Source organism: Heloderma suspectum, chromosome 1, assembly GCF_057233095.1.
Source record: "Heloderma suspectum isolate Gila_16-S chromosome 1, 16-S_ref, whole genome shotgun sequence".
Classification (NCBI taxonomy): domain Eukaryota; kingdom Metazoa; phylum Chordata; class Lepidosauria; order Squamata; family Helodermatidae; genus Heloderma; species Heloderma suspectum.
Window position 1 is genome coordinate 8,737,238 of NC_139458.1, and position 71,575 is coordinate 8,808,812.

General features: G+C 44.5%; 3 protein-coding genes across 6 annotated transcripts in view; 1 reads left to right on the plus strand and 2 right to left on the minus strand.

Annotated features, from left to right (window-relative positions):
• The first annotated feature begins 13,615 nt into the window (after positions 1-13,615).
• Positions 13,616-30,187, plus strand: CDKN3 (cyclin dependent kinase inhibitor 3). 4 transcript variants are annotated; one of them, XM_084834926.1, is made up of 8 exons: positions 13,616-13,684; positions 19,021-19,103; positions 22,719-22,771; positions 23,130-23,174; positions 24,472-24,694; positions 25,452-25,483; positions 28,974-29,077; positions 29,838-30,187. In XM_084834926.1, exons 1-8 carry the CDS (start codon positions 13,661-13,663, stop codon positions 29,922-29,924), a joined length of 651 nt encoding a protein of 216 aa, XP_084691052.1. In that variant the 5' UTR covers positions 13,616-13,660; the 3' UTR covers positions 29,925-30,187. The 4 variants fall into 4 exon arrangements, with proteins under 4 accessions (XP_084691052.1, XP_084691067.1, XP_084691059.1 ...); XM_084834933.1 differs by lacking the exon at positions 13,616-13,684 and adding an exon at positions 13,781-13,985; XM_084834941.1 differs by lacking the exon at positions 23,130-23,174.
• A 4,017-nt stretch (positions 30,188-34,204) lies between these two features.
• CNIH1 (cornichon family member 1) lies at positions 34,205-43,388 on the minus strand. Its single transcript, XM_084834967.1, has 5 exons — positions 43,264-43,388; positions 41,369-41,437; positions 37,597-37,709; positions 36,258-36,401; positions 34,205-34,983 (listed from the first exon to the last, which is right to left on the minus strand). The coding sequence occupies exons 1-5, from the start codon at positions 43,342-43,344 to the stop codon at positions 34,956-34,958; spliced, it is 435 nt and encodes a 144-aa protein (XP_084691093.1). The 5' UTR covers positions 43,345-43,388; the 3' UTR covers positions 34,205-34,955.
• A 5,412-nt stretch (positions 43,389-48,800) lies between these two features.
• Positions 48,801-71,575, minus strand: part of GMFB (glia maturation factor beta) — a 25,154-nt gene continuing 2,379 nt past the window's right edge. The window contains exons 2-7 of the mRNA XM_084834983.1: positions 66,847-66,943; positions 62,833-62,882; positions 60,672-60,721; positions 59,931-60,013; positions 55,207-55,280; positions 48,801-51,437 (exon numbers count right to left, since the gene is read on the minus strand). Of these exons, the coding sequence (XP_084691109.1) occupies positions 51,366-51,437; positions 55,207-55,280; positions 59,931-60,013; positions 60,672-60,721; positions 62,833-62,882; positions 66,847-66,943 (426 nt within the window). The 3' untranslated portion in view covers positions 48,801-51,365. The remainder of the gene's footprint in view (positions 51,438-55,206; positions 55,281-59,930; positions 60,014-60,671; positions 60,722-62,832; positions 62,883-66,846; positions 66,944-71,575) is intronic.

Below are 71,575 nucleotides of genomic sequence, written 5' to 3' on the forward strand. Positions count from 1 at the left end.
GTACAACCTCTGCAAGACTGCCATGTTAGGTTTTCTATTATTTCACTGGGCAGTGTGGTTTGCTCCACAGGTACAAGCATTCCTGAGGAGTGCATGCAGAAGAGGTAACAAACATATTTGTTTCATTATGACGTCTTTAAAAATGTAAAAATTCTTTATAAAAAAACAACAACTCAACCAACTGTAAACTGACCTCCAGCCAAAGTACACATTAATTATCCAGCTTAAGTCAGGCGGATGCTCAAGGAAAGGGGAGATAAAGTTACCCTCAGCTGGATACTTTGTAGTTAGCACAAATGTAATATAAAGCGTACCAGAGTTTGTCAAGTGTCTGTCTGGATTTTCAGTTTTCATTAGTGCTCTAATTAAAACCACATTTCTTGACTATATTACCTATAACAAGAAAGGAATGAGAAATGAGGTTGTCAAGGTCAGTCACTCTCTGCTCTTTATGCTGAGGATCTGCAGGCCACGAGCTGGATTTTGGTGTAAGCCAGAGCAACTGGGGTGGAATGTCACGTTACAACTAAAGCTTTGTGGTCGAAAGGACAAACCTATGAGGTCACTTCCTTTTAATCACCAACAGAACATGTTTATCTGAATGGTGTATGTGAGACAGGGAGGTGGACAGGCCGACGACAGGCGGAAATGACAGGCTTCCTGAACCCATGTCTCTTGACCCCTTCAGCTCAAAAATGAGGGACAGAAAGGGCTTAATTTGGGCTAGGTCTCACTAGAGGTTAGCTCTAGAACCAGTTTTGGCTCAGCCCTGAAAGTTGTAAACAATGATGGATCAACAGAGAGAGATCTGTTTATTCCACAAGTGCCTGTTCTATACGCCATTAAGAGTGGAGTTTGGTCTCTGGTGTTCATGTTCTTAAGAATCTCATTTTTAAAAACAACCTGCATATTTAAGTATACAAAACGTAAGAAATCTAAAGATAATGACAAATGCTAGCCACTGCACACAAATCTGTATCTGATTCTACTCGAACAAACAAAAATGAAAGCTTCATTTTATCTCAGGACAGTGTCTACCTTCTTGCCAGTTTAGATAGTCCCAACAACCAGACTGTTAGTGACTTTTTACATCCAAGTAAAGACCACAAAACTGGGCCTTGTACTGCCTAAATTAGATGTGTTGGACTACAACTCCCAGCTGATGCTAGGAGTTGTAGTCCAACATGTGTGGAAGACACCAGGTTGGAGAAGGCTGGCCTAAATCCTGCTCCAGCATCTGCACTGGCTCCCTGTTCCAGGGTGATCGAATTCAAACCAAGACAAGGCTCCTGTCGTTTGAATAGAAGTGTAGCATACAGAATTTTGGCAGGTGTGGGAACTGTCATACATGGTGAAACAAGCTGTATCTGATTTAACTGCCTTCTTCTACACAAGCCTTAGGCAACAAGGACATGCAGAATGGGAGATAATTCCATAACTGGTGGGGACCAGACAATGCTCAGTGGGAGAGAATTCCATAATGGGGCGGGTAGTTAGTTCTCAGTGGCTGCCACCGCAGTTATGGAACTCCTTCTCAATGCAGACTCATTAAACAACAAACCGAGCATCATAAGACTACCTGCTTGGATTGGCATTTGGGACTCAGGGTTAAGCCAGGAAAGGGTTAGAAAAGGTCACTGAGGTTTTAATATTAGGATTTTGTTGTTGTTTTGTGCCCTACCCAGGTCTTTGAGATGGAACATAAGAAAGAAAGAAAGAAAGAAAGAAAGAAAGAAAGAAAGAAAGAAAGATTCTCAAACAGTTGCAAATTAAATATGTAGAGGCGGTTTCCCCGCTAAAAAACAAAAAATGTTGGAACATTTTTTTAAAAAATAAGGGGATCTAATGTCTCACCTGCCATTTGGTCCCTGTGAAGGCAAATGAGCCAAACTATTACTGCAGATGACCTTCCTTGATAAGTATCTTTGTGAATTAATCTGCTCACAATTGGTGTTGTCTTCCAGTGGGCATTTCCCCCTCTGTAAACCTTGTGATACTTCTCCTTGGCTCCAGGAAGAAGCAATCTCAGGCACTAAAGAGATTAAGATAAGAATGGGTCATGGTGACAGCAGGACTGGCAGAGCAAGCCTGGGGGAATGAAGATACATACTTGCCAAGCTAAGAATCACCACCCTTTGGGATTTGAGGCTTGGGTATCAACGCTGACCTCATAGACAAGAGGGATGGAGAACAATATTTTGATTTATGACAAGTGAAGCTGAAACAGCCTGCCCTCAATGAGCGTTATTTACAACACATCTCTTGTGATCTCTGATATTTGTGGAGGGTATTATTTTCAGTCTGTTTTCTAACACTTCACTTATCTCTTCTTTAAAAAGAACTTTGAGCACAGTCCAGTTAAAGATTAAACACTTTATATCTCATTGATTACAATGAGTTTTTAAAGCATGTGGTCTTAAAAGTACTTACCTTTGGATCATCATATCTTCTCCCTCCCTCCCTCCCTTGGATGACTAACCTGAAGTAGCTGACAAGACCGAGGTACTGTTGGTGGGAGACAAGAGGAGGTTGGGGGATGTTGACCTGGTGTTGGTTGGGGTACGGTTACCCTTGAAAGACCAGGTCCGCTGCTTGGGGGTCATCTTAGACTCCCAGCTGTCCATGGAGGCTCAGGTGTCAGCTATGAGCCGGACAGCGCTGTACCAACTCCATCTGATACAGCAGCTGCGCCCCTACCTTCCCGACCATCTGCTCCCATCGGTAGTACATGCCCTGGTCTCCTCTCGTTTAGATTACTGTAATGCGTTCTACATGGGGTTACCCTTGAAGACAGTTCGAAAGCTGCAGCTGGTACAGAACATGGCGGCTCGCCTGATTAAAGGCAGCCACCGGCAAGATCACATCACTCTAGTGCTGAAGGAGCTGCACTGGCTACCAGTTGTTTTCCGGGCCAAATTCAAGGTGTTGGTTTTGACCTTTAAAACCCTATACAGCTCCAGCCCAGCCTATCTCAAGGAGCGCCTCCAGCAACACCAGATAGGCCGCTCAACAAGATCAGACTCAGATGGCCTTCTCTCTGTCCCATCAGCCAGGACAGCTAGGCTGGTGAGGACAAGGGAGAGCGCCTTCTCTGTGGTGGCCCCCACTCTGTGGAACTCCCTCCCTAGGGAACTCCGCCATGCCCCCTCTTTAACGAGCTTCCACCATGCATTAAAAACATGGTTGTTCAGGCAGGCATTTGGGGTGGGCTAGGGTAATTTTAGAAATGTGATGTTTTTAATGTTGAATTTTATTGTGTAAACTGTTTTTATTGTTGTACATCGCCCAGAGTGGCTGAGTGACTGGCCAGATGGCCGATTAATAAATTTAATTAATAAATAAATAGCTAGACTTTTCATTCATTTTGAAAAGATGTTATGTGAACTCGGAAGTCACAACCATGATTCAAGCCCATTTTCATACTTGCCCACTTGAGATTATGGTATTATTAACCATTTGTAGCCCAATCAAAATATCTCCATTGCGCCATTAATTAGGTGCTAAGGAGAAATCACACCAATTGTTCCATCACAAATAAGATATTTACTAGTATTTATTATTAGTCACCCTATAGCAAATTGTTCCCAGGGTGATGTACCCAGATAAAAATCCCCCCCAAAAAACATACATAAAATCAGAAAGCAGCACACTAACAAAACAGTCAATTTGAAACAGAGCAGAAGCTAAATTAAGTACCAGTATCAGCGATATGGAGATCAAAAAACATTTTTAACAGAGTTAAATCCACTTTAAAGCACAACATGGCAACACAAATATAAAGAGTTTTGAAAACCTGTGAGAATAAAAAGGTCTTTGCCTAGAGCCAAAAAGAAACACATTCATATTTAATAAGATAGAAAACTCTCTTCTTTATGGGCCCTTTTTTTTTCTTTTCCTTTTTCCTTTCTTTTGGGTGATACCAACCTTGTCAGCCTATCTATTCAGTAATCTATATGAGCAACAACTTCATCTATTGCATTTTAACTTTTTGCTCTGTAAAATAATCCAAAGGTGCACATTTTTACACAATGTGATAATCCCCAAGAGCATAGCGTTGAGCTCTTGGTACATGAGAATCATGAAAGCTCTTCTGTGAGCAACCAAAATCTTCTGATGTGGAGCAGTATATAAATATTGTAAGTAAGTAAGTAAATAAGATGGGGAAAATAACAGGTTAAAAATACTGAGCACAACCCAGCAGTTCAGGAGTTGTAAATCTCCTTAATTTAAATGGAGACTTAGGACACAATCCTACACATGTTTAGACAGAAAAAAAGTCCTACAACATCCAGTATTCTGGGAACTGTAGGACTTTTTTCTGTCTAAACTTGCATAGGATTGTGCTTTTAAGCATGTGCTCCATGCTCTCTCTCCCTCTGAAATCAATGGGATGGAGGGTGGAATCCTACTGAGATAGTCAGCAGCCTCCGAAGTCGGAGGCTGCCAAGTATCCAATGCCGGGAGGCTGGAACCAGCCAGCCTGCATTTTTGGCTAGATGGGTGATATTGCCTGACTGGCCACAGCTTCAGGGATGGGGAGGGAAAAACGGCCAGGACACGCATAGGATTTCCACAGTCTCCTCCCCTCCCCACCCCCAGGACTGCCCTCCCTTTTCCCATCTCCACACTCTGTTTCCAAGCATGGAGATGTAGCCAGGGTGGAGAGAACCACACCGGCTACAAGGGGGCGGGAAGCATGGTTTCTAGTCTCTGAGGTCGGAGTCCTGGTTCCAGCCTTGGATCCCAGAAACCAAAACATCCTATGGCCCTCAAGACAGTGTCTAGTGGCCGTAGGATTGCTCCCTTAATTTATTTACTTTATTACATTTCTATACAGTCCAATAGCTGAAGCTCTCTGAGTGGTTCACAACAATGAAAATCATAAAATATAGCACAATAAACCATAATATAAACCTTTAAAAGTTGAAAACTACAGAATAAAACCAAAATAAAAACCACAATCACATGTAAAGATAAAAAATACAACAATAAATTAAAAACAACAGACACTGAAAGACTAAAATGCACCAAAAAAAACCCACAGCGAAGGCACCAGGCGAGCCTCTCCGGGAAACAGATTCGACAAACAGGGTAACACAATGGAAATTGCCTTATTGTTTCCTTAGCTGGAAAATATGATATCAAGGCCGTAATGCTATGCACACTTCCCTGGGAGCAAGTCACATTACACACAGTAACTTCCTGACTGTTAGAGCAATACGACAATGGAACCAATTACCTAGGGAGGTGGTGGGCTCTCCCACGCTGGAGGCATTCAAGATGAGGCTGGACAGCCATCTGTCGGGGATGCTCTGACTTGGATTCCTGCATTGAGCAGGGGGTTGGACTTGATGGTCTTGTAGGCCCCTTCCAACCCTACTATTCTATGATTCTATGGAAAAATAAGTAATTGTATGAAAAGAAACATGTTCAGTAGGCAATGATTAGGTAAAGCACATATGGCCCATAGAGGAGAGAGAGAAACGAAAATACAGTTTTCAAAGTAACAGTGAAAATGCAAGGAAATTTTATCTGCCTTCTTGAATACTACTGATGTTTTATATAACAGATTTCCGAGAACTTTGTTTCATTAAGGTAACAGCCAATTGTTTTCTAATAATAAGATTTTTTAAAAGAAAAGAAAGATAAGCAGGCTAACGTAGCTAGCATGTAAACCATTCCAGCTTTTACACCCTCATAATGAAGTATATGAAAGGTAAAACACTAACAATATACTGTGAATGGTTTGTATTATTTTGAACACCTTAACCTTCTGAAAGTGCATAACATTATACTAACAGAAAGGTTTAAAAAAAAAAACACTGATTAAAAAAAAAAAAGTACTTACATTTATAAAGCAAGGGTGCCCTCTACTGTTTCAAGGATATTGTAGAAAAATGCCTGTCCTTTTGTCCTCTTTATTTAATAAAAGAGTGAGCAATCCTGGGAATAAAACCCTAAGGTCATAAAAAACTAAATTAATAACATTTTTAATTTATGCTTTTAGATCCTCAGTGCTAGTAGGAGATCTAGAATTGTCTGCTTAAAAACTGTTCTGCGACAGCAACCGATTCTGCAATTGAATTGTACGTGTATTTACTTTGAGAAAGATAGTTCACAGAGGGAGGGAGAAGCTTGGATTTGTACCATCCTTGCATTTTTGAGTTACCAACTGCCCCAGCTCTACATGTTATAGTGAACTTGGAGCCACACAAACCAGCCATGGAGGGGAAATTGTCTAATATAAATTGTCCTCAGAAAAAGAGAGAGCTTCAGCAGTTGGGTAGTATAGAAAGGTAATAAATTAAAAAGCACAATCCGCTTATGGGGTAGGAGGGATTAAGGATCATAGAATAGTTGGTTTGGAAGGGGCCTACAAGACTGTCGAGTACAACCCCCTGCTCAGTGCAGGAACCCAAGTCAAAGCATCCCTGACAGATTGCTGTCCAGCCTTGTCTTGAAGGCCTCCAGTGTGGGAGAGCCCGACACCTCCCTAGGTCATTGGTTTCATTGTTGTATTGCTCTAACAGTTAGGACGTTTTTCCTGATGTTCAGCCGGAATCTGGCTTCCTGTCATTTGAGCCCATTCTTCCGTGTCCTGCACTCTGGGATGATCGAGAAGAGATCCTGGCTTTCCTCTCTGTGACTACCTTTCAAGTACTTGAAGAGCGCTATCCTATCTCCCCTCCGTCTTCTCTTCTCAAGGCTAAACATGCCCAGTTCTTTCAATCTCTCTTCATACGGCTTTGTTTCCAGTCCCCTGATCATCCTCGTTGCCCTCCTCTGAACCCTCTCCAGTTTGTCTGCATCCTTCTTAAAGTGCAGTGGCCAGAACTGGACACAGTACTCCAGATGAGGCCTAGCCAGTGTTGAGTAGAGGAGAACTAGTACTTTCTGGGATTTGGAAGCTATGCTTCTATTAACGCGGCCCAAAATGGCATTTGCCTTTTTTGCAGCCACATCACATTGTTGACTCATATTCAGCTTGTGATTGACAACAATTCCAATATCCTTCTCGCTTGTAGTATTGCTGAGCCAATTTGGTTTCTTTTTCCTAGGTGCAGAACTTGGCATTTGTCCCTATTACATTTCATTCAGTTGTTTTCGGCCCAGTGCTCCAGTCTATCAAGATCACTTTGAATTTTGTTTCTGTCTTCCAAGGTATTGAAAGGAGTACGGCAGGATTGTACACTCTCACCCTATGTATTCAACCTGTACGCAGAACACATCATGTGACGTGCTGGGCTTGATGAAGCCAAGGCTGGAGTTAAAATTGCCAGAAGAAACATTAACAATCTCAGATATGCAAATGATACCACTTTGATAGCTGAAAGCGAGGAGGAGCTGAGGAACCTCATGACAAAGGTGAAAGAAGAAAGTGCAAAAGTTGGGTTGCAGTTAAACCTCAAAAAACCCAAGATTATGGCAACCAGCTTGATTGATAACTGGCAAACAGAGGGAGAAAACGTGGAGGCAGTGACAGACTTTGTATTTCTAGGCGCAAAGATTACTGCAGGCGCTGACAGCAGCCAGGAAATCAGAAGATGTTTACTTCTTGGGAGGACAGCAGTGACAAATCTTGATAAAATAGTTATGAGCAGAAACATCACACTGACAACAAAGGTCCGCATAGTTAAAGCAATGGTATTCCCCGTAGTAACTTATGGCTGCGAGAGCTGGACCATAAGGAAGGCTGAGCGAAGGAAGATAGATGCTTTTGGACTGTGGTGTTGGAGGGAAATTCTGAGAGTGCCTTGGACTGCAAGATCAAACCAGTCCATCCTCCAGGAAATAAAGCCAGACTGCTCACTTGAGGGAATATTAAAGGCAAAACCGACGTACTTTGGCCACATAATGAGAACACAGGACATCCTGGAGAAGATGCTGATGCTAGGGAAAGTGGAAGGCAAAAGGAAGAGGGGCAGACCTAGGGCAAGATGGATGGATGATTTTCTGGAGGTGACGGATTCGACCTTGGGGGAGCTTGGGGTGGCAACGGCTGACAGGAAGCTCTGACGTGGTCTGGTCCATGAAGTCACGAAGAATCAGAAGCAACTGAACGAATAAACAACAACAACTTCCAAGGTATTAGCTATCCCGCCCAATTTTGTGTCATCTGCAAATCTGATAAACAATTCTTTGCACCTCCTCCTCCAAGTCATTAATAAAAATGTTGAAGAGCACTGGGCCCAGGACCGAGCCCTGTGGTACCCCGCTCGTTACCTCTCCCCAGTTGGAGAAGATCCCATTGAGAAGCACTCTTTGAGTCCAATTCTGTAGCCAACTGTGGATCCACCTGAGAGTTGTTTCATCTAGCCCACTTTGAGCTAGTTTGCTCATCAGGATATCATGGGGCACTTTGTCGAAGGCTTTGCTGAAGTCAAGATATATCATGTCCGCAGCATTTCCCCAGTCCATAAGGGAAGTTACCTGATCAAAAAATGAGATCAGTTTAATCTGGCAGGATTTGTTCTTGACAAATCCGTGTTGGCTTTGAGTAATCACTGCATTGTTTTCAAGGTACTTACCTTGTAGAAGTGCATGTAGAAGTTCTTCACCGTATTTACCTGCCACATATACCCATTTCTCTTTCCTAAAAAATCACTTCAGTTTTGTGTTGAAGTTATCACCAGAACCAACCCTATCATTAGGCAGGATAAGACAGCTCACTTCAGGCAGCCGATTTTGAATTTATTTTTATTTATTACTTTGTTTGTGGCATTTATATACTGCTGAATATAATAAAATCTCTCAGCGGAATAACCATTTGTTGTTGTTGTTCAGTCGTTCAGTCGTGTCCGACTCTTCGTGACCCCATGGACCATAGCACGCCAGGCCTTCCTGTCCTGCGCTCTCTCCCGGAGCGTGCTCAAGTTCATATTCATTGCATCCGTGATGCTATCTAGCCATCTCATCCTCTGCCGTCCCCTTCTCCTTTTGCCTTCAGTCTTTCCCAGCATCAGGGTCTTTTCCAGGGAGTTTTCTCTTCGCATTAGGTGGCCAAAATATTGGAGCTTCAGCTTCAGTATCTGTCCTTCCAATGAGCACTCAGGGTTGATTTCCTTTAGGATGGACTGATTTGACCTCCTTGCAGTCCAGGGGACTCGTAAGAGTCTTCTCCAGCACCACAGTTCGAAAGCATCAATTCTTCGGCGCTCAGCCTTCCTTATAGTCCAGCTCTCACAGCCATACATTACTACTGGGAAAACCATAGCTTTGATTAGACGGACCTTTGTCGGCAAGGTGATGTCTCTGCTTCTTACTATGCTGTCTAGGTTGGCCATAGCTTTCCTCCCAAGGAGCAAGCGTCTTTTAATTTCATGGCTACAGTCACCGTCTGCGGTGATCTTGGAGCCCAAGAAAGTAAAATCTGTCACTGCTTCCATTTCTTCCCCTTCTATATGCCAGGAAGTGATCGGGCCAGATGCCATGATCTTCGTTTTTTTAATGTTGAGTTTCAAACCAGCTTTTGCACTCCCCTCTTTCACCCTCAACAAGAGGCTCTTTAGATCCTCTTCGCTTTCTGCCATTAGGGTGGTATCGTCTGCATATCGGAGGTTGTTGATAATTCTCCCAGCAATCTTAATTCCGACCTCTGATTCATCCAACCCGGCATTTCTCATGATGTACTCTGCATATAAGTTAAATAAGCAGGGTGACAATATGCAGCCTTGTCGTACTCCTTTCCCAATTTTGAACCAATCGGTTGTTCCATGTCTGGTTCTTACTGTTGCTTCTTGATCCTCGTACAGGTTTCTCAGGAGACAGGTAAGGTGGTCTGGTACTCCCATCACTTTAAGAATTTGCCACAGTTTGTTGTGATCCACACAATCAAAGGCTTTAGCGTAGTCAATGAAGCAGAAATAGATGTTTTTCTGGAATTCTCTTGCTTTCTCCATGATGCAGCGAATGTTGGCGATTTGATCTCTAGTTCCTCTGCCTCTTCGAAACCCAGCTTGTACTTCCGGTAGTTCTCGGTTCGCATACTGCTGAAGCCTAGCTTGTAGGATTTTGAGCATCACCTTGCTGGCATGTGAAATGAGCGCAATTGTGCGGTAGTTTGAACACTCTTTGGCGTTGCCCTTCTTTGGAATTGGAATGTAAACTGACCTTTTCCAGTCTTGTGGCCACTGTTGAGTGTTCCAGATTTGTTGGCATATTGAATGCAGCACTTTAACAGCATCATCTTTTAGGATTTTAAATAGCTCGGCTGGAATACTGTCATCTCCGCTAGCTTTGTTGTTACTAATGCTTCCTAAGGCCCACTTGACTTCACTCTCGAGGATGTCCGGCTCAAGTTCAGTGACCGCACTATTATGGCTATCAGGGACATTCAGATCTTTCCTGTATAGTTCTTCTGTGTATTCTTGCCACCTCTTCTTAATCTCATATGCTTCTGTTAGGTCCCTGCCTTCTTTGTCCTTGATCATGCCCGTCTTTGCACAAAACGTTCCCTTGAGATCTCCAATTTTCTTGAAGAGATCTCTAGTCTTTCCCATTCTGTTGATTTCCTCAATTTCTTTGCATTGTTCATTTAAGAAGGCCTTCTTGTCTCTCCTTGCTATTCTCTGGAACTCTGCATTCAGTTGGGTATATCTTCCCCTTTCTCCCTTGCTTTTCGCTTCCCTTCTTTCGTGAGCTACTTGTAAAGCCTCATCAGACAGCCACTTTGCTTTCTTGCATTTCTTTTTCTTTGGGATGGATTTCGTTGCTGCTTCCTGAACAATGTTACGGACCTCCGTCCATAGTTCCTCAGGCACTCTGTCTATCAGGTCTAATCCCTGAAATCTATTCCTCACCTCTACTGTATATTCATCAGGGATATGATTTAGGTCATACCTGAACGGTTTAGTGGTTTTCCCGACGTTCTTCAATTTAAGCCGAAATTTTGCAAGAAGCAGCTCATGATCTGAGCCACAATCAGCTCCAGGTCTTGTTTTTACTGACTGTATGGAGCTTCTCCATCTTTGGCTGCAAAGGACATAATCAATCTGATTTCGATATTGACCATCTGGTGACGTCCATGTGTAGAGTCGCCTCTTGTGCTGTTGGAAAAGAGTGTTTGCTATGATCAGCATGTTCTCTTGGCAAAACTCTATTAGCTTTTGTCCTGCTTCATTTTGTACACCAAGGCCATGCCTGCCTGTTATCCCGGTGATTTCTTGACTTCCTACTTTAGCATTCCAATCCCCTATGATGAAGAGGACATCTTTTTTGGGTGTTAGTTCTAGAAGGTGTTGTAGGTCTTCATAGAACCGATCAACCTCAGCTTCTTCGGCCTCAGTGGTTGGGGCATAGACTTGAATTACTGTGATGTTGAATGGTTTGCCTTGGATTCGTACTGAGATCATTCTATCATTTTTAAGATTGTACCCCAGTACTGCTTTTCCCACCCTTTTGTTGACTATGAGTGCTACTCCATTTCTTCTAAGGGATTCTTGCCCACAATAGTAGATATGATGGTCACCTGAATTAAATTCGCCCATGCCTGTCCATTTTAGTTCGCTGATTCCCAAGATGTCGATGTTCAATCTTGCCATCTCATGTTTGACCACCTCCAGCTTACCTTGATTCATTGATCTGACATTCCAGGTTCCTAAACAATATTGTTCTTTACAGCATCGGATTTTCTTTTCACCGCCAGACACATCCACAGCTGAGTGTCCTTTCGGCTTTGGCCCAGCCGCTTCACTCTTTCTGGCGCTACTTGGAAATACCCTCTGCTCTTCCCCAGTAGCATATTGGACACCTTCCGACCTGAGGGACTCATCTTCCGGCGTCATCTCTTTTAGCCTTGTGATACGTTCCATGGGGTTTTCTTGGCAAGAATACTGGAGTGGGTTGCCATTTCCTTCTCCAGTGGACCACATTTTGTCAGAACTCTCTGCCATGACCTGTCCATCTTGGGTGGCCCTGCACGGCATAGCTTATGGCTTCACTGAGTTACGCAAGCCCCTTCGCCACAACAAGGCAGTGATCCATGAAGGGGGGAATAACCATTAAAGGGCAGCAAATTGTAGCTGATATGGCATAATGGCCAACAGATTGATTTATGTATGAATCAGGAAGTACCTAGTTCAAATTTCATCTGTATCACAGCCTCATCCCCCCACCACTGCAATTTGGCTTAACCAAGCATTCCCTGAATTATTGTGTTGCTCTGTTAGTCTGCTCATTAATTGCTGTGCTTTTAGTTTTGTTTTTAAATATTTTTTAACATTTAAACTGGTGGCTTCTTATACTTGTTTCTTTAGTACAGAATTGGGGGAATCTCTTGTCTTCCAGATGTTGTTGGACTCATAGGGACATCGGAAACTGCCTTATACCGAGTCAAGTCCCTTGGTCCATCTAGCCAGGTATTGTGTTGTCAGCACGGACTGGCAGCAATGGCTCTCCTGGGTTTCAGGCAAGCTTTTCCTGCCCTACCTGGAGATGCTGGGGATTGAATCTGGGACCTTCAACATGTAAAGCAGGGGCCCAGCACTGAGCTACAGCAACCCCCCTATGGCCCCAGTTCCTATCATCCCTTGGCCATGCTGAGTTCCCCAAAACTGCCAGCTGAGGATAACAATGCTTGAGCATCTGACAAAGCAGGCTCTATTCCACAAAAGTTTCTGCAATAGTAAGGGTGCAATCTTATATGCATGTTTAGACAGAAAAAGCACCTACAGCTTCCAGCACGGCTGGCCGGGGAATGCTGGGAGTTGTAAGGTTTTTTTTCTGTCTAAACATGCATAGGAGCCAGTGTGGTGTAGTGGCAAGAGTGTTGGACTAGGAGCTGGGAGATCCGGGTTCTAGTCCCCACTCAGCCATGGAAGCTCACTGGGTGACTTCGGGCCAGTCACAGACTCTCAGCCCGACCCGCCTCACAGGGTGGTTGTTGTGAGGATAAAATGGACAGGAGGAGGATAATGTAAGCCGCCTTGGGTTCCTTGCAAGGGAAAAAAGGCGGGGTATAAATGCAATAAATGCAATAGGATTGCGCCTTAAGGCTTTAAGGTGCTACCAGAATTTCTTTTTACTTCATTGCAAGTGAAGTAGCCTCTGGACCACCAAAGCTTCTGCCCCAATAATTTTTTAATCTTTGCGGAGCTACCAGACCTCTTCTTTGTTTGTACAGCGCTACAGTTTCCACTGGGGTGTATATCTTTGCCATAACGGAGCAGCAGTCTGGAAAGGCGTGCTTTCACCAGACAGACTTCCAAGACAGCGGCATTTCCTCCTTTTTAAAGGAGGTGCCACTCTTGCTTGCCCTCCCCCCGACACGAGCAGGGCGATCCCATACACTTGTCTACTCAAAAGTAAGTCCCATGGGTTCAAAAGGACTTACTCCCACGTAAACGCGCACAGGGCCGCGGCCTCAGCCGCTGAGGAACTGAGAACCCCCTGTTGAGAACTGAGGAGACTCGACAAGGCAGCTTTTCCCGCCTCTCCAAGGCATCGCCCAATAAGAAGCGTCTTTTCAAGACTAGCTAAGAAGACTGAGCAAGGCGGGAGCTCTTATTATTCCCCGTCGGCTGATAGGGTGAGTAAGCAAGCGTTAGAGGAGGAGCAGGAGGAGGACCAATCCCCGTTCTCTGTCCAGCTCGAGATTGCCCCCCCCTCGCCCCAATTTGAAACCGTTGGTGGCTAACGGCTGGTTTGCATTTTTTTAAAAGAGATGGCGCGAGTCCGCACCGCTGAGGTGAGGAAGGGGTGTATCCTAGCAACGCAGAGAGCGGGGGGGGGGAGCTACTAATCCGGTGCTCTATATATTGGACTGATCAGGGGTTTCCGCCCCGTCCCGCGAACGGCTCTCGCCCTGGGCAGCGCGAGCTGCCGCCGCCCCGCCAGTGCTTTCGGAACCGTGCCCCGGGAAGCATGCCAGGGGGTGCCTCTGAGCATGGGCAGAGTGGATTTCTCTCAGTATTGTGTGAACACAGCCCACCTGTCACCCGCAGGGGCTAAAAGCCACAGATCGGGCTTCAGCCCCAGAACCTCTTAAGGCACGCTTATGCACCATTTATGGCTTCCGTATTCCTGAACTGTGGGAAGGGATTACATCTATTTGTTTATTAAAAAATTTAAATCACCGGCGGGGGGAGCAAAAACAATGAAAATACAGGTTAAACAAATCGGAACAAGTGTAACCCGCGTACGATTAGCACACGCAAATGAGCCCAGGACGACTCCTTGCCCCCCGAAGTGGGGATTAAGCCCATTTCTTCAGGAGCGGCTGTCGACTCATTTGCTCATGCTAATTATATTACATTCATGACAGACAGATATTCATTTACAGTAGATTGGTTGATTGCATTTCTATACCACCCCATAGCCGAAGCTCTCTAGGTGGGTTACAGAAGTTAAAGGTGGGGAACCTTGACGTTCTATATTTATTTCATTTTTATACCACCCTGTTGCTGAAGCTCTCTAGGCGGTTCACAAAATTAAAACTACAAAAATACAACAGAAAATGCAATGTAAAATACAATAAATTAAAACTACAGAATAAAAATACAACCAGAGTAAAACCTACCAGCAGTGCAGATATTTAAAAAGCAATAGCAGATTTAAGACAGCAGAGCTAAAAACAAAACAAAAACACCTGGAATGCTAAAAATGCCTGGGAAAATAAAAAGGTCTTCACCTAGTGCTGGAAAGAGTACGACGACATAGGCAGCAGGTGAACCTCTCTAGGGAGTTCATTGCACAACCAGGGTGCCACAAAAGTTTAAAAGATTTTAAGTTTTAAGGTTTTGTTATTAATGTACAAAGTGCTAAACACCTTGGGACCAGGTTACCTGAGGCATAGCCTCAGCCCTTCTGGACTTGGGTCTTTGTGGTCCTCAGAAGGAGCACCTCTGATGGTACGAGGACCAGAGCATTCAGGGCACAATCCTATGCATGTTTAGACAGAAATAAGTCCTATAGATAGAAATATGCAAAGCTGGCTGGAGAATGCTGAGAGTTGTAGGACTTATTTCTGTCTAAACACAAATTGGATTGCTCCCTCTTGAACACGCTCCTGCTTAACATCAGATAGGCATCTATGGTTTTTACTTTTGGGCACCTGCTTAAGGCTTACCTCTTTACACAGGCCTTCCTTGAGGCGTGACCTGCCAGTTATAGTTCTATTGTTCAACAGCTCTTTTATTATTGTTATGTGAACCACTTTGATAATTTTATTGGAAAGTGATATACAAGTCTGTGTAAGAAATAGACAAACACACTAGACAATAAATAGTATGATTGGAGTCGTAGTGCAGCAACATCCAGAGGGCCACAGGTTGCCCACTTCAGATTTAGAGAGCAATCCTCAATGGAAGGGGGCAAAGAGGCAGAATGTTCACAGCTTCCAAAGGCCCGCTGGCTCATGCCAGCCAGGGCAGGAGGGAGACAGTGGCTTTATTAGGCCTTTAAGCCTGGTGGGTTTTATTTTAATTCCCAACCCCCCTTTTTAAAAAAGACTAATGTGGCACAGGGATTAGCTACGGTAGCTCCAGGTTTTTGCAGCTTAGGGGGCCAGTCCTGGGGCCTCTTTAGGAAATGGAGAGATTTGGGATCCAGCAGTTCCAAAGCTGGCTCTACCTCACTGTCCCCAGAACACACCACTTTGGGGGCTGCCACTAGCAGGAACACCACCGGTGGTAGATTTTTGCCCATGGAGCTTCCTCTGGGAATAACAGGCCTCCAAGACCCACATTAAAAGAGGCAGTAACCAGACCGCTCCTGAAAAAGCCTAACTTGGACCCGGAGGACGTTAACAATTATAGGCCAGTGGCCAACATCCCATTCCTGGGCAAGATGCTTGAATGGGTGGTTGCAGGACAGCTCCAGGCACTCTTGAATGAAACGGATCATCTAGATCCATTTCAATCGGGCTTCAGGGCTGGTTTTGGAATGGAAACTGCCTTGGTCGCCCTGTGGGATGACCTCTGCCGGGAAAGGGGCAGGGGGAGTGCAACCCTGTTGATTCTCGTGGACCTCTCAGCAGCTTTCAATACCATCAACCATAGTATCCTTCTGGATAGGTTGTCTGGGTTAGGACAGTGGTTCCACTCCTACTTGGATGGCCGAATCCAGAAGGTGGTGTTGGGGGATTATTGCTCTGTGCCATGGCAATTATGCCATGGGGTTCCACAGTGCTCTATTTTATCCCCCATGCTGTTTAACATCTACATGAAACCGCTGGGGGAGGTTATCCGGCGGTGTGGGCTGAGGTGCCATCAATATGTGGATGACACCCAGCTCTACTTCTCTTTCTCATCAAACCCAGGTAAGGCAGTGGCTGTTCTGAATCAGTGCCTGGGCACGGTAATGGACTGGATGAGGGCCAAAAAACTGAAACCCAATCCAGGCAAGACAGAGGTTCTGATAGTGGGTGGTTCGTCTGCCCGGCTAGGTGATATGCAACCTGTTCTGGAGGGGGTTGCACTCCCCTAAAGGATCACGTTTGTAGTTTTGGGGTGCTCTTGGATCCAGAACTGTCACTTGAGACACAGGTGAACTCAGTGGCAGAGAGCACTTTTTATCAGCTTAGGCTGGTATACCAACTACGCCCTTATCTGCACCAGAGAGCCTAGCTACAGTTATCCACGCTCTGATAACTTCTCGTGTGGATTACTGCAATGCATTATACGTGGGGCTGCCTTTGAAAACGGTCCGGAAACTTCAGCTGGTCCAAATTAGGGCAGCAAGATTGTTCACAGGGACTGGCCTGCGAGCTCATATTACGCCAGTTCTTTTCAGCTGCACTGGCTGCCAGTCCATTTCCAGGCCCTATTCAAAGTACTGGTATTAACATTCAAAGCCTTTAATGGCTTGGGGCCAGGTTATCTGAAGGATCGCCTCCTCCCATATGTGGCTGGCCGGACCTTAAGATCATCCTCAGCGGCCCTTCTCCGTGAGCCCCTGCCAAAGGAAGTGAGGAGGGTGGCTACTAGGAGGAGGGCTTTTTCTGCTGTGGCACCCTGGCTGTGGAATGAGCTTCCTTGTGAGGTTCGCCTGGCACCTACACTGTATTCTTTCCGGTGCCAGGTGAAGACCTTTTTATTTTCCCAGGCATTTTAGCATTTCAGCTTTCTAGACTTTTAGCTTTGCTGTTTTAAATCTGTATTTTAAGCCCTGCATTGCTGCTAGGTTTTATTCTGGTTTTATTCTGGTTGTATTGTTATACTGTGGTTTTAATGTTTTATATATTTTATATTGTTTTATTGTGTGCTCTTGGTTTTAATTTTTGTGAACCACCCAGAGAGCTTCGGCTATTGGGCGGGTATAGAAATGAAATAAATAAATAAATAAAATCCCGCCCTGCTGGTAGAGCTCCTCTACACTGGCAGAGGGGCTTGCCTGACCTATCCTAACCCCCACCAACCAGCAGATTTGGGAGTTCGGACTGTTCCGTTTTATTTACAAGTGTATAGCCTTCCCACACCTTGACTGTAAATTACAGTTCCCAGGGCAGCTAAAAAATAGTAATGTAAATACAATTTTCAAAAATAGTCAATAATAAAAATGAAGCACAGAAACTACCACAGCAAACTAAAACAGCAACACTATATTCAAATAGTAAAATCAAAAGTGTTATGACATTAACCCTATCAGTTTATTTCCAGATAATCATGTAGGCTGAGCCTTTGTAGAGAAATAAACGCAAGCTCTTTTGGTTCTACCAGATATATTTATTCTCACTAAAGTGACCAATTAATGTTTTGTTTCCTTCCTGTACGTCCCTTCCACCCTGCTCCTCACAACTAACTCTAACAGAGCATTAAAAATGATCTGGTTGGTTTATTTGGACTATGACCCTGCCTTACAAAATGGTCAAAGTGGCCAGCAGTCAGCAACAGTGCGATCCTTTGAATGTTTTCTCATAAATAAGACCCATTGTGTTATTTGGAGTTTACTCCCAAGAAAGTGTGGTGTGCGTAAGTTGCAATCTAAATCACTCTGCTATCCAAATAATAGGGCACAATCCTATGGAGATAGATGTCAGCCTCCAAACTCAGAGACTGATGTCTATCCAATGCAGGCAGTCGGAGCGTGGAGGAAATCCTGTCCTCCGTGCTCCAGCTGCCCTGCATTTTCAGCTAGACGTGTCTAGCCAGGGATGTTGGAGCGGGGAGGCTGTGTGTCTCATAGGAAGCCTCATAAAGAGGCTTCCATGGTCTCCTCCCCACCCCCGGGAATGCCCCCTTTTTCCCCCTCTCCGCACTCCATTTCCGAGCATGGAGACTGTCGAAAACTGGGGTCAGTTCCCAGAAAACAAAAAATCCTATGGCCCTCTAGAGAGCGTCTAGCGGCCATAGAATTGCTCTCTTTTTTCACTCTGATCACGTGTCACCCCTCCTTAAATCCCTAAACTGGTTTTCCTTACCTTTAATGCCCTCCATGGTCTTGCCTCACCTTATCTATCCTCTCACATCTGAATAACATCCCAGTGTGTGACTGTCTGTCTTCTAGTCCACCACTGTCAGCCACCTAAAGGTATGGTCCCTCAAACAATTCCACCCTTTCTCCCTTGCTGCCCCTTATGCCTGAAGCTCTCCCAAGAGCACTTCTACTTTGGTCCTGGGCATCTCCAGGTAGGGCAGGAAAAACACCTGCCTGAAACCCTGGGGGACCACTGGCAGTCAGCATTGACTATACAGGGCTAGATGAAACAATGGTCAGACTCACAATAAGGCAGCTTCCTATGTTCCCCATGGTGACACTTCTCTTACAAGCGTCGTTATTTTAATCTTAAATTGCTAACTAAAATGCTACAATAAAAAATAAATGTATCATAAAACAATTTGGGCCTAGGCATTAAAACAAATAATGTTGATGGATGGTTGGTTGCCAGTTGTCAGTAGCCCTTCCATGTAGGGTTTTTAGGTAACCAAAATGAAGAAATGCCTTGGAGCTCCTATAATATAGTTCGTACAGGTATCAAGTATTTATTAAAAGGGTGGGATGGGGAGTTAATTTGTACTCCTTGGGGTAGTATGTACAATAAGTATGTTGATGGCATAAAATTTTTTCTTGTGGTCTCCCCTTGAGGCGTGTGCAATGCATGCAAATGAATTTGACTCATCAGATGAGGAACCCTTGGAGGAAGAACAGACTCCTTTTCAAGTATCCTGGTAAGACCAAAGTGTTGTAGCAAAAATGCAGCACATTGTCCAAGGGAATGCCTCTAGAATTCCTTTGGAGCAACTTAATATTCTGACCACCAATCAAATTTCATTACTGCTTTTTTCAGCTTCTCTAATTTGCTCCATATACATGAGATGACACTCCTGAATTTTCTCCCTGCTCAGTCAGATGATGACAATGATCTATGCTCTCCATTTATTTATAGCCATTTTCATTCTGCTTCTTTCAAAGGGTTCAAGGTACAAACCCTATTCTCATCTTAATCTTCATGCATTCGTTAAACGCAGGGAAAGGGAGCAGGAGTGAACTGACTGGCCCTTCCCCCGACCTTGGCACATTCTGCCAGAGCTGAAAATGAGCTCTGTGTGTGCACTTGCAGAAGGCCTTTGTGCACAATTGGCAACCCTGGCATGATCAAGAATCCTGACTGCGACGACAAGCTCCACACTCCTACAGCTGAACATACATAGAGCCCATTCTGACATTCGACCAAAGGTGCCAGGGCCAGCCAGCCCAATCCTTCTGCCCCTCATGCACTCAGTGAGCATATACAAATTAAGACAAGGATAGGGCGATAGAGAGGCATTCTCAGTGGCTGATCTCCAGTGTTAGAATGCCCGTTCTCCAAAACGCGCAATGGGGACTAAGAGTACAGTCCGGTGCATGTTTAGACAGAGAAAAGCCCTACAGCTCCCACCATGCCCTAGCCAGCCATGCTGGGAGGTGCAGGACTTTTTTCTGACTAAACATGCGTCGGACTGTGCCCTGAATCTCTCTATCTTCTGGATCTTATTTATGAACGAATTTAGCAGCCAAGGTGAAGGAAGAGGATTCTTTGAATGACATTTCATTTTCTAACTTGCTGTTAAACATTGCTGCTCTCACTGAATCTCTTGTGAAAAGCATAGCATGACAGTAACCTAAAATTAATGGATAGATCTAAGACAGATACATCTATTCTTGGACCAAAAAACTCCTTTGATTTAAGAGAAGAGTTACAGTATTTACAAATTCACTCACACACCAAAAATCACGTTGGTTGTAAGTTAAGGCACCCCGCCTTGTAAGCACTGAACACATTCCCGAGTCTCATATACCGTGCTTACTTATAACTTAGCCTCAGTGCAGCCACACATTTCCTTGGCCTCTTAGTCCCAATCCATTGATCCACATTTCTTTTTGGAACCAACCTTTTAATTATTTTATTTAAAACATGTTTGTATTGCTGTTCTTCATATCAAATTTCAGGGCAATGTACCCCGTAAAACAAATGCAAGAAAACCCACAACAAGAAAACAGACGCTAAAGTTTTAAAACAGGCTAAAATCTTCTCACTTAAAACATTAACATACAATAAGATGCCTGGGGGTGTGTGTGTGTATGTATATGTGTGTGTGTATATATATTTGCCTAGCACCTAATTGATTGCACTGCTGGCACCTCTTTGAGGAGGGCATTCTATGACCGGGGTGCCATTGCCAAGGAAGCCCAGTCACAATTCTAGCAGCCATATTCTGTACTAGTTTAAGCTTCTGTTTTCAAGGGCAGTACCTCATACAATGCATTGCAGTGGGTAACATACAGGTATCATTGGACTGCAACTCCCATCAGCCCTAGCCAGCATAGCCAATAGTAAGGAATTTTGGGAGCTGCAGTCCAACATCTGGAGGACCACATGTTCATTGGATTCTGACTTGGATCCCTGCATTGAGCAGGGGTTGGACTCGATGGCCTTGTAGGCCCCTTCCAACCCTACTATTCTATGATTCTGTGATTCCCCATCCCTGTTTGAGATGGTCCTTGTACCTCTGATAGAAGAAGTACATGGAGAAGAGCCTTGGCAGAAGATCTAAAAAAAGGCAGATTGATATAGAAGTAGGCACTCCTACAGATATTTGGGTCCCAAGCAATTTAGGTTTTTCAAGGTAAGGAACAGCACCTTGAATTGGGCCTGAAAGTGAACAGTGAAGCCCTTCTTGAATTGGTGCGACAGGAGTAAACCGAGCATATGCAATCAAAATTGTGGTGGCCATATTCTGTACTAATTTAAGCATCTGACTGTTTTCAAGGGGACCCCCACATATAATGCACTGAAGTGATCCAATTAGGAGGTTACCACATGAATCACTCTGGCCAGACTATCTCTGTCCAAACATGGCTGCAACTGGTGAACTGGCCATACCTGGTAAAAGGCACTCCATGCCACTTGTGCCTCTAGTGCCTGTGCTAGATCTAGGACAACCCCCAAGCAGCAGACCTGCTCTCCCAGGTGGAGTGCAATCCTGTGCAGAATTGGTTGAACAGCATCTCCTCGGAAACAAAAACCACAGCCCCTCCATATTGTCAGGATTCAACATGAGTTTATTGGTTCTCATCCAGCCCATTATCAAATCCAGGCAGTGGTTCAGCACTTCCACAGCCTGACCCAACTCAGATGATAAGGAGAAGTAGAGTTTGAGTGTCGTCAGTGTGCTGATGCCTCTTAACTCTAAATCTTTGAATGACCTTACCCAGCAGCTTCATACAAGTCTTAAAAAGCATGGGGGCAAGCATGCAAGACCCCATAAGAAGTGCCAAGGGATCACACAGATGTCCCCCAATAATACCACCTTTTAATCATGTATTTAATTATGTACAAGTATAATGTGAACAATTCCATGAATGTTATGTACAAGTATATAATAAGTATATAATCTATATACAAACATAAGCTAAGTTTGGTATATCAAATGGGTGAGATATAAAAGGCTTTGATGAATTATAGAGCTATAGAAGCAGCTCTATGATAAGGTGAGTTTCTTTTTCAACATGCTATTGTCATAAAGACTGGAGGTGCAATCCAATGCATGTTTAGACAGAAAAAAGTCCTACGAGTCCCATTCTGGCTGGGGAATACCGGGAGTTGAAAGATTTGTCTGAACATGCATAGGATTGTGCCTTCAATGTTCTGTTCATGATAAAATCAAGACAATTTATCCTATCAGGAAATTTGGTATGGATAATTTATCTTGTGAGGGGTATAATCTGGTCAGGTTTCAGCAAATTCTCATAAAGAATGGCTGAGATGAAAAAGTTTTAAGTGTTTGCACTGAAGGGCAGGCAATCTATGTTTGGCAACTGTTTTTGTATCCATCCGAAGTATATCTTACATATCTTCTTTTGCCAGTTGAGGTTATGTATAAAATTCGAGGATATCACAACGGTTGCCTTCAGCTGGCTTGGTGAAAATCTGTTATGCCCTTGGATAGTAAGGGATGCTTCCTTTTTTTCTGACTAAAAAAAAGTACCACAGGTGTTAACCCACAATTCACCTGATTGGCTGCACAAAAAGGTTCCTCTGTTCCCCAAATTATTTCAAGATAATTGATCAGTGACAAATTGGTAATTCCTGGATTGTATCAAACAAGTCTTCTAATAAAGTCATACGTCTTGTAACTCTCAAGGCAAATTTTATGTCCCTCCACAGTTCTTGGTAATAAAATCTTTACTGTAGGTAGCCATCTGAATCCTGTCACAGACAAAAAAACAAGTTTGTAAAGAGAACTTGGTGCTTGCAATCGAAATACCATTGTAAAGGTTTTTAGCTTTCTTTTTTCTTGTAGGTTAGCTGTATCACCAAACAATTCCGAGTTTCTGGGAATATGTTCGCTGCCAGGTATGTAACAATGGCTGAAGGTTTATTAATTTATTCAAAAGACAAGAGTCAGTCTTAATTTCCAAAAAACAAAATGCAGTGAGCTTCATCATTAATCTACCTATGAACATTAAATATGAGGTTTCCCTTAGCATGGGATTTAGGCCATACTGTGTTTTTAAGTCAAAGGGATTGTGTCAATTCCCCAGTCCCTGCGGGGGTTCTGAAAACATTTGTCCAAAATGAAGTGTAACTAGCTAAGCTGGTCTGTTGGTGGTAAATGGACCTGGGTATCTTGTATTTAAAAACGTTGTAATAATTCTAGCAGTATTTGTATCTGATCTTTTCTCTTTCATGCATCTACACTGCATCATTTTAGGCTGCCGATTCAAAAGTATTAGAAGAAGCCTTCAGAAAGACATAGGTAATTGTATGTCAATGCCATAGGGATTATTCAGCCATCCTTCAATGACTTGCTTGCCCTGAGTCTCCCCTTGATGCCTTGAAGCTAGGGCTGTCATCCATTTGTTTGTTTAGAAGACTTCTACTCTGCTTTTAAACCATGTTTCTGAGGCAGTTTCCAAAGCATCAGATCGCAATAAAAAAAACATATCAATCCCAAATCCAGACAAGCGAAATGAACAGCAGATACTTAAACACTATAAAACCACCACGATGCAGCAGCACTAAAAACACCATGTTGAATGCCTGGGTGAATAGAAAATTCCAGGCCTAGCTCATAAAATTAAACGCGCCAGGCGCCAGGTGAGGAGCCATGGGGAGAGCATGCCACAATTGAGGTGCCACCACAGAGAAGGCTGTTTCTCTGGTAGCCACCCGCTGAACGTCTGGAGGCAGAGGCACCTGGAGAAGGGCCTCCAAAGCAAGACTTAATCCACGGCACGGTTCATATGGAAACCTTAGCTACTTGTATGAGCTTTAGATTGATTAATTGGTTAAATATCCACACATTTCCATGAGGGAAAAAACAATTTGCTCCTAAGGAGATAGCATGCTTTCTTTGTTTAGATGATGCACACATGTTTTGCAGCAGGCATTATCTCACAAGAGACATTTTCCCTTCTCTCACACATAGCAAATGCCTCTTAAGATAGTATTTGTCTCCTGCAGTGTATGTTAAGTTTTTGCTTTAAAAATAATTTAAGCATTTTAAGAATTTACTGCCTGATTAATGGGGGGCACCTTTTGGTTGATCAAAATTCTTTTTCATCAGTTAATCTAACCATTAAAGGGAGGGGCCATAGCTCAGTGGTAGGGCACCTGCTTTGCGTGCAGAGGGCTCTGGCTCAATGCCCAGCATCTCCAGGTAGGGCTAAGAAGGAATCTTGACTGAAACCCTAGGGAGCTGCCGCCAGTCAGTGTTGACATTACTGGGCTAGATGGACCAATGGTTTGGCTCAGTATAAGGCAGCTTCCTAAGTTCCTATAGATTAAAAAAAATCACTAAATGCTGCCATCCTACTTGGAACTTTACTTTCCTTGTACTCTGCTCAGCACTGTCACTGCTAAAAATACCAATTTCCAGGGCAGAGTACTGTTGCTAAAATTAAGCAAGCTTTAAGCCTAGTGTCGTTAGTTTGCCTAATAATCAGGTCATGGAATACACAGATTTCTTGTTGCAAAGTCAACTTGAAATATTTTCCAAGCTAGAATTCACAAGACTTGTATGTCATTTAGCAAATACCTTGGCTTCTTTACAGATGAACTGAGGAGCTATGGGGTGCAAGATATATTTGTACTCTGTACTAGAGGAGAACTCTCAAAGTACCGTGTGCCGCACCTTCTAGAGGCATATCAGAACCATGGGATCAATGTGCACCACCACCCTATTCCTGATGGAGACACTCCAGACATTGCCAGATGCTGTGTGATTCTAAATGAACTGAGGAGCTGCCTCGAATGTAACCGGAAAACCATAATACAGTAGGTTCCAGTGTACTAATATTTTATCCTCCCTCCATGCCTGTAGAGGTGGTCAAAAGTTGGATACATGAATACAAGCAGGTTTCAATCCCTAACATATTTGCTAACTCCATTCTTCCAAAATGTGCCGCTTCCTAGCTGCTACATTGTCTCAGTATAACTGTGAGAAAAGAAACAAAATGTAGAGCTTCCCTCTAGAGAACTTCCTGTATCAAGAAGATTTCACAACCGGATGCTTTAGGAGAAAACAGGAGAAGGGCAGTGGGGTTGCAAAGTCAGGGTAAGGAAGACTTCAGTCATTACATAGTTTTTTATTGTAGATTGTTATTATTTTGTATCCTGCCCTTTGTCTAAGGAGTGTAAGAACAGCATTCAAGAGAAGCCCAGAAGATGCATATGCAGATACTGGACAGGCCCAGATAGTAGTTCAAAAATGGAACTATATCAAATGTCTTCTTACAGTGTAGAAGCTACTGTTCTAGAATATGCAATGACAAAGAGTCCTTTTGAGAAAACTGAAGTGCACCTATTTGTAATAGTCCTAGGATAGGATGAGGTTTTCAAAGTGGGACTCAGGATACACAGATCCACATGGAGCCCTAAAGATACAAGTGTTAGGCAGTGCTGCCTAGTTTGGAACCCTATGTCTAGAACAGCACAGAGCTAGCTTTAACAGTTACAACAGTGGCAACTCCTACTATTGCAATATCCTTGTTCAATTTTTTTTAAAATCATCCAATCTTTTCTTTTCTTCCAGCTGTTATGGAGGACTTGGACGATCCTGCCTCAGTAAGCAGAGTCTTCTTTAAAAAAAGAAAACACGCTGAGCATTGATTACTTTAATATCACTAGTAATAGTCTTGTGCATAAATTGGTCTGATCATAAACCTGTGTCGTGTGCATATGATGCAGAATTTCCTCCAGCCTCATCCTAGAAGCAATTAGACATAATTAGGAAAGGACTTGAGAATAAAACTGCCAATATGATGCTGCCCTTACACAAGTCTACGTACGGTGCAACCACATTTAGAATACCTTGTACAGTTCTGGTCACTGCACTTAAAAAAAGATATTGTTAAGCTGGAAAAACACAGAAAAGGGCAACTAGAATGATCAAGGGGCTGGAGCACCTCCCCTATGAGGGAAGTCCAACACAGTCACATTTGACTTCAAAAGAGGAAACTTCTCTAAAATGAGGGAAATGGTGAAACAGAAGCTAAAAGGATTAAATCCCTTCATAATGGTTGGAGATTACTCAAAACCACAATAATAGAAGCCCAGGTAAAATGGGCCACAGGTTAGGAAAGATAGCACCAAGTCCAAAAGGTCACCGGCATGGTTAACAAGCAGTGTTAAGGGAGCTATTAGAGAAAAAAAGAGCTTCTTTCAGAAAAAAGAAGTCTTGCCCAAGTGAGGAAAACAAAAGGGAGCACAAGTTTGCACAAAGACAATGCAAGCAGACAATAAGAGATGCAAAAAAAGCATTTTGAAGAGCATATCACTAACAACCTCAGGGCCAACAATAAAGAATTCTTTAAATATTTCAGAAGCAGAAAACCAGCTAGGGAGGCAGTTGGACCATTGGATGGCAGTGGAGTTAAAGGGGTACTGAAGGAGGACAAGGAGATTGCAGAGAAGCTGAATTAATTATTTTCATCTGTCTTCACTGCAGAAGATATAGGACAGATACCTGTGCCTGAACTGATGTTTTCAGGAAAGGAGTCTGAGGAACTGGGGCATATAGTGGTGACAAAAGATGAAGTTCTCAACCGTATTGATAAATTGAAAGCAGATAAATCACCAGGCCAGGTGATATCCATCCTAGAGTTCTCAAAGAACTCAAATATGAAATTGCTGATCTTCTAAACAAAATACAAAACATGTCCCTAAGATCAACCTCTATACCAGAGGACTGGAAGATGACCAATGTAACACCAATTTTCAAAAAGGGATCCGGGGGGATCCAGGAAATTACAGGCTGGTTAGCTTAACTTCTGTTCCAGGTAAATTGGCTGAAGGCATTATTAAAGATAAAATTAGTAAGCAAATAGAAGGGCAAGCCCTGCTGAGAAGGAATCAACATGCCTTCTGCACAGGTAAGTCCTGTCTCGCTAACCTTTTAGAGTTCTTTGAGAGTGTCAATAAACATGTAGACAGGGGTGATCCGGTAGACATTGTTTGCTTGGACTTCCAAAAGGTTTTTGACAAAGTTCCTCACCGAAGACTCCTGACCAAACTTAGCGGTCCGGGAATAAGAGGACAGGTCCTCTTATGGATCAGTAACTGGTTAAAGAACAGAAAGCAGAGAGTAGGGATAAATGGTAAATTCTCCAAATGGAGGGAAGCAAGTAGTGGGGTCCCACAGGGATCTGTATTAGGACAAATGCTTTTCAACCTGTTCATAAATGAACTGGAATTAGGAGCGAGCAGGGAAGTGGCCAAGTTTGCAGATGACACCGAATTATTTAGGGTGGTTAAAACAAAAAGGGATTGTGAAGAGCTCCAAAAGGATCTCTCCAAACTAAGAGAATGGGCATCTAAATGGCAAATGCGGTTCAATGGAATCAAGTGTCAAGTGATGCACAGTGGGGCAAAAAATCCCAACTTCAAGTATAGCCTGATGGGATCTGAATTAGCAGTGACTGACCAGAAAAGAGATCTTGGGGTTGTGGTGGACAGCTCAATGAAGATGTCAACCCAGTGTGCAGCTGCTGTATAAAAGGCAAACTCCATTTTAGGCATAGTTAGAAAAGGAATTGAGAATAAAACTGCCAGCATCATACTGCCCCTATACAAATTTATGGTGTGACCACACTTGGAATACTGTGTACGGTTCTGGTCACCATACCTAAAAAAGATATTGTAAAGCTGGAAAAAGTGGAGAAAAGGGCAGCTGAAATGATCAAGGGGCTGGAGCATCTCCCCTATGAGAGAAGGTTACAACAGCTGGGATTGTTCAGCTTGGAAAAAAGGAGAGTAAGGGGAGACAAGATAGAGGTCTACCAAATTATGCATGGAGTGGAGAACGTGGATAGGGAGACAGTTTTCTCCCTTTCTCAAAAGACTAGAACTCGGTCATCCTAATAAGATGATTAGTGGGAGATTCAGAACAGACAAAAGGAAGTACTTTTTCACACAGCGCATAGTTAAACTATGTAATTCTCTACCACAGGAAGTAGTGATGGCCACCAGTTTGGATGGCTTTAAAAGGGGGCTGGACAAATTCCTGGAGGAAAAGGCTATCAGTGGCTACTAGTCTTGATGGCTATGTGCTACCTCTCATACCAGAGGCAGTGAGCCTATGTAAACCACTTGCTGGGGAACATGAGTGGGAGGGTGCTGTTGTGCTCATGCCCTGCTTGTGGGTTCCTGGTCAACAGCTAGTTGGCCACTGTGTGAACAGAATGCTGAAATAGATAGACCCTTGGTCTGATCCAGCATGGCTCTTACGTTCTTAAAAGGCTAAGGCTCCCTTTCACTGCTGGGTTGGAAGAATTGTATGTGCCTGCTACTCCCTCTCACATACCAAAGAACAGGCTCTTACTGGGTTTTTAATAGCACTAGATTCCCCTCCAGCAAAACACCTAAGGGGCTCAAAAATAGGAGGCTGTGGAAGCAAAGCCTGTATATGCATTGTTTTCTGTAATTTGTAAGAACTTTTGTTAAAAAACTGAACTGGTCATGAGGAGCCAAGGTGAGTACATGCAGCCCAAAAAAAGGGAAGTGGGACTCACACAATATCTGTGTTGTTTAACAGTCTGAGCTAGGATGTGGAAGTCAGCCCAGCTCAACCAACACCACAAAAAGTCTTGTGGCACCTGAGAGACTCACAGATATATTGTACCAGAAGCTTCATTGGCCTAAAGCCCACTTCATCAGAAACATGAAGTGTTATCCTCACTTGGCAGATATATATGCAGTGGGACCAAGGGCCATGAAATTCAAGAATACAGTCTGATATTTCTCCGTTGACCTGTAGCTCAACCGTGAACACTCTGGGGGTCAAGCAAGCCTTTCTCTCTTAGCATTAGCCTCAATACTAAGTGTAAGAAATTCCTCACAGCGTTTTTGTTAGGGCAAGTGGGGAAATGTAGTTTGAGCACATACAGTACAGCCCCTGACATTCCAGCCAATTCACTCAAAAGCAAGCCCCACTGAGTTCAATTGGAATTACTACGTTTTGGTACACATTGCTTTAGCTTTCAAAATGGTTCTGTCTCCACACTAAAAACGGCGCATTTCCTTAAACTGTTAATTGAAACTATCTTGTCGTTTGCAGTAGCGGCTTGTCTCCTGCTTCAGATATCTGCCACAGTAGCTCCACAGCAGGCCATAGACAGCCTGCGAGACTTGAGGGGTTCAGGCGCAATACAAACCATAAAGGTATGGGTAGGGCTGTGATGAGCCTGCTGGCAAGGCGGGCAGAGGTTCAGAGAGGAAAGCCACTTAACAACCATCTTTTGCTTGGCACTAAAAGTGTCTCCTGGCTTTCTAAGAGTAAGTCAGATCATCATGTTGCTGGTGACAGTATGCAAAATTCACTATTTCTGCTCTCAACCACAAGCCACACCAGAGTCCTCCATTGTTGCTCTTGATCCCTCTTGATATTAGCAGGCCTTTTATCCTTTTATGTGTAGACCTTCGCATTCATGTCCTTCTTGGTCCTTAACCCTCCTCAGGCTTTATCCTGCACTCTGTAATTGAGTTACTAAAGTTTTACAAAAAGCACAGCGGAGAAATTTGGTAGTCTACATTCCCTCTTTGATGTGGAGAACTTGCCTTTTATTGAAGGTTGCCAAAATCCTGGACCTGTGATAGGGGAGGTGGGGAGCATTTGCGGGGTGGACTGGCCTTTCTAAGCCAGCTCAGTTGGGAAGGAAAGAATGGAAGATACTCTAGGAACTTGCACTCCAACAAATGGGAATGAATGTACAACTACCCCCCCCCCCCAATAGAACCAGAGGAGAGTGATAGGGTTGGAAGGCACGAGTACTGGAATTCCTTGGAGCCTGTGGAAATCCATTATCACAACCTAGCTACCCATCACTACCTTTCTCTACTCAAACACCTGTGGTTGGAGAATAGATTTGGTCATCCAAATGCTGTCCGTTCACCCTAAATTATCATCTGCTTTTCCTTGCAGCAGTACAACTACCTCCATGATTTTCAAGAGGCCTTGGCTGCCCATCTGGCGACAGAAGGTACAATAGCAAGATCAATATCCCGATAAACAGCCAATGACCGTGAAGTTATATGTACTTGTTTGTGCACTCAGTAGAAACTGACCATGTTTCATTGGAACTCATTAGTCAGTTACCTGTCAATACCTCCTTGCTGAACTCTTCCCTACAAAAAATAAATGCAAACTGTGAGGGGTCTATATGAGCAAAGGCACATCTGTAGATTGGATTAATAAAACACAAAATATGACATGTGGCAGCATTCATAATAAATTATTCATTTTAATCCTTCTGTTCATTGTTTTTAACTTTCTCCTTCCTGTGTCTGGTTTTTTGTCCTTTGATGGGAGATGCGTGTTTGCTATTGTACTCATATCTCCACAGTTTATGGGAAGAAGAAGATAGAATCAGACAATTTTAATTTTAGGGTGAGTCTACATCAGCTTTTTGCTGGGATGGCCTAGGACACACCAGCAACAGGGAGCTGGTACAGTACAAACAGAAAAAGCATTGTAGGAGTGTGCCAGGTCAAGGAAGGATCTTTTGGTCTTTATTTCCCACTGGGGCATTGTGGAAAACATGTAAGCAAATGAATGCCACAGACTTGCTATCTAAAGCTCAAAAAGAAATACAGATAAAACGTTCTGTAAAGGTGACATGGTCACTACTGGATATTGATTGATTGGACACTGATAACTTCAGTAGCAGCAGTAAATGTATATTAGCTTCAAAGGATGCTATTAAATATATTTTGCAGGGGCCTGTAAGTACATGTAAAGTGCCTCTATAGAGGCACAAGGAGGCAACCAATTTTTCTTTCTGGCTGTAGCACCAAGTACCACTACAGAATCCTGCAGCCTTCAGGAGTGGCTTTTGCTGGGTGCAAGGAGCTGCTATAAGGGAAGGCCCTGAACAGCATGTGGCAGTTAGGATCCCAGTGTACATACTTCTCTGGAAACCTATAGGCCGCCTAATAACTGCAACCAGGAAATAGTTGTACTGAATTGCCTTGCCTTCTCCATATTTTAGGAATCACCTAACCTGACATTTTTGCAGTTACCTCCTAACTTGAAAGGATTTCCTACTCTGGAAGCTTTCTAAAAGTGGTATATGCAGACTGGTTCCTGTCAGACCATAAGTGCCTCCTGTTCCATTTTATCATTCCTGCTGTAAATAGCAAGGACAATATAGCTTAGGTAACAATCCCTTTTGATGTTAGATTGGGAAAGGGAGGGTTGCTTGTTTCTCTTCTACACAGCCTTCCAAAGGATTTAAACATCTTAGTTTGAGCCTGAGATGTCTCACACCACAACATTCCTATAGAGAAAGCACTTTTGCGCGCGTGCACACACACATGGAGCATTTGCTGTGCAGAAAGCCACAATTATGGCACCCTAGCACATTTGCATGTGTGCGGTTCTCACATGGATAGCATACCAATTTCTACACAGAAGAGGCCATACTCCTACAATATCAAGCATCATGTTAAAGCCCATCTTGGATCAGATCTAAAGACAAGATGTGAAAGTCCAGGAAAAAAAAACAAAAATGGGGGGGGGGACCCTTTTTCCCAGGACCATTTTTAGTTTTTTTCCAAAAAGTTGGAAAAATTGAACAGCTTTGGATTATGATTTTTTTTTTTTAGAATTTAAGATAAAGTATTTACATACTGCTACCCAGCCTTTACTTCCCTCAGAAATGATTTCTAAAAACTATATTAACATGGTTATAGAAAGACTAGAGATGTAAAATGTCTGAAAATAATGAAACCATGGGAAAAAATAGTTTTAATCCTCTCTGTAAGATTCCCAGCATAGGTCTTTCATTGCTTTTTAAAATTATCGCTCTAAAGTATATTTTACTGATAAACATTTATGTTCAGTTTCCCAACATGTGAATAGTCACCATTGTGCATTCATGACAGCTTGAGTTTTGTTCTCTAGCATCCTGTGTTTCTGATGATGTCTGTCCTGAATCTCCCACTAATCATCTTCATAGGATGACCAAGTTCGTCTTTTGAGAAAGGGAGAAAACTGTCTCCCTATCCACATTCTCCACTCCATGCATAATTTGGTAGACCTCTATCTTGTCTCTCCTTACCCTCCTTTTTTCCAAGCTGAACAATCCCAGCTGTTGTAACCTTCTCTCATAGGGGAGATGCTCCAGCCCCTTGATCATTTCAGCTGCCCTTTTCTGCACTTTTTCCAGCTTTACAATATTTTTAGGTATGGTGGCCAGAACCATACACAGTATTCCAAGCATGGTCGCACCATAAGTTTGTATAGGGACAGTATGATGCTGGTAGTTTTATTCTCAATTCCTTTTCTATGCCTAAAATGGAGTTCGATTTCAGCAGAACACTACATTCAAGTAGCAACAGGGGACAGTTAGAAACCCTTTTTTCTGGCAGCTCCAGTTTCATATAATAGATCTTTATGCATTATATTTGCCAACTTTTATCCCTGACTCATGAAGAGAACCTATATTCTCTACTAATTCATCATCTGAGACTAGACAATTAAAGGGCAGGTTTAATATGTAAGAAAATGTAGGAATTAAGGTCCCCTTTGAGTGAAAGTGGACATCACAAAGTGTAGGGGCAGTTTGACAGCAGCACACAAAGTTCAGAGGTAGAGACAGACACCTGCCATAAAACAAAAGAACATTTTTCTTTAAGAGAAGCTTTTGAAAAGAAGTTCTGCACACAGCTTCTCTCCCTTCCACAGAGGAGTTCTGCAACTATTTTTTAAGTTTGCATTTTGGTACAGTGATGGTGAACATGTTAAAGGAACATATGAACTGCTTTTTAAAAAACAAACTGTTGTGTAAGTGGGCTCATCCAGCATTTGACTTACTGGTATTATGTCTGCAACACAAGTTTCAAAGCTAGACACACACCATGAGTAACCCCCCCCCCCCATTTCTTCTTAAAAGCCTCCATGCATCCAAATGTGGAGGCTAATGCTACAGCCAGCCAGTAGGAGTTTAAGAAGATGTAAAAATTCAGTTGCATTACAAGAGGTAGGAGGAAACAGGAACAGAGACCTTTTCTATGGATATCGCACACCATTAAAGTGATAATTCAGCAGCAGTTACTACTGCTAGAGGTGGCAGCATTACGCAAACATAATTTGACACATCACTTACTGGCCTCTAGAAAATGGCTGTTTCTGAAAATGTCAATGGGAAAAACACCTAGAAAAAACCACACAGCTGTTGTAACAGAACATGGACTCAGATTTGTATCTCCTATTTTCATAGCATCCTGACACACTCAAGTCATGCTTAAGAAGTCAGCTTCACAGCTGTGCAATACAATCAGAAATGTGTTTGATAGGTTCTTAAACACTCAGTGTAGAAGAGAAGTTCTGGAGAGACGAGACTTCTGCATTTTCATTCCTATTTCACCTATCTCCATAGACTTAGAACAAAGGAGGTTTTTCTTCAGAAATATTCAGGGCCGCCTTCACCTGACCTGTAATCGGTACAAAGCCAGCTGCTTGTGGTTAAAAGCAGATTCTTTGTGCTCTAGATCTTTGTTCCAAGGAGCATTAACTACTGCAGAGGCTGCCTCAGAAGAGCTTACTTTCACAACAATTAGGCACATACTTTACACAGCTTTCCCCAACCTGGTGCCCTCCACATGTTTTGGACTACAACTCCTAGCATTCCTGACCAGTGGCCATGCTGGCTTGGACTGATGGGAGTTACAGTCCAAAACATATGGAGAGCAACAGGTTGGGAAAGGCTACTCTACAGCAGGAGTGCCCTAACCTCAGGCTGGTGGGATCTCCTTTTTTCTCCCAAGAACCTCCATGATCCAAAGTGCTTTAAATTTGCAAGAGTAGACACGAAGGGTGTCTTGCAGAGTGAAAGCAAAACTAATCTGTTCCAGAGGCCATACCCTTGCTTAAAGAACTGAGGAATTGCCTTTAAGGATCAGAGCAAAGCTCACTTTTGTAAGAATCCCAGCAACAAGCAGGCACTAAGCAGTCCACTGGGGGACTGTAATCTGGCTTCCCCCCAACATTGCCCTATAGCCAAGATAGCTGTACAGCACAATGTGTCCTGTTTCAACCAACCACTTATCTTTAAAACACTGTACTGTTGGAACAATATTGCCTAGTAGCATTTGACTAAAACCAACAGTTCCAGAGCACTTTGAGACTAAGCAGTGGAAGAAGGTAAACTAGTATCTGTCTTTGATATTTTTATTATATTGCACTAAGGAACAAGCAGGGATATTTGTCCAACCTTGTCGCTCCTGTGTGTGAAAGTGTATGCACTTGCAAACTCTAAAAACAGTTTTTATTACCTTGTTCAATCTGAGTTAAGGCAATTTGAGACTCTTGCACGTTTTTTTTTTAAAGGTGGTTTTAAAACGTACTGCTTCACCAATAACTCCAGTTCCCCTATGATATCCACTTAGCTTGGAAAATTAAAGCAAGGAGCATTCACTTCACTGCTTGGTGTAAATATGAAAAGTCTGAGCCATGCATATTACAGATAGAGAATATCCAAATAGTAAAAAATAGAACTACAATTCTTCCTGCAGTTGTACTCATGTATTCATCTATAAGACACACAGAGGGTACCTAAGAGATAACATACAGAAAAGCGTTCAGTCCTTCAAAAACACTTGGTACCTACAACTGACACCTAGATGGAGGTCCATAACTCAAATGAGCCACTATAAAGTCCAGTAAACAAAAGAAATTTCTCTATTATACTAAGGACAGCAATTAATACAATTATAATTGAAGGTATGGCTGTTCCTTATGAAGTGCAGGGTCAAAAGTGTCCATAGCCAGAGGCAATTGCTTTACATTAATTTATATGTAATTCTCATCACTTTAAACATCCCAGTAAATTTTTTAAAGTCTTTCCATGAGTATTAAAGTATAGACATATTTGGGGGGTGGGGGGAGGTGAGAAGAGAAAGTTGTTTTTCCCCTATTGTAATTGTGAACATCAGATTCCGTAGTTAAATCTTGATACCAGATTCTTCTTAGAAAATAATCCTTTGTTTTGTGGCTTTTCCTCACGCACTTTACTGGAACCAAGTCCATTGGATGTCATCCTTAAGAGCTCACCAACACATAAATCATGCTGTTGGAAGGAGAAGGATAAACAGTAAAATATATACATATCTATCTATTAACTTCAGCTGTAATATTTCTATTGTTTTTGATTTGTTATATTATGGATGCACATTAACTAATCACTGAGCTTATGGAGCTAGCCTAGGGCCAGATACTTTCCCATTATTTCCATACCAAGTAAAGCCTATGTCTACCACCACCCCACTTGACAGCACAGTAATAGTTGCAACCACCACTTTAACCTTGACCAGTGAACTGTGGCATGCTTTCCCTCCACTAGGGCTCAGTATATGGCCCCAGACTGTACCCCACCCTTGCGAAGACACACTGGAAGAGTACCATGTGCTCCCACTCTTTGGCCACGGCCATCATGTTAGCTGAAAAGATTCACCGAAAAGATTCACTGCTGCTGGCTGCCACCATATCACAGATGGTGTGCCTGCAGTGGATATTTAGTGCCAGCAACACAGAAACTACCACAACATGTGCCCTTTACACTGGAGAGCATGTCTATCCCCAGCAAGAGCTCCACAGTGGTAAACATCTCAGTTCCATCAGCTGGCTTCCTCTTTTGCCAGCGACTAGCATAGCTTTAATATCAAATACCAACTTATAGAAGCAAAACATTTTTAAAAATGTTTTTCTAGCATTAAAGTAACAGTTGTGCACAATTTTACTTTGCTTGTAGCAAGGAAATATCTCAGGTGAGTGGCGCATACAATTTTTTTAGAAAGAAATTTTGTCCAAAGTAAGGTCTCCTTTCACATGCAATTCACAAAAGGCATCTAAATCAGGGATGGGGAATGTCTTGTTGGACTGAACCTCCCGTCATCCTGCACCATTAGCTATGCTGGCTGGGCGGGCCTCCTGGAGCTGCGGTCCAACAATATCTGGAGGGCCACACATTCCAATCCCTAATCTAAATGAGAGGGATCTACTTTCTCCTTACAAGCCCTTTGTCTTTCAAGGTCCACTGGTGATGCCCTGCTCCAGGTCCCAGCTTGTCAAGAGATCTCTTTCATGCAGTTTCTGGGCAGGCCATCTCAGATACAATGATCCAGTTATGGAACTCCACCCACCCCTTGTTGAAAAGGAGGTACGTCAGAGGTGAGTTCTGTATAACCTTTCAGAGATGCCTGGGCTTTCAGCAATTTGTTTTAATTGTTGAGACTTAATAGTAAGATTTTATAATATTTTTATTTTGCTGTCTTAAATTGTCAAATTGCTGGAAAGGCATTATTATAAGTTCCATAATGAATAAAAATGAAAGTGGTGACTTACCCATATAGGTAGTAAAAAAAGGATAGAAGGTAAAATGCTAGTTTGCACCATCCTTCCTTCTGGCAATATGCTAAAATATCTGCATTCATGATAGTTGTCGGATCATAGAGTCCTGGTCCACTCATCACAGGCCTACTCATATACCTAGAAAAGTGAATTTGCATTTTGAAAAGCTACAGGAAAATAAGTTTTCTTTTCAGACATAAGGAATTGCACCTATAAGGGCAGACTGTATCCCACAATTTACTCAGTAAATATGTTGCACTAATATATAAAGTTGCAATTAGTTAAAAACAATGCAGGTGCATTCATGGATCTGGCAAATCTCTGCCCAATTCATCTCTACCACCTTTCAAGGTTTCTGACTTAACAAAATGTATAAAATCAGAGAAGCCTCCGCTTAAAGGAACCACACCAAGATACTGGAATACATGCCTAACAAATCTAACCAAAGCATCCACTATGATCCACAGCAACACTGATGACATATTCAGCTCGCAAGAGGAAGATTTTGAAGGGTGTGTGGCATATTCCTTTCTGCCAGGCATTTGAAAGTTAGCAAACCAGTTGGAGGTGATGGCCTGACCCCTCTCTTACTTTGTTATTATTGGTTTTTGAATGAAAAACTAAGTATTATTTTTTTCTGTTTTATGATATAAGCTGCTTTGGGCCAAAAAAAATAGGACAGAAACAGCTATGAGTCATGACAGCTAAATGCAATACAGTTCTGAATACAAATAACGGGGTGGGGCAAGCAACAGATGCCTGTCTTCATCTTTCTCTATCTGGGAGCTTCCCAAGGGCATCCAACTGAATACTATTCAAAACAGAGCAACAGACCTGTGGTCTGATCCAGCATAGGCAGTTATGTCCTTACATTTATAAAGGAGAATATAGCCTCCATGCAAGACACAACAACAGAGTTTAGGGTTTTAAATTAAGGCCCTGACCACATGTAATGAGAATCAGAAAGGGGAACCTCCCTCTACTTTGCAAACAGAAGTCATGGAAAGGAGAGAGAACTGCATACGGCATGTGGGTCAAAGTCTGCCTCGTTTTCTGACTTCCCCTCTGCCAATGAGACAGACGATTGCCTTCCTTTAAGTCAAAGCTGAGATGTCCAGAAGCCAATTTCTGTGCAACACACACACACACACACACACCAGCTACAGTACTATTCATTCTTTGAAAGGCATGTGTGTTTGTATTTTTAAAAGCTTAAGCAGAATCATTAACCCAGTTTCTCCACATGCTTAGCTTCCAAGAGAAAGACCACCTGAAACAGTGCAGTAAGATGTTTTCCATGAGTGAACTGATACCAAACCATGCCCAGCATTACCTCCAAATGTGATAAGCCAATAATGGCATATTGAGACCCAGTGTAAGCCACTCTGTTGCACATAGAAACATAACACAGAAGAAGGCATGGATGAGGTACTCCGGAAGTACAAGCTGCAAAGGAAGACACACAAGTCAGACAATTCTGTTTCAACATTTAGTAGATTTAAGTTATGTACAGCATTATTTTGAGGGAAACAAGAAAAGTGAGATACAAATAAGCAAAGCCAGCATTAGACAAGATAAGCCAGCATGTAAGAATTCCTGTCTACTGTGTCACAATTATTGGTCTGCATGTTTTACATATACTCAATACAATTTGCATAAAACTGGTCACTTACCATTTCTAGAATTTGCAGCATGACAATTATAAAGGCAATTTTGCATATTTTGGAGAGAATCATCAGTTAAATTAAGGACTTGCACACACCTTCCACTGTCCAGCTTTAATCCCAGGGCAAGTTAGATTAACTCTAGGCAGTTTCTATCTGTCTTCATAGTATTGTAGCAGATGGGTCTATAGGAGCCTTCCTCAACCTGGTGTACTCCAGACACTTTGGATTACAACTCCCAGCATTCTTAACCATTGGCCATGCTGGCTGGGGCTGACTGGAGTTGAAGTGCAAAACATCTGGAGGGCACCAGGTTAGGGAAGGCTGGTTTGTAGCTACCCTCTGGAAGATTTCTGCTGAGCTCCCTCGAGGAAGTTCACAGATAGGATTTCAGCTGCCTAGAGGCAAAACCAGTCATTGTGAACTGGCCCATTATCTCATTACAACATTTAGGAGTTAAAATGCGATGTGAGCAAGCCTGAATTTCATACCTACAAGTAAACATACAGCCCAAAAGAAGACAGGCTGTGTGGCATTTTATTTTCAGAAAACAATTCCAGAGATCCTGAGGTAGCAAGTCTACATCTCCCAATTAGGTAGGATGGATACCCACTCTCTGAAAATCATAAACCAACCACCCCTTCAAATCATGGGTTGTTTATTCTAGAAAACTGGTTAAGCAGATTTTAAAACAATTCTAAATTTTGTTTGCTTTTTGGAATCTAAGGTTTTAGAACATTCCACCATCAGGTTCTCTCAGTTGCCTTCATAATCATGAAGATGGGAAACTTACATACAATCCTTCAAACCAAGGCTCAGGAACTGCACAATTCCATACTACTACATTTTCTGTGTGTTTCATATGTCCCAAACTATTCAGATAAAGCTGTGCTTCATCATTTATCTAACTCCTGAAGTCCTAGAGTGCTGATATTTTAAAAAGCATTCTTCTTTTTACAAAGACTCAGGCACAGTTAGGATTTATACTGTTGTACAAATCAGTGTACATAAATATAAACAGCACAAAGTCCACTGTGCAGAAGGGACTAAACAGGGCTGGAAAAATATTTCAAACTCTGACTCTAGAATCAAGTTTTTAGTAGCCTGGGTTCTTATGCCACGGGAAAAGCATATTTGCAATTTACAGTTCTGATAAACTCATTTCTTAGCCATCACACTTGGCTGTGAAAACCTTTTGGTAGAGTGTACCTTGTTTATATAGGGTCCTGTTATGGACAGCAATTTGTACCCAACAAAAACTGCTAACCATCCAGCCACACATAACAGAAGCTGTTGTTCATCTGATGCTCCTTGATTTGTCTGAGCAATGCATCCAATATGAAAGGAGGAGGCACAAACTATTCAAATTTCACAGGCAAAAATTCTAATTGCACTTCTGCTAAGCAATACAAAACCTTAAGAGTAAGTTATTTACATTATTTTGACAGCTCAGTCACAAAGCATTAAAATTTATAGTTCGGGGTGGGAATTGTGTTGCCATCCAGATATGTTGGCCTACAACTCCCATGATCCCTCACCACTGGCTGTGCTGACTACGGCTACTGGGAGCTGTAGGCCAAAACATCCAGAGGGCCATAAGTTATCCATCCCTGCTGTAGTTTGATGCTAAAATTCTTGCAAACTTGCTGGACATTTCTTACTCTTGAAGGTTATTTCTGTCTTTAAGGATCCTTAAAATTCACTGCTTCCCACCTCACTCCCCACAAGGATGCACTTACAGGAATACAGTTCAGTCACATGACAGTCCAAAGACCCTCACCTGTATATTTAAAACATAGTTAACAAACATATAGCTCAGAGACGCACCGATAGTCACGTCCAACATGCACATGGTTGTATCTTTTTGGTTAGACATCTGTGATAAGGGAATGCATAAATGTTGTAAACATTTTCTCACCCTTCCACATCAAATGAGAGATGACTGAGTAGGGTAAACTGTTCCATGCACAGCCACTATCCAGGCTCATGGCATTTTCTCTTCTCCACATACCCACTTTGTGGAAGCACCTTCTAGTGGTTGCACCTACACAGCCCATGACTTGTTCCTAGGTGACTAGTTCATACTCAGCACTCACGTCAGTTCCTGCTGGTGCTCTTTGGCTCAATATTAGCAGGATACCAGAGCTATCCTATAAAAAATTCTAGTTGTATGCAGTCTAGCAATTTCAAGCCAAAAAGTCATGGAAGAAAGGAACAATATCTTTCCCGCAACTTTCTCAAGCAACATTTGTTAATGGCTTGGCCACGAACAAAAAGAAAACACTTCAAGTAAAGGCAGGGGTAACACATGAGTCGGGCCACTTTGTTTTGGCCCTCCAATTTCGAAGGTATATATAAAATTAGTGTCTACTGTATTTTGCTCACTACCTGAACAGCTGCACCCATTCTAAAAGCTAACAGCAGCATACATGCCAGTAACATCTCTTGGAGGTTGTGGCAACAACTTCTAAAAAGCCACACAGACAATGCAGGCAGGGTTTCCATCAGCATCAAGAAGGGCCACCTCAAAAGACAAGTCCATGGACTGCAAGTTATTCAACTCTAGCTTAAACTTAAACTTTTTTTTCAAAGATGGACTATGTCTCTCACAAATATTTGGTGCAAAAGTAGTGGTGTCTCCCTGGAAACCATGTATTGCCTTGGGAAAACATACTCTCCTTCTCTCCCTGCCCTCCCATTTCTCCAACATGAATTCCCTTTATCATACTTTAGCGTTAACTCTGCACCAATACTAACCAGGGCCCCCACCTTAACCAGAGTTAAGGATTTGAACTAGATTTGCAAACTCTGGTTAAGGGGGGAACCTGGCATTTTTTCAGTTAAAAACAAAAGTAAAATCTATTAAATTCTTGGCACAAATACCTGTTAGCAACCTTGACTACATTATAGAATAATTTAAGCATGTAACAGTTTTCCCCATCTCTTATTAAGCAAGTGAACGTGTAATGCACAAAGTCCATATAGTTATTACAAGTCCTTAATAGACAAAAGACAGGCAGATGAACAAGCACACTGAACAAAAAATAGTTAACATAAATCATACAGATGTTCCTAACAAAATGGAAAGCAAAGAAGAGAGTGGCATTAAGACATTAAACTAAAAAGCAGTACACACCTTTAATGCAATTTTGACTCTTTTAATCTTTTTAACCTTTTCAACTGTCTTTGTGCCGAAAATGTAAAAAGCAGATTGAAAGAATGTTAGTATGACAGCTGACAAGATCACCAGCAGATAAATAAGTCAGAATTTCAAACTTGGGGAAAAATAAGATAGAGAGAGAATTCTGCCAAGAAATCTTAAATCTATTAGATATTATCAAACGTTTTATTGATGTAATCAACATTAACTACAAAAAAACCCAAACCTGACTAGGCATTATTGCAACAACAACAAAAAAGATCTCTCTCATATAAACTTACAGGGTTAAGCGTATTACACTGGTCTATGGGATTCTTGTAGTCAGTCTTCAGCTCATCAAAAGCTATAATCTAGAATAAAATTGCAATGGTTAGGTAGCAGTATGAGAAGAGTGTCACTGGGGTGGGTAGCCTTGTCCACGGGCACCACACCCTGAACAGATCAAATCCTAGATCCAAATTCAGAGGAAACCCTCCCTTGGGCTAGACCCAGCTGACTAGCCTCTTGAAACATACTGAGCAACTAGGATACAATTTTAAGTACTCAGAGGGCAGTTCTTAAACTGCCTATAAACTCTCCTATAAGCAATAGCATATTTCCACTCCTATAAACAATAGGGGCATCCCTGGCTCACTCCCCAGGCCTGAGCAAGACAGTTCAGTTCACACTTCTGTTTTTAATGATTTTGGAGAAAAGAGACAAGACAGAGTTACAAGCATTCCTTCTATTAAAAAGCAGGCAACACTCTTGAGCATAATTAGCTGGTTCAATGAAAGTTGTCCACGGCATCTGTTCGATAGGTACAAGATTGCAAACAGCTTAGCTACTTCTTAACATACTTCCACCATAGAGGCACATAAACACATTTTATCCTGATGCTACTTAGTTAACACCTTCCAATTCTGTACAATGTGAACCTAGCAGAAAGAGATTTGTGGAAAACGTAGATTTTGCTGTCATGTGGACATGAAGTTGGTAGCAACTGGAAGAGGGATAAACTCGTCAGGTTTGGAAGGAAGGTGCCTCCGATAGTTTTATGAGGCCATGATCAAAGCCCTGCTCCTATCTGCGCACACATGCACAAGAGATGGCACTGTATCGTGCCACACAGCAACTCGCAAGGGAATCAGACATCTCATGAGATAAATAAATGACCACAGGCCATCTGACTCCAACCCTAAATGGGGTCACTGCTGATGAGCAGCAGAAATGACTTCCATCATTCTTTTTTATACTTGGGCAAAGTTGTATGAATGTACCCCAGGGATGGAGGTTCAGAGGAGCGAGGCAATGTCCCACTATGGTGGTTGGGGGGCTTAGGGGGAAGCACAAAGATATAAGCCTTTGACTCCTGATAAACCAAGAAAAAGACCTCCTGCAAACACACCTCTCTGGCACCCCATTTCTCTCACACAACCTTACTCTTACACCCCTTGCTCATCATCTCGACCAGCCCACATCCCTTAATCCCTCCCATCTGCTCCCCCACCATCTAGCTGCGCCCCAGGATAAATGTTTTTCTCATGCTACCCCTAATGCCTCAAACCCCACCCCCCTCCCCACCACTTCTTGCCCCAGCACTTCTCCAGGTGAGGCCCCCTCCCAACCCCATGAAACTTCCGCCCTCTCCCGCCTCACAGAACCCTCCAACTGGCCTCAGGGCGTCAGATACACGCTCCACGGCACCCCACTGTCCCACTTTGGGGGGGCTCCCTACGTTCATGATTCACCATCCCCACCCGCCCCCCACACACACCCCGAGCAGCTCTTCTCGTCCTCCCCAAATTGACCTCCTCCTGCTCCCCCCCTTATCATTATTACTCCCCCCTCCAACTAGGCCGCTCCTCATCCACGCTTCCCGAGTCACCTCGGCCCCCCCACCTCGGAAATACACCGAACCCCGCCGAACCCGGTCCCGCCCTCCCACAGACGCCCCCCCGGCTCACTCCTGGCCCTCGGGTCGTAACCCCCACCCGCTTCACAACCCCCCACCAGCGCCCCGCCATGGCGACCGGCTCCCTCAGGCTGCCACTGCCCCACACGCGCCCCCCCCCACCCCGACCCACCCCACCCCGACCCCCGGGGCCCACACACGTCCGGGCGGCCCCTCCCCTTCCACAGACCCCCCCGCGACTCCCCCTCCCCTTCGGGCCGAGCTCCTCCCCCCCCCACTCACATGCCAGATGGCGAAGAAGATGAGGGCGGCGGTGAGGAGCAGCGCCAGCATGTAGCAGAAGGCGGCGAACGTGAACGCCATGGCGGCGGCGGCTGGCGCGGAGGAGGCCCGGGCCGAGCGGCGGCGCGCGGGGGGTTCTGGGGCGGATCATTCAGGGCGGCCGCGGCGGCCCGGAGGGGCCAGCGCGCAGGCGCGCGCGGCGCGGCGGCGGGAAGGAGGGGGAGGCCCGCGCCCCGCCCGCGCGCACGCACGCCCGCACGCACGCAAACGCGGGGCCGCGCCGCAGCGGCCCCTGGCGGCAGGCGGCGGAAGTGCCGCCGCGGCGCGCTCCGCGCGCGGGCAGTTGCTCGCCGCGCGGCTCCCCCCCGGCCGCGGCAGCAAAGTGCGCCGGCGCGTCGGGCGGGGCGGGGGCACGCGAGCGCGGGGCGCGGCGGGCTCGCCTGGCTGGCGGCGGGAGGGCGAGGGGCGCCAGGAAGCCTCCGCGCGGCCCCGCGGGCGTCGGGCCTCGCGAGCGGGCCCGGCCTGGGCGGCGGCTGCATCGACGTGGCGGGCCGCAGGGGCTGCAGGGCTCCGGGCTCGCCCGGCGTACGCGCGCGCGCGACCTCGGCAGCTCTCCTCGAAGGGCCCTCCGGGGCCTTCTCGCCGGTGGCGCCTCGCGAGGCCCCGGGAGGCGCCCTGGGAGACCCCGCTGCCGCTCCTCCCCAGGACGAAAGAAGTCTGCTGCGCTTCGGCCAGTCGCGTTTTATGGCTGCGCTGGGTTTCACCGAAGTTATGGCCGCTGCTCCTCTGCGTCTGATGTGTTAATAAAACATATGATAAAGCCGTATGTAAACAAAGGAAACATAACTGATGGCGTTAAAATTATGGAAGCATTTGCGTCAATTCAGCATGGCTGTTGTATCTGTGGAAGTATGTGTTCGGCTCAGCCAAATTTCAAGTAACAGGTTTCCATCCCATTTTCTCTTTTCCTTCTCTTTCTAGGGTGCTTATAAATGGGCCAAATGAATAAAATACGACGACAGGTGAAAATGGAAGGTTCCTGTTCTTCCGAGGGAATATTACCCGCCCTTGCCAGGTGGAGGAGACAGACAAGGCCCGTGCTCAATTCCGTCCCTGATTATGCACTTCCCCCAAGGCACCTTGACGGATCCGCTGTGATCTGTTTTAGTGCTGCATGTCAACGGGCACATTCAACAGGCGCCTGCATTTGTCCCCAGTGTGACTATGGGGGGGTGGGGAGATGACAGAGTGGATTTCTGCCCGTCGTGCACCTGTCAAAGATCTCACCGGGAAATCCACTGCACAATCCAAAGCAGATTTACTCAACAGCAGTGGAACCTACTCCCTAGCAAGAGGCCTTAGGGTTGCCGCTCCGGTGGGCGCTGTGGTCTCACTTTCTTCCTCAGCAGTGAGGAAATTGCACTCTGCATGCATACGCAGAAGCGTTTCCTATGTTTATTGCTTCCAGAGGGGAGCACGGACACTGAAAGCCCTCTGCAGCCTGGTGTCTTCCAGTTATGTTGGACTACAAGTCCCACCATCCTGAGTAGGCTGTGGGAGGGGCCTCAGTGGTCCACTGCTGCTTGGCAAGACAGTTTGGCCTGGTGGGGGCCTCGTTTTCTCCTCCCCTCCCTTGCTGGCATGAGATGTATGGCATAGGCCTTTTCTCTGTCTAAACATGCATAGGATTGCGCCCTAAGAGAGCGATGGATATCCAGATTGGGGCAGTCTCTCACACGGTTACATTTTCCCTGTTAGGCGCACAGTCCAACTATTGTCAAACAGGATATTGGGCAGGAAGGACTCTTATTCCGAGCCCTTATGTTTCCTGTTATCTAGCTATAACACCTATTCCCCTCTGCCCACCACTGTCAACACAGAAAGCCCATCCCACTGTGTTATAAATTAACAAAAAACAGCAAGGAAGATTTGATGGGTTTTATTAACATTTTGTCATCACCAATACCAGTACAAGCACCATGCTTAGCCAAAAACAAAAACGTTTGGTTTAAAATAAAAACATGCGAAGTCAACTAAGCATTTAAAAAAACAGGTGTGCGGACATTGTGATATCTGTCAAGATGGATCGTCTCATCGAATTGTCAGCATCTTTCCATTCAATCAGCTTGGTGAATGACAAAAATGCAAAAGATCCAGAGGCCTTCTTCTCAAGGAAGCACTTCCATTTCCATAATATATTGCTGCTGGGAAGGAAGAATTCTTTCCACTTGCAATAGGGCAGCCTTCTCCAACCTGCCAACCTCCAGATGTGTTGGACTAGAACTCCCAGAACCCTCCAGCCAGCATAATAGTCCGAACACATCTGGAGGGCTGCAGGTTGGCAAAGGCTGCGATAGGTATGTTGGTGCATGAATGGCAAAGACACCTACTGGACAGCGAGTACGATTTGCTCTGTATCTCACTCTCCCCCGCCATTTTATATTTTACTTAGGACAGGAGTGGCCCACTTGTAGCCCTCCAGATTTTAATTTTTATTTTTTTGGCCTACAGCTCCCAGCAGCCCTATCAGCATAGCCAATGGTAAGGCATGATGGGAGTTGTAGGCCAAAACAACCCCCCCCCCTTCAGATTTCCAAAGTTCAAAGCATTTTACGTATCGACTCAAAAATCCAGAAAACAATCTTGGCCAATATTCCCTTTAATACATCACAGCTTGGGGGTGGGGGGAGGTTTGGCTGCCTGTGGCTAAGTGGTAGAGCAATGCACTATGTGCAGAAGCTTCTGGATTCAGTCCCCAGGCAGAGCTGGGACAACTGCTGCCTGTTCAGTGTAGACAACAGTGCGCTGGACAGACCAATGGCCCAGTGCTATAAAGGCAGCTTCCTATGCTTAAGGCCAATCAGAATGTTTGTAGCTATGGGGAGATGGAACTAGTCCTCAGTAAGTAACTTGAGCCTTGGGAACCCCAAGAGCCTGCACAGGCCAAACTGGGGGACCAAACAGGCCAGCTAAGATCCTCAGCCAGAAGTTCTGCACCCCTGCTCTTGATGCTAGAGACTTCTCAACTCCTGCTCTTCAGATGCAAGTAGATGAGCTGATGGGAGATGTGTGACTGACCAAGTGGCATCCTTAACCCTTCGCCCCAATGTAGAAGCCTTTCATTTTGGACATTACACTCCGACGCAAGCTTTTGAGTGCAGGAGCACCTGCACCCTCTCCAAGTGGCAAAAATGGGCAAGGCTCTCATTTCTCAGCAGCCCTGCCATTTTGGGAATGTTTAAGGATGCACCACTCCACGCTGTTGCTCCTCGATTGGGGGCTGCTCATAATGCAAAGCGGCTTTTCCTCACCCTGGTGCCCTTCAGATGTGTTGGACTGCAAGTCCCATCATTCCCAGCCAGGGGGATGTGGGCTGGGGATAATGGGAGTTTCCATTCAACACATTTGGAAGGGAGCAGGTTGGGGAAGGCTGGTACAAAAATCGGAGGATAAAGTCTGAGGTTCTCATTTGCTTGGGAGAGCCTTCAGAGTCACACAGCAGACCTTGTACCAGGCAGATTGAGCCGGCCAAGCACAATTTCTAGGAACCCACCTAGGTTCATTAGAGGACTGACTCTCCATTTCAAAAGGACACCAGTGTGCTCTTCTGAGGGCTTTTTCATATGCTATGCCGGCAGAGGCTGATGGCTCACTCAGCCAGAACTCAGGCACCTTGGAGAGCTCCTTTAGAGTTCTGGCTGAAACCCGGAGCGGATTCACTGCCCACTGACATGGGAGCCTCCACTGTGATATACAGCAGCCTTAGTCTGTGCTGATGCTTTGTGCACCTAAAATCTATCTAACATTTCTAGGCTGCCTTTAAAGGTGGAACACTCAAAGCAAACCTTGGTATGTTAGAATAGCACAACAGCTTCATAAAATGCCCAAGCTGGTAAATTGATCATTTCTATCAAGCAGAACTACAATGTAAGAGCCAATATTCATGTTTTGCGATCAATACATTTGTTTAGGCATGGCAAGAGACAAGGGGGAGGGAGGAACATGAAATTGCCTATTGACACTGGACCACTATCAAGAAAAATGGCTTCCTTCAGCTAGAAAAGGCTTTCCTTCATACATTAAGTAAACCATCAATTCAATTAGATCAGCCTTCTCCAACCTGGCGCCCCCTAGATGTGTTGGACTGCAATTCCCATCAACCCCAGCCAGGCATCAGGTTGGAGAAGGCTGGCATAAAATAAGAAAAAGATAGAAGGTCGATCTCAATCTACTGGTGGCTTGCAATAGAACAGCAAGGATTTCCAACTCCAAGTTGTTTAACACCAGCAGCAACAAAATTACTCCCCTCCCCCGTAAATTATACTGCTAAAATGAAGAACGCTCAGGATAACCAAGAGCAGATTTTTGTGTGGAGGGCCTTAAGTTCCATTTAGTTTTGGTACTCAAACCAAGTTCCTGGACTTATGAGTTCTTTAATGCTAGCCTTTTGTACCAGGTTCCAGTTGGTAGATCTCGGGGCTGTAGTTAAAAAACAAACAACTAAGCAGATCCTGCAAACCAGATGTTTGCACACCACTGCAGTACATTACACGACTTCCATGGTTCAAGCAAACAAGCCTATACAGAACACAGGGACGAATTTACAAGTGTACACCTAAAAATGCAATGTGTGAATGTTGCAAAGTATTTGTATCAGAAGATACCCCAAGATCTAGGAAGGCCTGCTGAGGCAGCCAACTGGCAGCTGTGAGAACCCACTTGAAGCAGCTGTGCAGCTCCAATATTCTGGTACAGCAGGTTTGCATGAGACTTCCATCTACACGTCTGTTGGGACCATCTCCTTCGCAATCCACTTGGAGTGGAAGCATCATGCAAGGGCGCAACCGACCCCTTGCTAGACTCTGATAAGTTTACAGAGGGCTTCCATAGAAATTGTTTTTGGTGCATTACACACATGCATAAAATTTGTTCTTCCAGTACAGGTTTAAAGACATGAAAGAGAGAGTTTCAGCATTTTACTCCCTCAAAGCGCACAAGATTTATTTTAAGTATTTATAGCCCACTTTTCAGTTTGAGAATAAACTCCCAGTAGAATAGGACTTCCCTGCCACATTTTCCATGGACATTTATTTTTATTATTCTTTGCATTTATACTATGCTCTTCCTTCAAGGAGTTCAGAGGATTTTCCATCAATGGACCTTCAACAAATCTTTCTAGGTTATGAACTGAGATACTGAGATACTACAAAAGAGTACTTTTTGCAAGCTTGGGTTAATCTCTAGCAAAAAGATATCCTAAACCACTATTGTTTTAAAATGGTCACCCCCTCAATAAAAAGGTTCGTTTATTAACTTAGTTATAAAAAGTATTGTGTTCTTACTGGAAACTGGACTTATTCCCCCACCCCAATCTTGGTGGAGTGGGGGAGTGACTGTTTTAACATTATAGTTACACAAAAAATAAGAAGTCCAAGGCCGGAATGGATTTTCTTATTAACAAAATTAGAAGATTGTCATTAGTTTAAAAACAGAGAGAAATGAAAGCTGGCCAGTGCAACTTCTTAAAACAATGTCTCTTATACAAAGTTCATTAAGGTTCCCCTGAACAGTTTCTTTCTTTTTTTTTTTTTTTAAAGGAGGGATCAGGCTTCCTTTTATCATCAGCATCAATTGCCCCTTTCAACACTAAAAGCCAGACTGGACCACCTGCTGCACAAGCTCAACAGCTTGCAGGATTAATTAGGCAGCACAAAGGAAGGCACAACCCAAATCCGGGCTAATCGCTCTGCCAGGCTGGACTGCTTAAGTAGGCACGAAGAACGGCCTCCTCCTCCTCCATCCTCCAGGCCAAGAGCAGGCGGCTGGTAGCCCAGCCTACACCCCCCCCCCCACGGATGTGTTGGACTGCAACACCCATAATGGGAGTTGCAATCCAACATGCCTGGAGGGTCCTGCATTGGGGAAGGCTGTCACAGCCCATGGCTTGAACCTAGCTACCAAATTCTTTCCATTCCTCTCCCCTTTTCTAGATGGCCGCCTGGCAACCCACACCCCAGCCCTGGCCCACCATACAATTTCATCCAGCTGTGGGTGGTGCTACTGGGCTTCAAAGGACAGTGCTGGTGACATTTTTACCCAGTCTTCCTCTTAAAAGCCATCTTGCTTTTATAGGCGGATGGAGATCTCACATTTTAGTCCTACAAAACCCAGAGAGGTGTACAGAAATGCCCCGGCTGCGCACGGGCACATGGCACCATTATTACGAAGCCCTTCCTGCTGAATGGTGGCAGTTTCAGCACAGGACGTCATCAACTTGGGGGTGGGGAGGTGCAGGAGGGGGTCAGGGTATGAGGCAGCACACACTGATGGGGGCTACAGAAGTCGGTCATCCCATCTCTTGGCAAGGCCAGGCCCAGGCCGGCTGTCACAAAGCAGCAGCCCACAGGTCAGGGGAAAAGCCCGGAGCAGACAGATATGAGTCCTAAGTTGCCAGTTCCTCCCAGAAGCAGGGCTGTGTGTACTCTACCTTCAAAAAAGCGTCACGTTTGCACCCAGGGAATTCCAGTTGTGCACCAAGAATAGCAGGGTCCTGTTACCTGTTTCATTTATTCTGAAGTTTAGCGGGCAACGGGCTATGCACAGCACCGATACCCCACCTCTCCCCCACCCCCCGCCCTTGGAAATCCCGCTGGCTTCTGAGATCTCAGCAGCCATTGCCCACATATTTCTATAGGCATAAAGGGCAAGATTTGAAGAAGAGGAAGAAGAAAGCCAAGATAATTAGGAAGCCGAGTTCTGCAAGCTGAATTCCTCGGGAAGCCCAACATACACACAGCTCTGCCTGTAAGACAAAGTGTACCACAAAGCTGTGTTGGACACTGACAAACAGTAAGTCCAAGGAAAGAAGAAATGGGGTGGTGGGATGGAGGACGACTATGCAGGTTTGGTTTTGGTGGTGGTGGTGGGCAGGTTGCCAGGCAAAGAATCCTACCATAACTCATGGCAATAGAAACCATGGTGCGTGCCACTGCAGGTGAGGTTAATGACGGAAAGAAGAGAGAGATCGGGTTTAGACCTCTTCTTTTAAACAAAGTTGGCCTGCGTCGAGTGTAGTGGTTAAAAAAACGGCAGTGTAAGATTCTCTTACTATCAGTTGATAGATAGACATTTTTCCTTAAAGAAGGCACACAAGCTGAGAAGTGCTTATATAAAAAGGCAAAAGAGAAGAGCAGTTAATAAACCAACACAGAAAGACTTCTGGAATGGATGTTCACCAGAGAGTTTTACTGAGCCCTTAGAATTTTTTTTTAAAAATCTACTTTCCGTTTGTCTAGTAAAACGCTATCTTCTACACGCATAAAAATAGGTGGGTCGCACTTTTGACCCGAAACGGAATTATGTTGATTCAAGATCAACTGAGATCATCATTGGAATTCTAAAAGAGAAGGAAGTGGTCAGTCCTGAAACCTGGAGAAGTTAGGAGGTCAGAGAATGAGTACCAATATTAATATTCCAGAAAGGTTGCATTTGGGGCCAGTTCAGAACCCTTTATGCCTAGATTAAGCCACTGAATACAGTGCTGTTTTTACATATAAGTCATTAGTGTCCAGTCTCTGTCAGAAGAGGATGCATCTGTAGCTCAGAAAAAGGGTTACTGTAAATTCCCAGACTATAACATGCTTGGGTGGGAACACCCCCTCATCCACACTCCGCTGATACAAGCAGGAGCGGTACAGAGGATCCCATTCATCTCAAGGGGGCTTGTACAGGGAATGTTCTTTCAGAGACAGTGCCCCACAACTGTAAACACTTACAAGTTCTGGTTCAAGCCATATAGAAATATTAGTCACACAAGTGCAAAAACAAATAAAATTGTCCCTGCAGAAGAAAATTGTTCCCTTTTAAACAGTTACAAAGAAAGCAAAAAACCCTGGGCAAAGTTTGGTTATGCAGGAGACACTTCCTCCCTTCACTTGTATAAACTTTGCACGCACAATATATGTATGCATGTATACACACACACACACACACACACAGAGCAGGAAACAACTGTAGGTACAGTGCATTCGCTGTAGGTCAAAAAAGGAGGCGCCGCATCTGGTTCCAGTTCGCACCAGGCCGGAATACTTAATATACTTCTTTCAATGGAAGTAGCCAAGTTTCTCCCGAAGCCATTCCTCAGTGAGGTCCTCTGTATTCCTGATTTCAAAGACCTTAAAGGGGGGGGGGGGCAGAGAGAGATGGTGTTAACTACAAAGCCAACAACAGCAAGGTTGTATCTGCTAGGACTCTTAGGTCATCTTCAGAAGCCCTCCTCTGGGTGGTCCCACCAAAGCAAGCTAGGCAGGGGGCTACAAAAGAGAGGGGGCCTTCCGAGTGGTGGCACCTGCTTATGGAATGCCCTCCCCAAAGAGGCACCTACATTGTTATCTTTTCTTTTTTTTTGTTATCAACAGTTTATGGCTGTTGTATCAATTCCTGTGCTGTTTATTTTGTATTTCATTTTATTTTAAAAAATATTTGCACTGTATTGTATATTTTTAAGTGCCTGTACAGTGTTTTGGTCTTTTAGCTGTTTGTACTCTGCTCGGACCATGTTAGTTATTGGGCAGATAAAAACATAATAAATAAATAAATAAAAACAAAAGAGTTATGCCACAATAGATTTTCAGTCTTTTAAAAGTTGCTACAGAACTATTTTAACCAATACAGAGAATGGGCCTAGGAACTCCTGCAAGTGAGGCTGTTACCTTCACTGTGTGGACCTTACAGACCAGAATACTTGGGCCCTCAAAAGGGATCAGGACTGGCAGGGATGAAGGGTCAAACCATCGCTTTACTCTGGGGCTAAGTTCCACGCAGAGATGCTAAGCCTGTGTTTGGGCTGGAACGCTTCATACTGCGGGAACGGCTCACATGGTAGAACTCTCCCACAAGCCGAAAGCTCGCACATCAGGGAGAAAGGTGGGCTAGAAACCTCTCCCCAACACACTGGTTTTCCATGTGCAGGGATTTATTCACTACTAGTAAACGGAACCAGCTTTACACGAGTTCGAATCAGCCTTCATTTGATACAGCAAGGCCTTCTAGCAAATGTGCCCAGCTGTCAGAGTTGGACACATTGTGATCCCTCCATCCAAATGAAGCCATGCTCACTGGCATCCCTAGGCACAGCCCCTGCCATGGTGCAGCCCCACGGGCCCCTGCAGGAGGGGTCTGTCCACTCCATTTAATTATTTATTTTATTACATTTCTATACCATCCATTAGCTGAAGCTCTCTGGGGGTTTACAAGGCAAAAACTATTCCTCCCACGGGGGCAGGGGGAACCTGCCCCACAGCAGTGGGGAGGGGGCAGGTGTGTAACTGTCCCTCAGCCCACTAATTTCCCCTGGCTTCAAATAGGGATGCGCGAACAAGAGATGTTTGAGATGGCTAGGATTCTCTGAACACAGTCTTGCCACTCATCTCGTCCCCAATTCCTGTTCGTGATGGCTGCTCAAATCTCCTTGAGCAAATCTCCCAAAAATGTGTGCAAATTTCCTCCACAGACTAAAACAGGGCTGATTTAGTCTATGGAGGAAATCTACACAAATCAAACTTGGAATCGGAAATGAGATGACCGCAAGCAGGGATTCAACAATTTGCGAAAATGTTCGGCGGCCACATGCTCACACTCGGTGCTTGGAATGGGCCACGCCTGCATGTTTTGGAAGCAAAAACAAAATTCTCAGCCATCCCCAGCTTCAAACTGAACGGACTGCAAAGCTACAGTATGTGCTGATTAGGGAAATGTGTCCCTAGAGACTGAAGATGCTGCTGCAGACTTCAACCACATGGACACATTAAAATTAATCAATGTGCTTTGAAAACAAAATGACTCTGCAGTGCACACGCCTGGGTTCCCCTCGGTACGCATGCCGAGTTTCAGGTGTCTAGGTTTTACTGTCTTGGCGCTATGGCAGGGTCACACGGACTGTCTGTATTATAGACTGTTTGTGTGGAGGAGCATTTAATCAGGCAAACCCCGTGGTGTAAAGGCACAGATTTGCCTGTAAGGAGTAGGCTTCTGTCTCTCTGCTCGAGGCCTCACCAGTCAAGGATGGAGGAAACGAGGACGGGTTTGGGCGATTTTGAGGCTGGCAGGTGCGAGGGGCGGCTGAGCTCAGCAGGGCTAGACGAAGGAGTGGCTCCAAGCTGAACAATGCAGAAAGGGGGCAAGAGGGCAGCGTCAGCCAGTGCAGGCCTCTACCGCAGGCTTCTCCAACCTGGTGCCCTCCAGAGGTTTTGGACTACAACTCCCATGATTCCTGAACATGGACTATGCTGACTGGGGCTGATGAGAGTTGAAGTCCAAAAGACCTGGAGGGCTCCAGGATGGGGACGGCTGATGAATTTGATCCATCAGATTGTAGATGGGAGGAAAAGGTGATGTTGCTGGCATGGACTAGGAAGTACACCGGGGCGGGGGGGGGGGGAGTGAAAAAAAGCAGGGGGTGCACCAGCCACTGCTGTTTTATTTTGTGCCCTCCCCGCTCTCTGGAGGCAGACAACCATGTCAGCTCAGCCTGCATTTGCGGCGATCAACTCAAAACATTGATTTAAATGCAAAGTGGGGGGGGGGGGGGACAACCCAAGATCAATCATGTAGAACACATAAATCCAACATGAGGCAGGTACAGTGTTCAAAACAGGCTGGGGCAATTCAGAAACAAGTGTGGGGGGGGGGGCATTGTCTCAAGGAAGGGATGATGGACCAGCCAGAGAACACCCTGTCGAGGATAGCTACACAGCACTGCTGAGAATTAAGGGCGTAACAGCAGACTAAATCAGTAGTCTAAAGATGCGATCCTATGCATGTTTAGACAGAAAAAAGTCCTACAACTCCCAGCACTGCTGGCTGGGGCATGTTGAGAGTTGCAGGACTTTTTTTCTGTCTAAACATGCATAGGATTGGGCCCTAAATCAGCCTTCCCTACTCTAACCAGATGTATTGGACTTCAACATTCTTAATTCCAAAGGCCACGCTTGCTGGGACTTATGGGAATTGCAGTCCGACACATCTGGAGGGTGCCAGGATGGGCAAGTCTGATCCAAATAAATAGTTATCCTGTCTTCTTGAAAGTTGGGGATGCACATCTAAGAGCGCAAGAGGCAGCTTGGCAGGTTCCCCAGTTCAGGTACACCCTTGCAGTGGCTACAGCTGCCCCATTAGCCATGCCTACTTGTGAAGACAAGCGAGGCTGATAGCCCCCCCGCCCCTGCCCCCGCCCCCCCACACACACACACTCCCCACCCCAACACATCTGAACTTCAGAGGGTCACCTAGAGGCAGAGGGCAGCCATTACCCAGACTTGTGCATATCCCTCAACACAAGACAGCATTCATCACCCTAAGTGAAGCTTTTGTTTGCAAGGACGTGTGTTACAAGCCCTTAAGGCCACAAAGACGAACTTGAAATCGGGACAGGATGCCCAGCGAAATCAAAAGGGCCAGGATGGGGGGGCCACACACTCTGGAGGATCCGTAACATAAATGGGGAGAGTTCTTCAGTATCCCACATAGCTCTTCGCTTCACCAGAGGGCTGGCAGAAGTCATTTTGCATAATTATAGGGACACGTTTGCTCACCGCACAACGCAGCGTTCCCCAACCTGCCACCCTCCAGATGTTTTGGACTTCAATTCTCGGCATTCCTTACTGGTCATGCTGGCTGGGGATGATGGGCACTGAAGTCTAAATCCAGTTGAGGAAGACTGGGGCACAGGCTGCAAAATTCAGTTTGTTTTAAATGATTTTTAGGCAGCCTTTAAGGGCAGAACCTTCTCAAGATGGTGTTTCCCCTTGGACAGAATTTTCATAAGCACAAAGTTTCACACACACACACCCTCGATATTACCAGTGGTTAAACTGAGTGAAGAGTTAAAGCAACAGGGAAGAAATCACGTTCACACAAGTGTGTTCCAGTTTGTTCCAGTTTTACCTTTGTGAGTTCCGCTGTCTGTACTAGTTTATTTTTGCTGCCAGCATACATCATCTGTTGCTCAGGCTTACACCCTATAATTGTGGAAAAGGGGGGGGGGAGAAGGGAAGCAGAGGAAAAGCAAGCCACATTAAACAGTCTGGCTACAGGTCTTCTTCAGTCCATACTGTGTTTGCAGACAGATGTTCACAGAAACAACCCCGTTCTTTCCTTATAGAGATTACAGTTTTAAATGTGACTGTGATGCTCAGCTGCTTCTGTCAGTCCACACACCAAGAGAGACTCGGCAAACTGCAGTGACACATTGTGTTAGGAACAGTACTTGAAACAAACAAAAGGACCGAGATACCAGAAAGACCTCGTTGCATATGAAGCTGCCCATACCTTACAGTCTGGCCTGCAGCTTATAATCTTCGTTCAAGGCCCTGTTACATGTCTCACTACCAGAACAGGTTGAACTGGTGGGAATGCAGGACAGGGTGCTTTCTGTGGCACCCCAATTATGGCATTCCCTCTGAGGTTCTGACTTTGCCCCAGTGGATGAGAGAGTGTAATCAGAGCTGACTTAAGGCTATTTAAAAGTTCAATATACTTCAAGCAAGAACAGTGAATACTTTTTCAACTTGTTAAACAAATGAAAACAGGCCACAAAGAAGGTCTTGAAATATGAATGGCTTATAGCGAAAAGTAATTGCAAAAGAACATCACATGCAAGAATAGCATGTGAAACATGCAATGATTATGGAGAAAATGCATTTGTACTTATGAATACACAGGTTACATATACAGATTACACAAGGCAAAATACCCTACAGTTTAACTCTTCCTAAGGCCTGTTAGAAAACAATGTTAGGAGAGTCATAGGTCCAAGTAGCAGCAGTTGAATTGTTACTTAGCTCCACTTAAACGTCCACCAGTCCAAATGAGTTAAATGCAGTGTTTGAAGCTTTCAACTACATAGCAGTATGGACCAAACCTTTAAAGAAAAGGAAGGCAGGAAAAGTGGGGGGGAATTAAAAGGAAGGTATAGCTACCTATCCCAGGTAGAGATCTGAAGAACAGGCTTTTGTGGACCCAGAGGAAGGTTAAGAGAGACCTCTCCTAGAATCCAGGGTGCAGAACTCGGCAAAGTCCAGACAGGAAAAAAAGTAATCCAGGTAGAGAGTGAAGAAAAGGTTTTAAAATGAAAAATGTGGCCAGGAACACTGGCTTGAGGAAAGATGACGCAGAATAGTCTTAAAGCCAAAGAAAAACACGTTCAAAAAGAGAAAAGAGCCTTCTTCTTCCCAAAGGGAGGCAAGAACCAAGCTGAGGCCAAAGGCCGCCAAACAAACCAAAATCTGATAACAAAGCTCAGAGCTGAGCAAAAAGGTAAAAAATCAAGCAAGCAAGACTAGAACAAACGTGAGGGTTGTTTCCCCCTCTTCCCCTAACAGGGTGCCGTTGCTTTTTTTAATCCCCCGACACCCCTCAATTTTTCTGCTTTTTGACTGGCTCCTTTCTCTAGTTGCTAAATGGAAAATCTGGTTCTTGATTGGTGAATCTTGGGGGGCAGAAACCTGCGGGGACAGTTTCTCATTGTTTTAGGCAGCCAATGTTACCTTAGGCCTTATCAGGGTATACAGGTACATTCTGGGCTCATGGAGCTGCTAGCTGCAGGGAGTAACAAACATTGCAACTTCTTCTCATAGTGGTCCATTGTGCCATGGCTTGGCCACTGCTTTGGCAGCACAACTGCCTGCATCTCAGACTCTAGGAAGCGAAACTTTCTGCCCTCAAGGAAAGACAGGCCTGCTTAGGAACCAAAGTTTCACTCCCATTCCATTCCTTAGCTTCCTTCTAAGCCTTCTGTTCCCAGCACTTGAACCCCAAAGGGGCCTGAGGAACAAGCTTCTCTCTTGTTTAGCTTCTGGTGGGCAGTGAAGGTGTTCCTGTTCCGCTCAACACGTGTTGGGTTTTAAGGGTTGACAGTTGGTTTATTCTTTGGGTTTATTCTTTGGGTTTCTAGTGCCATTTTAAATCTTTGTTGTGTTTGAAACTTTGTTTTATATACTGCCTTGAGGGCCTCATGGCTAAAAGGTAGTCTATAAATACTTCAATAAATAAATACTTGCAATAGCAGGGTCAGTTTCTATATAATGGCAAACTGACAACTTACGATTGGCCAGGCCGTAGGTTATTGAGCATAATGTGGGAACATGGAGTGCTGGGTTGTTTAAGGGCTACATAACCCAGCAGTTAACTCAACAACAAACCACAGTTGCTGACTAAAAGCACTCACTCCAGCGGCCTCCTCGAGCTCTGCTGTCACCATTTTTGGAAAAATAAAACGGCGATCGCAAAAATTTGCATATTTGCGTGTGCGCAAAAATGCACATGTATGCAAATGTGCGCAACACACACATTTTCGTGCACACGCAAATATGCGCATTCACAAATATGCATATTTTTGCATATGCAGATATGCGCACTCGCAGAAATGCGCATTTTCACACATATGCAAATATGCGCTTTTTTGCAATCGCCATTTTTTTTTAAATGGTAACCGTGGAGCTTGACAAGGCTGCCAGGTGAGTGCAAGCTACCCGCCAAGCGCGGGCAGGGGCTCAGCGAGTGGGGCTCAGGCAGGGGGGGTCCACCAGATTCACGGGCGGAATCAGGCGCCTGCGCCATCCCTATGCACAATCGACCCACAATTTGCTGCTACATACAAACTGGGTCATAGACTTACATACCCAACAAGACAACAGCTCAGACACTTAACAGTTTTGTTGTCCACTGAGCATTCAGCTAATAGAATATTTTCTGAAAACCGGGGCCAGTTCTACTTAGGTAGGCCAAAAGCATTAATATGGGACATATGTTCTACCCAGTATACCAGCTCATTAGACTGGAAAATAACCCCACTGAGTTAGAGACGGTTGCCTCTCCCAGAAGCCTTAAGATACAGATAGGCTGATATAAGGAGAATCAGTCCTTCAGGTATCTGGGTCACAAGGTATTTAGGGATTTGAAGGTAAGCACTAGCAGCTTGACTTGGGTCCCAAACCAAAGAGGCAACCAGTGCCGCTCCCTTAGAACCAGTGTAATAGTATCCCAGGTAGCCACATTCTAGCAGCCTCATTCTGCACTAGTTGCAGCTTCTGGGTACCTTCAAAGGCAGTCCCATACACAACGCATTATAGTAGTCCAATCGGGAAGCTAACTGAACACAGACCGCCATGGCTAGGCTTTCCCTACTCTGGGCGTTGCTCAGCTGGGCCAGTGTCCAACAGCAATGTGTATATGGGTGTGAACAGGATTAAACAAGTACAAGGTTATTACACACCTTCCTTTAAAAGAAAGCTATACACCCTGATCTGTCACTGACTGGGTCACTGACAGTTCTCTACCCATGTATTAATTTTTGTGAACCTCCCAGAGAGCTTCAGCTATTGGGTGGTATAGAAATGAAATAAATGTCAACATTTTTGTTTTATACTCATGTACATCATACTGACAGCTTCAGCGATAGGACGACTCACAAGTTGAATAAATAAATATGTGCATTTTAGGTAGTAATTAGCTGGTGAGCCTTGCTAAGCAAATAAGACATGTACAGTTCTGTCAACATTGCAGAGAAAATAAACAGGTGAACAACAAAAGTATTCCTTCAGATACTCAAGATATGCGATTTCCTCCCCCCAAAAAAGGAGCTAGATATTGGAGGGGGGGCCTTTTTGAAAATGTGAAATTGGATTTTTATCCTCATTTCTTCGTGTGTGCTACATGGCAACCATACCTCAAAAGGAGGCCGTCTTTGCCAGAGTGTGCAGGCACTAACTGCTCTCCCTAGGAGAGTGCTTGCAAGGGGGAGAGGGTCACGGGCTGTACCCACAGAAGGAACCTGTTGTATTCATTATTTATTTATACATATAAACTGCTTCATATAATAAAATCCCTAAGCAGTTTACATGTAACAATATTAAAACTACAGCTTAAAATACACAATTACAAAATGCAAGTTTCAGCTACAACAATAAAAGCTATACAAAAATCAATAAAATGGAGCAACATTGTGATTAATTATGATTAATTACAAGCCAGAGGAAGCTGCTTAAAGAAGTGCGTTTTCAGGAGGCATTTAAAACATCCCACCTTTGTTCCAGAGGGTGGGGCCAGTACTGAGAAGACCCTCTTTGGGGATGTTACGTGGAGACACTGTGCTGAGTTGTAGAATGACCAGCAAGGCCTCTTCTGAAGATCTTAAAGGTCAGCTGGGTATATATAAAGGCAAGTGGTCTGCTACGTATCCTGGTCCCAAGTTATTTAGGGCTTTGTACGTCAACAATATAACCTTGAACGTGGCTCAGTGGCTGATAGGCATATATCTGTGTAGCAACAGAGGTGAGAAGGGGTAGGAATTAACTTCACTTGCTTTCTGCTACTTCCCTTCACTTTTCACTCACTCCTTACTCAGCTAGCTTCCCATCCTCTCCAGAGCCATTAGGTTTTGCTTTGCTCCAAAAGCTAAATACAAAAAATAAAATAAAAAATGGAGCACAGAGGTCCTTAAAATGGCAGCTCATGAGCCAAACATATTTCTTTCCGCCAATCAAAACGTGGCTTTCGGCACAATCTGCTTTCTGTGTGGCCTTAAGCGGTTTCTGTCTTGGACAGCAGCCAGCTGCATTTTATTTGTGCTGAAGATAGTTTTTACATCAGTTGGCCAGAGCACGACTTACCCACTGGGCTGGAGAAAATGAAGCAGAGTGGATAAGAGACTCGCCCATCATCATGCTGGTACTTGTAGCTATAGACAATGAATGTTTTTGTAAGGTTAAGGAAACTAGACAGAGAGAGAGAGGAGTCTCTCTTAAAAATCTAGTCTTTAGGAACTGCTCAGTGTGTGCAGGTCTTGAGGTCTGCAACGTTTAGATCAGGGGTGGGAAACCTCTTTCAGCCTGAGGGCCAAATTCCATTTCAGAGAAGCTTTTGGAGACCACATTCCAGTGGTGCGTGAGGCGAAAGTTAAAAGCCCAGAATACCAGCCTATTTTAGCTTGAAGCTCCTAGTGCCCGTAACTAAGCCTTAGGAGAAGCATTTCAAACTTTTAGAACAGAAAAAAAGCAGAAAAGCTGGGAACCACCAATGGGGGGAAGGGGATGGGGCCAGGGGAAGGGGGCGTGGCCCCTGGGGAACACCAGAGGGCCGGACAGGGAACGCAGGCAGCCTGATTTGGCCCCTGGGCCCGAGGTTTCCCACCCATACGTTATGGGCACCAATATTGACAAGGAAATTGACTTTGTCCACTAGCCTTCCCCAACATGGTGCCCTCCCAATGGTTTAAACAACAACTCCCAGCATCACTGACCACTGGCCATGCTGGTTGGGGCTGATAGAAGTTGCAGTCCCAAGCATCTGGAGGGTACCATATTGGTGAAGGCTGTCTAAAACCAACACAACTCCCCTGCCAGAAAGGATATCGAGGTTGCCTCTCCGGAAGCTCATCCTTTAGTTCGTCTGGAGAAATGCCCTGGTAATGTTTAAAAAAACAAAACAAAACAGACATGGTATTTTACACAGGTCATAGACCAGCACAACAGTTATAAAACAGCATGCATTATAACAATGGATAGAACACACCACTATGAACTGGGCCCATTTTTAAGACTGTTGGTGCTAAGACTCAGCTGGATATGTCTAGAGGTCACTACAATGCTATTGTTAACGAGGCCATCTGGAGTTTTATATGGGGTTTATTGTATTTTAAAGCCCTACACATTGCCTTGAGTACCTTCGGCTAGATTAAGCAGCTGATCAATGCTCGGATTCTACTCACAGCACTGATCTCACATGAACCCTGTAAACGGGGGCTGAATATCTTACTCCTACATCAGGTAGCCACGGGAAAGACAAGGAGTGGTGTAAAGTGCCGAGGCACAAACCAACAGCCCGTTAGATGGTGGAAGCTCCTGGTGAGCTTCCCACCTGCTCTCGCTTCTGAAATGGCACCCGGAATTTCATACATTCAATGCTATTGTTGCCGCAATGAGGACCAGAAACTAGTTTAATAATTAAGTAAAGAGGAGGAAAATGACAAAGCCAAGATTGCTAGAATGTTCACCTCTGCACCAGATACTACATGGTATACTCCCACTATGCACAGTTCAATTCCATGCATGCTTGCTCAGAAGCAAGTCCCATCAAGTCCAATGGGACAGGCTTTCAGCTCTGCATGGGGTGCTTTAGGTCAATCAACGGCCAATGTGAATGCCGCAGCCAGCATCTGAATGCCAACTGTTAGGGAGCAACGGGAGAGGTCGGGCTGGTTATGGTGGGAAGCAGAATGCTGGACCTTTGGTCTGATCCAGCGGGGTTTTATGACTGCAGTCTTACGTAAACAGGGAACACTCGTCCATGCAGCGAAAGAGACTTCCAACAGAATAGCTACGATGAATGCAACAGCTTTTTAAAAGCACAGCTGTTTCACTTAACTCCTAAGCAATGGTCTCAGTGCCACTCCTGCACAGCTGGACAATGAGCAGCATATCCTCATTTTGCATGCAGCACTAGTGCATTTAAAGGAGTCTTCCGCAACCTGGCACCCTCCAGATGTGTTGGACTGCAACTCCCGTAATTCCACATGTGGTTTGTGGGCTGTGCATTGCTCACCCCTGTTCCATAGGGTGGAATATTTATTTAAATATTTACATACCATCCTCCCTGTGAAATTACAGGGAGGTGTACAACATTCATTAAGGGCACAATCCTATGCATATTTAGGTAGAAAAACGTTCTACAACTCCCAACATTCCTCAGCCAGCATAATCAGCATAATACTAAACTAGGTATTAAAAATCACCACATGGATGGATAAAGATCATGTTCTTAGTAAAGGCCCTCAATGCCCACTTGCAGAATCTGAAAGGCCTCTCATAAACATTCCTAAGTGTGCAATCCTATGAATGTTTAGACAGAACGAAGTCCTCCAACTCCCAGGGAACTGTAGGACATTTTTCTGTCTGAACATGCATAGGATTGTACCCTAGCTAAAGAAAAGGATGAAGAACCAAACCTTTTCCCTTATTCTTCATAAATAATCTTTCTTTTTAGATGGAAGAGTCAACCCATGCTCCCCATAGTTTTGACGATTACATAAAACATTGCAATATCAATATCAATAAATCCCTGTACTTATTTAGCATAACTGCCACTTGGATGTGATTATCCGCAAGCTTAGAAATCCACCTTCTCCAGCCTCGCACTCCTCAGATGACTGGATTACACTTCCCATCATCCCCAGCCAGCACACGTTATCCTGCTGGCTGGAGATGACAGGAGTCACAGTCCAAGCTCCCTGGAGTGCGCCCGGTTGGGGAAGGCGTATAAGCAAGCGGTGCCCATGGAGATACGAGATCCCTTGGCTTTCCTGTCCTCTTGCAGCCTGAGTTTGACACCAGAGTTCTTCCGTTATCGTACGTCTCCACGCTGTGTCCACTGATACATTATGCGTTGGCACAGCAGGCCCTTTTCAACATCCTGAAGAACAAGGAATTTGGTTGCTAGAGGCAGCAGCTTTCAAACAATTCATGACTTCAGGTAGAAACACAAACAGCCCACCATGGGACAAGTCCATCCACAAACCTCATGTTCTTCATCCAGAACCACCAGCTGCTTATCCTTGTCAATTTTCACTGCAATAAAGGCGGAGGGGGAATAAAATAGGTTAATTTCATGCCTTAGAATTCACCTGCTGCATCACTAGTCACTCTGTTCCCGTCCTTTTTAAAGTGGCTGCCTTCTTTACTCTTTTGGCTGGAGCCCACAGCCAGTGGCATGATCCAGCAAGAGACTTCACTCGGCTCAACCTGCACCCTCCACTGCAGTGATGCAGTGTGTATAGAGTGTGTATATAATAGCGTGTGTATTAGATAGAGTGTGTATCTCTCTAATACACACGGCCAAATCCAGTCCACCGCAGTTCCCCAGATGGACTTACCCCCTTCTCCTGGCCCCTCCCACTTTCCCCCCAACCACCAATGGTTCCCTGGTTTCCCAGCTTTTGTGCAGTTTCCACCCCCCACCCCCATGATGAAAGTTTGAGGTGCCTCTCCAGAGGCCTAGTTGCTGCCAGAAAGCACTTTAAGCTAGGAGATGCTGGTATTTCTGCCCTGGCCCCCTTCTCCTCCAGCCACCCCTGGAATGCTCTTTCCTCCCCGAGAGCTTCTCCAATGTGGAATTCAGCCCTCGGGTGGAAAGAGGTTGTGCACCCCTGCACTAATGGCTTGCCAGGCTGCCTTGGCTGATCACAAATGCTCTGCCTGAACCAGCTACTTTGCTCTTAGCAACATGCTTTCTTCATTTCATTTACTATAGTTCTATACCACCCCACAGCCAAAGGGCGAGTCACAAATATTAAACCATTAAAATACATTATATGAGTTATAAAACCATACACATAATGACACAGAACAAATAGCACGCACAACAATATCTAAAACAATGTAAAACAATCAGCCAGAGACAATCAAAGAGACTCATTATATGTCGCCAAATGCCTGAGAGAAAAGGGCAGTTTTAACCTGGTACCAAAAAGATGAAAATGTTGGTGCCAGGCGGGCCTCATCAGGGAGATTATTCTATAAATGGGGAGCCACCACCGAGAAGGCCCTCTCCCTTCTTGCCGCCCTCCAAGCCTCCCTTGCAGGAGGCTCCCAGAGGGGGGCCTTAGATGCAGAGTGTAGCGTACAGGTTGGTTCGTGCCGGAAGAGGTGTTCTGTCAGGTACCGTGGTCCCAAGCCATGTAACATCGACTCTCTCCCTCCTCCTTTATTGAAAGACCTGGCTCTATTGGATTATATACACAAGGTAACTATCTACCTCTGATGAGAATTTGTCAGAAATGATACCTTGGCATGTTTGCCACAGGATCCTTCCACACAGGCTGCCAGCAGAACCCACTGGACCTTGCCATGAGCAGATGTGAATTGGCCAAGTATCCTGGAACTCACCCAATACCACCCCTCTGTAGCTACGCATGGCAAAGAAACACAGGCAATGACAGACAAGGGGTCATTCAAACAAGCTCATTTGCCATTACTGATCTGCTCACTGAGAATTCCCCAGAGGATCTTCTGGCGAACCGGACACACAGTCTGAAAACCACTGGTCTAGGAGACATCACGACATTCAAGTTTGAAAATTGGGTAGGGAAGAAGAGTGATTATGCTCAAACCCAACTGGCTTCTTTACTTTTAGGAACCTGCCTTAGACCAATAGTCCAAGTCTATCTAGAGAGGTACTGCAACAGAGCGTAGATCCCAAGCAAAGGTTCCAGCCCTGGTACCAGCTGGAGATGCCCAACATTAAATCCTGGACCTTCTGCACAAAGAGCATGCGGTCACTCCACCCATGGCCTTTTCACTCAACTGTCATGTTCCTTTGTCCTCCCCCTTCGCAATCAACACCCTCCAAGATACCAGGCTTCAGGCTCACTACTTTATTAGTTAAGGACCAGGTTCTTTACAGATGCAAATTCTAGGAAACTTTCAGGCTACAAAGGAAACAGCTACTCACACAATTACAAATACCAATAGAGGAGCTGAAGTGGAAGTTAGAGAAGCTACAGGCAGTTTGAACAAGAACTTCTCAGCCAGATTAGCTTAGGGGGGATGCCCCTCCCTTACAGTTGCTCCCTCCTACGTAGGCTATCACACACAGCCAACCGAGAAGAGCATCTGAGCTCTGCCTCTAGCTTTTGCCGCTTCGCTCTGAGACAGACCCTAGCATCCCTCAAGCCACGCTCTTCACTCTCCTCCTCCCCCGAAACTTGGGTTCTCATGGAGGAGGAAAGAGGGGCCCTCCAGGCCAAGCCATCTGTGTGCCAATATCTTGAGAAGAAAGCCTTGCCATATCTGAGCTCACTAGGGAGGAAGCCTCCCCCTGTTCTGCTGTTCCCATTCTGAACCTGAGCTGCTAGCTATCTCCACACGCTCAGATTCATTCCTGACATCCACTTTCTTTTCCTCCTACCAAAGCTGCTCAACTTCCTTGATCCTCAGAAGAGGGTCAGGGCCTTCCCAGTGGTAGTGCTCAATGTCTGGTATTTGCTTTTCCAGGGAAGCCTTTTTACCATCTAGCATCAACTAAAAGCTGTGTTTTTTGGACGTGCTATTGCAGAGAGCTAACTGGAAGGTTGCTGGGCCAGATATCTTTGTTTTTGCTGATGGCTATTATTTTTATTTTATAGATTCTTTAGAGGCTATTTAAACAGTCACCTTAAAGGCCCACTGAATGGCATAGAAAGTCAGGGTATAAAAATAAATAAAAATATAAGCCTCCTACCCTTAGCAACCCCCACCCCCTTGAAATTAGCTAATATTGCCACAGCAAACTCTGTTGCTCAGAGATGATTAATCAACCAGTGCAGGGAAGGAGAAGGAGAAAGGGCACAGAAAAACATACAGACATGCCATTATATATTCCAGCTTATCTTTGTAGCCATGAGGCTATAACCCTTAACCAAACGCAAAACGTAATCCTCAAGACTTTAAGTGCCTGAAGACCGCACAGAAAAGTTTTCAGAGCCCAGGAGGTCAGCTCTAGACTGATGGGTCCAAAACTTCAAGGTACCAGGTACGCTAAGCTTCCTCAAACTTGGTGCCCTCCAGATATGTTGATGGGAGTTGTAGTTCAACACATCTGGAGGGCGCCAGGTTAGGAAAGACTGAACTATACCATTAACAGAGGTGCTGCTGCCATCAAGACACACCTGGCAATATTATATAATGCTTTGTGACTAGGAATGTTGAGGTATTTAATCTTTGCCTAATCTGATTGAAAAAGATCAGGACTCGTTACCCACAGGCCTCCAAGTTTCCTGAATGTTTCAACAGAATTCTTGGCTCAAAAACCCATGACAAGACTCATTTTAAAACATGTACACCAAAAGGAAGTATGGTTACAAATGTATATTTAAAAGAGAAAGGGGGGGGGGGGTAATCTGCAGGTTAATGCGGAAGCAGGTCAGGATGGGCATAAGAGTGGACAGCTGCAGAAGCGACACAGACTAGAAATAGACAGTTCACCCATCCCTGTTTGTGATGCAAACATTATCTGGTAGATACATTTATGTATTTCACATACATTGATCTCGGTGACCCTTGTAACAACTACCCTGTAAGGCAGCCTTCCCCAATCTGGTACCTTCCAAATGTTGGGACGACACATGGCCATTGGCCATGCTGGCTGGGGATAATGGGAGTTATACTCCAACACATCCAGAGGGCCCCAGGTCAAGGAAGGCTGCTCTAAGGCAAGTCATACTACAGATGTGGGGGTGTGGTTGTGTTTCAGCAGCTTGCCCACTCCGTAAACCCACGGCAGAGACAAGATTTCAGCTGGTACTTTTCCAGGTCACAGATCACAGCCTGTACATTAGCTCTCCTCAGCAAGCTTGCCTAGCAGACTGTTCTTTTGTGGGCATCAAAATGTAGGTGCGCTTTCAACTTTTGTGAGCCATTTCAGAAACAAAAGTACAAGTTAGTATCAGGCTGAAGTGGAGGACAGAATGCTCCACTCCTGCTCAGCAGACCACTCTCCCTGCCTCCCCACCCAAAAACCCTTGGAATTTTTGTAGGGCAGCATCTTTCATCTTACTGATAATGGCAGCATTGTTCGTTTCTTTGCGGAAACGGAATTTTCTCAGCTTCTCCACAAGGTCTTCAGCAACGTCACAAACCACGAGGGATTCACTCTACAGGGGGTGGGGGAGAAGAGAGGAAAAGGAGGAAAGGATGAACATGACACTCTTCATTTCAATTGGACACAACTCTCTGATTCCCATCTGCTGGAAGATTCTGGACCCATGCAAAATACCAGACATAACTACAGTTGGAGAGAAACAAATATTTGGGAGGAGGAAATGTGTCATGGGAACTGAAAATGAGGTTCTGACTTTGCCCCAATGGGCAAGAGAGTGTAACCAAGGCTACTTAAAAGCTCATTATGTTTGAAATTATATTTTAAAACTTAAGCAAAATCAGTGAATACCTTTTCAACTTGTTAAACAAATGAAAACAGACAGGAAGTCTTAAGATATGGTCTATAAAGAAAAGTAGATGCAGAAGAACATTACATACAGAAATACACTATGCAGAATACACTACAGTTTAACTCTTGCTAAGGCCTGTTAGAAAATAACATTGGGAGTATATAGCAGTATGGTCCATGCTTTAGAGAAAAGGAAGGAGGAAGGGATTAAAAGGAATGTATAGCTCCCTATCCCAACCACAGATCTGAAGAACAGGCATTTGTAGACCCAGGGAAAGGCTGAAAGAGACCTCTCCTAGAGTCAAAGGTGTAGGACTCAGCAAAGTCCAGACAGGATTAGGATAGGAAGTAGAGAGAATGGAAAAGGGTAGTGAAGTCTGAGTTTCTCTAGTAGGTAAAATAAAATAGTTGGAGGAAACTGAATCAAGCTGCTTAGGAGCGAGGCATCTAGCCCCCAAAAACTAGTTCAGAAATGATGGCTCGCTGCAGCGTTAAAAACGAAAAAAGGGACATGGTCAAAGTAAGGAATCTCTCTTGTTCTCTCATAAAGGTGGCAAAAATGCAAACTATGGCCCCAAAGGCCCCAAAACTTGCAAAAATTTGTTAGCAAAAGCTAGAGCTGTGCAAAAAAGAACAAACAGAAAGAACTGAACCGAAGCCTTCCTCTTAGGGTTCATGGACGCTGCTAAACTTCCTTGCTTTCTGATTGGCCTTTTTCCTTCTTCTTAGTTGTCAACTAGAAATTTGGTTCTGGATTGATGAAAGACATATTGGGGCGGCAGAAACCTGACAAAACAGTCTTTTTTCATGGCAGCTCATGCTACCTTAGGCCTTATCAGGGTATATGGGAATGTTCTGGACTCATGGAGCTGCTAGCTGCAGGGAGTAACAAACATTGCAACTTCTTTTCATAGCGGCCTATTGTTCCGCAACTTGACCACTGCTTTGCATCTCAGACTCCAGGCAGCAAAACTTTCTGCGCTCAGGAAAAGACAGGCCTGCTTTTGAACCAAAGTTTCACTCCCATTCCATTCCTTACCATGTCTTACCATGTCTTTATCCCCCCCCCCCCACACACACACACAGCAAGTTGTCAACCTGCAGACAATGGATGCAAGCAAAACAGCACTATCCTAAGGTCGTTTGCTTTGATGAAAGGCCTGGTGAGTTCAACTGCATTCCCTTCGAAGCAAGTAAAGGATTCTTGTCTTGCCTTCAAAGCCCCCTATGGCCTTGCCCAGCCCCCGGTCCCTCCACTCATATCTCGACACATGCCTGCCTGTGACCTTTGCTCATCCAGCTCCACCACCTTTAGCTGTCCAAACATCTCCTGCTCCTACAAATAACTCCACCCTTTCTACCGTTCCGTCCTTCATACCTAGAGCTGCCTTCCAGAAAACCTCTGTGATTCTGCCTCCTGCTTCCTTCACGCCCCAAACCACCTTTTTGTGGCACACTCCACACAACCCCCAGCTCTCATAGCCCACTGAAAACAACCTAAGTACGTACAGCTGCATATTCGCTTCTTCTGCCAGTTTACCTCACTTCCATTTCCCTCGCCTCTGTTGTCTCCCTTGTGTCATTTCCTACGCTATAAGCCCCTCAAGACAGGGACCTGTCATCTCACTCCTTAAGAAGTGCCATATACATACATCGGTTCACAGTGTAAAGTCACATATGGCAACAGTGGATAATTCATGGAGAAGGCTATCCATGGCTACTGGTCTTGATGGCTCTATACTACCTCCAGGACCAGAGGCACTATAGCAGTTGCTGGGGAACATGGATGGGAGAGTGCTGTTGCACCCATGTCCTACTTGTGGCCTTCCCACAGGCAGCTGTGTGAATAGAATGCTGGACTGCATGGACCCTTGGTCTGATCCATCATGGCTCTTCTTAAGTTCCTAACAGAGCTGGGGCACTCATAACCTTACACTGGAGCTGCCAGAGACTATTCTCAAAGCATCAGCACTTCCCTCAGGCAGCCTGGTATTAGGACTCAACTTGGGCTGCAGTCCTAAACACACCTCCTGAGAAAACGAGCCCCACTGAACTCACCCAGAGTTACTTCTGAAGAAACGTGCCTAGTATTGTACGGTTATTTCTGCAAGATCCAGAGATAGCTTTAGAGCATCCCAGGGGAAGCAATGTTGCAAAGGGACAAGATGAACTGCCCCAGGAACAGAACCAATGCTTGGATTTTTCTAGATATACACCATTGACTCATTTTTTTAATTAAACCATTGACCTAATGACAAGACAGTGTATCCTCCAGATGCCTTTCCTTGCTGCAATGGAATTACTGACGGGGTTTTTCTGAAAACTATTTACTATGCATTGGGAAATTTACATCTGATTTTTTTCTGGTACCTTAGAGAGTGATCTAATTTAGGGTGCAATCCTATGCATCTTTAGATAGAAAAAGGTCCTATAATTCCCAGCATGGTTGGCTGGAGGGATGCTGGGAATTGTAGGGGTTTTCTTCTGTCTAAAGATGCATAGAATTGTGCCTTTAGTATGTTTTAGTTGCATTTAGTAAACAAAACTAAAAAGAGTACACCACATTAATTTTTTGTCCCAATACACCACAACAATTTGACCCAAAATATTTGAGGGAGAAAATTAATGCACACTCCATGCGATTTAAATGTTATATTATGCAGACATTAAAAGACAATAGCATGTATTTCCTTACATCGTTTAAATTTAAGAAAAAACAAACCTACTGAAAACGGCTGATACACTTATCAATTTTAGCAACCCAGAGAACTGTGCATGTATGATATGCTGACAATCACTCATCTATTTCAACAGAGTTCAGCTGCCTTCCACAGAGGTTGTTAGGGCACCTTCAGGTTCATTGTCACTACTTATTAGTTCCATATATGAATGTTTTCACATACTTGCTAGGCATAATCAGCTGAAAAACATTAATTACAACTCTGAAATGGCCGAACTTGCCAAATATTGTATTAGCAGTCGGCATCCGTTCATTGTAAGTAGTGATCTTATGAATGTTCTGGTGGAAACACTAAACACTGGAAACATTTCCACCCCAAATCACTGAGTGGAATCTATTCGGGATAGCCACTGCCAGCACTGAGTGGGGAACTGGCGTGAAATGGAATATTACTGCATTTTACACAACAAATCAGAAGGACAGATGTTACCACAAGGAGCACAAAAGTCACTGTCTACTATTCCAACTTGAGTTTTATGTCAAAACTTACAGAAACGCTCATATAAGCAGTGCAGGAAAATATATGCTAGCAGTTACAATTATGAATGCATGCGATTAAGAAATGACATCAGAGGAGCCACAGCCCAGTTTCCTGAACAGGCTGCCTTCTAGGCATTTGTGGCGATGTGTAAATTTGCCACCCAGAAAAGCATTTGTTCAGAACAGGAGCATCAGAAAACACCAGAACAGGGTGTTGCAACCCTGTTGCCAAGGGAAAAAAGAAATGTATTTGCAAGTCTCCAGTTTACGTATCTCCACTGTGTAGACCAGTCTTCTCCAACCTGACTGCCTCCAGTGGCCATGCTGGTTGGGAATGATAGGTGTTGAAGTCAAACACATCTGAAGGCTGCAGGCTGGGGAAGGCTGGTGTAGAAATTTGGGATCACTTCTCTACTACAGAGAAAAGGGGCAAGGCCACCAATTTCTCCCCCTTCTCTGGTTTACAATAGGGGGAGAAATTGTGGTCCTTTCCTTTTCTCCCTCTGGTGATATTTTGATTGTAAGCTCCTTGGGGCAGGAACTGACTTTATTATTATATTTATTTTTATTTATTTTATTTTTTGCTTATGCTTATCCAAAGCACCACACACATTGCTAGAACTAAAAACAATACTAAAAAACTGGAAATGAAGCAGGGAAGCCTCAGCTCCTGTGCAACACTGCTGAGCACATAATTCCTGGGCTGGGGAGGGAGCGGAATCTTGACAGTTAAAACTGGATTAGGTTTTGCAGTACAGACATGCCCTACATTTCTCTGTACACAGCCAGGCTTAGGACTAAGAGCTCTCACAGACAAAGAGCCTGATGCCACTATAAAGCCTTGCACTTTCTAAGCGAAGCTGGTTGAAAAGGGTCACCGCTCCCCCAACAGGCCTTTTGCACCAAGGAGATCTACCAATTTCCTCAATACTGAGCATAGTTGGTAGTTAAGGGGTGCGGCAGGCAAACTGCAGAGAACCAAAATAGAAGCAATGAAGGAACTCAAGGCCACCCGCCCCCCAAGCCGTCTTCAATCATCCAACATTGGCCACATGCAGACAACAGAGAACATATGATCACACCGCTTTGCACCAGAACAGTCAAACACAACCACCA

Coding starts and splice junctions, on each gene's coding strand:
- CDKN3 (XM_084834926.1), top strand. CDS start 13,661: ATGGCGCGAGTCCGCACCGCTGAG. Junction 22,772..23,129: donor GGGAATATGTTCGCTGCCAG/GTATGTAACAAT, acceptor GCATCATTTTAG/GCTGCCGATTCAAAAGTATT. Junction 23,175..24,471: donor AAGCCTTCAGAAAGACATAG/GTAATTGTATGT, acceptor GCTTCTTTACAG/ATGAACTGAGGAGCTATGGG.
- CNIH1 (XM_084834967.1), bottom strand. CDS start 43,344: ATGGCGTTCACGTTCGCCGCCTTCTGCTACATGCTGGCGCTGCTCCTC. Junction 41,438..43,263: donor TCTTCTTCGCCATCTGGCAT/GTGAGTGGGGGG, acceptor ATTTTATTCTAG/ATTATAGCTTTTGATGAGCT. Junction 37,710..41,368: donor AGTGTAATACGCTTAACCCT/GTAAGTTTATAT, acceptor CTTCCTTTGCAG/CTTGTACTTCCGGAGTACCT.